Below are 72,089 nucleotides of genomic sequence, written 5' to 3' on the forward strand. Positions count from 1 at the left end.
CCTGCTCCAGAGCAGCAGAACCACCCCGGTGCTGGGTGTGCAAGGCGCTGGAGAGGCTGGCTGGGCCCTGGCCACAGCCCCTCACCAGCCTCTGACAGGTCACAAACTGGCTCTGGGGATGGAAGCAGCTCCCTCAGCACCCCTGCCATAAATCCACAGCACTGACTGCTGCTGTCAGCCCCTGGGAGGAAGAGGCACTTTAGTGAGAGACAAACACTGCTTGGTTTTTATTCTGTCGTGGCTGGAAGGACGCCACGGATGGCAGCTCGGAGAGCAGGCTGTGCTCAGCTGGGAGATATCCAGCTCCCTGCTGGCAGCCAGGCTCTGGAACAGCTCCATCCCACTGCCTGGCAGGTCCTAGCTGCTAAATAAATGTGGTGCCAGGCTGAGGTGGTGCAGGGAATGGCTTATGACCTTCATCCAACAAAAAAGAATTCAGGCAGGTGTGGAGAGAAGGTGAAGAATTGGTGTAAATGGCCATAATCAGTCGTGTTTTGGGGAACACAAGATACCAGTCTGCTGCCTGTGCCTCAAGGCTTTGGTGTGGGCCTACACCTGTGAGAAGTGGGTGTTTTGCCCCAAGCAGCCTGTGTGAGAGCCTCCCTGCTCCCAGCAGCCCTCTGCAGCCCCACTCTGTTACCAGCTTTCCAACATCCTGTTTTCACTGGGATTATTTTAATCTTCCTGTTTCCCATCATATTTTTCCTCCTGCCCATGCCAACAAAGCCTGCAATTCCTGGCAGGCAGGGTGGAAACCTCCTCCCTGGGCTGCACCAGCCTTTTGGAGGATGAGCTGGACTCTGCCCTGGTCACTACTGGCTGCTCTCCACTGCTGGTGCTGGTACCCTCTGTGACCCACCAGGGCCACCCAGCTGCTCACAGCACATCCTTTTGGGCACAGTGAATTGCTCAAGCAGCTCTGTGCTCTCATATTTTGCTCTGTGTTGGCTGAAGAACCAAAGCCCCTGCTCCACTGCTGACATCATTGTGGTTTTATCAGGGCAGCAGCAATGCTGCAAGTGCTGATTAACTGAGCCACACAGGTGTGGGCAGCCACGTTCCAGCTGCAAACCGTGAGCCAGGTCTCCACTCAGGCTTCCAGGGTTTGCTTTTCTCCTGGGTTTGCTCTGGATGATCAATCTCCTTGCCCTGTGCAGGTCCCTAAGCCAGTCACAGGTTTTTCACCTTGCCCTGCTGGAAGTGGATGCTGTACCCTGGGTGATGCAGTTCCAAGGCCAATAGAAATACAGATCCAAGTGCCAGCAATCCCAAAGGACATTCCTGTTCACTCTGCACTCAGAGAGTGGCACAGACTGGCACCTTGCTGCTTCACAGGGCCAGGCATGGTGCAAAACTGAGAGGCTCAAACACCTGAGGGTCTCTCTGTATAAAAGCAAGTAAAAATAGAATAAGGAATCATGGAAAAGCAGTGAAATATCATGTGTAAGGGTCCAAAAGATAATTTAGTATCTAGAATTAATTTAATCTTTCAATATGTGTCAACATAAAATCCACTAAGTCTCTAACAATAGCAGAAAATATCTGAGACAAATATGGTACAAAACAAAACCCAAACCCATCTGCTTTATTAATCACAGGCTTTAAGAATGTTTCTGCTAGTTACCCAGCTATTTCAAGAGCTGTACTGTCTGAATCTATATCCAAACAAACACAGAAGTCACAGTAAATCTGTCATTCAGTTATTGAGGTCTATCCTTTAAATCCTTCTAAATGATAAAATTCAAGACAGGCATCAAAAGGAAACATTGTTTCTCTACAGCCTCTAGCATTGAAGATTTAAACTCTAATCCAGTCTGAATGGCATAACCAAGAACAAGAATTAGAAAATGTCCTTTCACTGCCTGAGCCTGGCTTTGGAGCATCCACTGGTGAAGCCTGAGCTGCAAACTAAAAGATCAACAATCTTGTAAAGCAGAAATTCCCTGGCTACACTTGCCTTTTGGGAAGATGCTGTGGAGATGATGACACAGAAAAATGATGAGGTTTATACTTACCTTGCACCAGCCACAGTGGGATTAGTGTGGCAGTGAAGTTTCCACACTACACAGCACCAGAGCCCTGGGATATGGCTTGAGGAAGATGGCAAAATTCAGATATAAAGGAAAGCTTGTATTTTATTAGGCCTGCCATCTATTCTGAGAGTGGCCAGTGATCTTTAGCCAAGCAGGCAGGGGATCACTTTCCTTGGACTATATTCAACCATGAATGATTACTAGAAGAATATAATAAGCCAAATTTACAAGAAATCTGGAGAAATGAAAAGTGTAAGCTAAGACACAAGTAATGCAGAACATTACCAAATTAGGACAAAATAAATCAGCCTTCTACCAATGTTAAAACTGAAGAAAACCAATCAAACCATCAGGCAGCAATTCAGTAATGACTCTGTGCTCTAGAAACACAGCTTGGACGTAAGCATAGATTAACCCAAGTCCCCAGGGACAGAGAGAAAAGCCCTTCCCTATCCCTGTCCCTACAGCCATGCTCTTTCTCAGTGCGTGAGCTGCAGAAATCATCTCCCAGCACCTTTGTGCTGGGAACAAGGGAGCCAAAGCTGGGACACGAGGGCAATGGAGCTGCTGGCTCTGCTGCTGGACGAGTCACAAGCTCCCTGTCCCACCCCCAGCTGCCAAACTCACACTTTGGGATTTCATACCACGTGTAGCTACCCAGGCTGGGTGACATTCAGGTTAAAAGTAATTTTGGCTGCAGTAGCCCAGCACAGAGATTACAAAAGGTATTTTATTCTCAGAGTTCTCTATAGAAGGGCTGCTCAGCAGTCAGGATGCAGCAGACAGATTCCTGAGGAAGGCAGATGACACGTGTGGCTGCTGCCAGCTATTTGCAGAGCGTGGCCATACCTGGCCATGCCCACGTCCCCAGGGGCTGCTGGGCACAGCTCCCTGTGCACATGGCCTGCTGCACACAAATCACCATTCCAGCCACGCTGCTCCCCGGCCAAAAGCAGCCACTGAACTTTTCAGCAGTCAGTATTTTAAGGAGCTCTCCAACAGCACTCAGAGTAAGCAGATAACCATTTTAAATATAGACAGTGGAATGGAAGCCCGAGTGCTGGGTGCCAGCAGTGATCTGGATTATTTGCTTGTTACTAAATACCCCCTGGCAGGGCTGCCCAGGCCCTGCAGCTCGAGTCTGACGCAAACAGTGGCAGAACAGCAAACAAGAATTTACAGGATTTTGTAAGAACTGAAATAATTCAAGGAGCAAGGAACAGATCGGTTCAGGGCTGCTGTTGCTCAAGGCTGTGTCTATGGAAGAACAAAGACAGGTTACTGTTTAATTACCTGTAAAACCCAGCTGAAGGCTTGATAAGCACTTCCAGATCTCAGCAGCAGGAAAGCAACATGAGTATAAATAAAGACTTGTGGGAGCAGATTTAGCTCAAGGATGGTTTTCCTCTTGATATTCAGCAATAATTGCACCACAATGTGCCACTGAATTCCTTGGGGCCCTGCCTACACTTCTCTGGGGTTTGCAATATGCATGTGCAGAGTAGGGGATGAAAGTCCACATGTGGAAAAACTCCTACATCCCTGACTGCCACAGAGTTTAGAAGGGGACAGAAAAAACCAGCAACATTAGTTCCATATGGAAAAAAACCTCTCTGGTGGACTCCTGGAAAAAAGGCATTAAAAACCTGTTCATAAACCAGTGCCTCCAGGCAATCAGCTGGACCAAAGTGTGAACTTTGGCTTTAAAAGGATGCATCAGCATTGCTCTAAGAGCTTCTGCAGCACAAAAAAGCAGCAGCAAGGTGACAGGAAAACAAGGTACATCAAGGCACAGATTTTGCTGTAGGCACTGAGCCCTTTGCTGCAGGTACAGGTGCAGAGCCCAGCTGGTTCACAGAACCCCAACCTAGAGCCCCAGCAGACAGCTCTGCCCACAGCAGAGACCAGCTAAGCTGTGCTAGACTCACGGTGCCATCACACCACTACCAGCAGCACGGGCAAAGGCTTATAAAAATAGCTAAGATTATATATAGCAACTCTGATTTAATTAAAATTAAATACAACTCTGAGAAAGCTAACTGACCATGGTTAAGAACTCTTGATCAGAACAAACTGTTCAGCAATTATTAGACCTCCTGTGATGACAGGATGTGCAAAAGGCTCTGTCCTGGTCTGTTGTAAACATCACCTCTTCTAGCTGAAGCTCTTGTTAAATGTACTTTAAAATGCTGCCTTTTAACAAAAGGCCACTTGGAGAAGAAAGGGCACTTTTAAAAGCTGGGTAATTTTCTCATTCCTTATTTGCTTTTTTGTTAAATAAGGGTATTCCATTGTACTTGGCAAGCACCTTGACATGAAACAGTGGTCCCTTTATCTGGTTCATAATTTAAGCCTCTTCCATATTTTGTTTTTAAAGACAATGCTGTTGCTAGGTCACAGCCAAAAGGCTACACATGTAGCTGACCTATTTTTTCCTGAAGGGATGGGCACGGCAGATGAGTACAGGGCAGGAACCATCTTCCATCCAATGGGAACAACCTGTGACACCCTGCACTTTCTGCAGGCTGCTCTTCCCACACTCCTGCAGTTTGCCAAGGGAGAACCCAGCACCACAACCACAGTACCTTCACTTTCTAGCAGTGATTTCACTTTGCATGGTCCTTACAAAACACTTTTGTCTCCACAAAGGGAATTCCTGCTACATAATAAACCCGAGTGCCCAACTGCACCCTACAGAGACCCATGGATGGAGGCTGTTGTGAGAGCAGGGTTTGCACCAAGCAGGCAGCACAGCCTGTACAGTGCTGCCTGCACTCAGCACAGGCAGAACACAAAGGTAATCAAGCACCATGCTGGGTTTAGGCTCAACACTCAACTCTCCCCTTCCTTTTAGTGTAGAACATTCCCTTTGTACCCTTACAGGCTTCTTAAGTACTGTTGGGTTTCACATGTGTTCAAAAAAAAAAAAAAAAAGCAAAAAAGATACTTCATTTGTACAAGATGTGCTCCTTCCACACTCCCCACCCACTGCTCTCCTCCAGTCTCAACAAAAGCCCTACAGCCCTTGAGAGGGCAGCTGGTCACCCCTGCCTCCAGCCCACACCCCACTGCTGTGGCTGCATGAACGCCCAGGGACCCTGCCCAAGGACACAGTCCTTGTCCCCTCCCCAGGGGCCCATCCTGTGCCACACTCAAGGGCCACAGATGCTTGTTTTAGGCCAGTTGCAAACGTGCTACCTGCCAGAGGAGCAGGGATGGAAGAATCTGGAGGAACTAAAGCACTGTCACAGGAAAAGCTGTAGGAGTTTGCCAGTAGCTTTATTGTACAGTTAATTAGCTCCCTCTGGAATAGCTGTGATGGCAGCAACGGGAAGAGAAATACATTCTGTTCTAGGGCTGGCTGCAACAGAGACCTGACCTGCACATTTTGTAACATCCCACAGCAGTTACCTGGTCATGCTCCCAAAGCCTCCTCATGGAAGTGGCTCCAGCCAGGCTCTTGGCTGAGGAAGCTGCAGGCTCACCTTCACTCCAGGCTGCTGGCAGTGCAACGGGGCTCTCACACACACACACTGCAGCTTTTCCTTTAGCACTCATCTGGCTAAAACTTTGATAAAACGCTAACTTGGGTCACTTATACTCCCAAAGTCAATTGTTTTTTTGAACAGAAATGGTTATGGACACTGCTGTATATTTGTGCTTTCATAGCCACCCCACTATGTGGGATTTTCCTTGGTGCAGGCTGCAGGCAGCAGGACAGAAGGAAACTCTTGGGAGTCTCCCTGCAGGATGCTGCATCCCTTCCAGGGAGAGCTTCTCATGCTTCCATGAGCACCCTGTGTTAGGCAGTGACCCTCAGAACTGCCCCAGCTGCAGCACAGCAGCTGCTCCTCATCTGGCAGGGTGTGTACAAAGCATCACAAACAGCCATTTTTGCTGGCCATGTTTTTATTTGTTTTTAGTTTTAAACAGGGGAGCCAATGATACATCCAGTATTTCAAAAAATCAGAAGGTAAAACAAATTTTTAAAAGACCGAGATGCTACATGCTATATTTAACCTAATTTTATTCATGCTTGCTTTGGAGGGGGGCTGGGAGTGGGACAGGAATCATTCGTAAAAACATACAGTAAAAACAAAATGTCTCACCATATAGAACTTTAACCTACAGTAATGTTGTACCTTAATTATTTCCATGCACACAACTAACATTACAAAATTTTTAAAAAATGAACACAATTAAGACTTCTAGGAGCATTTGATAATAAAGCAATTCCTAATTTCTTTTGTAGAGATCAAGCACCTCCAATTACAAATTCCTATACACAGTGAGTGCTTTACTTGAAATGAAAACTAAAAAATAAAAATAAAAATGTATTGGATAGCCTCAGAATAAGCCGATGTTAATATATATCCAGCTATGTAGGCAATATAACCATAGTGCTAAACAAAAACTTTTATCTGAAAAGTAACTCAAAAATTGACTTTCTATAATTACAGAAATATACTTATTTGCTAAAATAAATAAAAGTGCTGCATATTAACACTTCACTATAAAGAATGCATACCAGAACATTTATAAATATTGAATGATTTTCAATAGGAATAGCTACTACAATAATGCTGGCTAAATAGAAGTGCATAATGAGAAGCACTATGGGTGGTTAATGTTTTGCCACATACTGCTGTTACCTTGAGGTAGATAACACATGCGTACCAAATTCTGCATTCATTTCAGTTGCTGCTGGTATCATGTGTCTAAGAAATGTGTAGAGTATGAAAAACTCTAAAATACGCATGAATGAAAAAAATGTTTCGGGAAAAATAGATATTCTCATGCAATTATGTACAGTCTCACTGTGTAAATTTCAAGGCAAGGTTCTTTTTCTGCAAAACATGGACACTGTTTTACTGAGAGAATGTTTTTTTTTTTACTTGGTTTAGTGCATTTTTTTGTTACCTCCTGCATTTTGCATTATTTTGCTCTATTCTTTAATTTTGTGTGCAAACGACATGCCAGTTTAAAAACAAAACTAACTCATGTATAGAAAGTAATTCTGGATTGTAAAAACAATGGTAAACAGAAAACTAACGAAATCCATACCAAAATTACACCATCTGATTCAAGTAAAAAAATTACTTACACTAGTAATAAAAAAAGACAAACACATCTCATGAATATAAAAGAAATGTCTGCTGAGTGTTTTAGTTTAGATGTTTCAGAATGCTGCTGTAGGTTTTGTGGGGAATCTGGGGAGATGATTTCATAGCAGAAGGCGTTAGCGTGGCCTGGATGGACTTGAGAGGCGAACCAACAGGGCTGTGAAACTGAGGAATACCTATAGCCTCAAGCTGCTTGTTGAAGAGGAGTTCCCCACTGTTACTGAGAAAGCTCTCTTCTCTTTCCTTCTCCCCAAGCTTCCCCTCTTCTACTGGCTCAGGTTCTAGCATTTCAGCATCTTCTTTCTTACTAAAAAATTTGTCCAAATAACTGGTGTAAGTATTTTCTTTTTCAACTTGTTCATCTTTCCTTACTTCGCAACAGAACTGGTCTATGAGGAAGCATCCCTCCCCACCACTGACAAACTGACTGTCCCAAGAAGTTTGGTACAGAGCTTCTAACTGTGCCAAATTGGCCATTCCTTTCTCCTGCTTCTCTCTGCTCACCGACTTCGATATTATTCCTTTCAACTCTATCTGAGACACTGAACTATTCAAGTCATTTAATTTATCAACATCAGTAGACTCATGTTGTAAACTAAGCTGGATGGTTTCTGCTATAAAAGAATCAAAGTCAAACCCCTGATTCTTCTCCCTTTCTTTTTCAACAAGTTGCTGTGATGCTTCCTCAAGTGCTATCTGAGCTTTCACCAACCCATTCTTTTCACATTTAGACTTGCCTTTCTTGTCAGACTTTTCTTTGCTTTGTTCCTTCCAGTTTGAAAGATCTATAATAAGCTTGGGCTCATAGTAATGGTTAACTTCACTGTCTCGCCAAACTAAATTATCTAGGTATGAAGAGGACCTCATTTTGTAATTACAAGTGTGACTACATTCCAGATCACAATACTTGTTTTCGTGGTGATCTGAATACTGCCAGCAAGGCTCAGTAGAGAAGTGGGTGTCAAAGGCAGGATCCTCCAGGTACTTTTCACGATCTCCATCCAAATATTTGCGAGGATCCACTTGCACTTCTTCTTCATCAGTAACGTCAGAAAGAGCCCTTGGATCACGCTGAACTTCATCAGCTTCGTAGTTATTATGAATAGGCCAGTCATGGTCTGAAAACTGACTTTCATGGTATCTGTAAAACAATTTCCTAAGTGTTAGCAGCTAAAAACAGCCCTCTGGCTCCCAAAACAGACAGTCAAGTTTAGAAATTCCCTTACAAAATAATGACAATTCAACACAAAGCTCTTCCTTAATCCAACTGGGTACCTCTTCCAGGTTTTTAATTTAATCTAGCAAAAAGAAACAGAATTATGTACAACAGCTCACTCCATGTACAGAACTTTTTCTAAAGTGTGTTTAATTGAATTAAGATGACTACTGTGAAATCTCTTTACTACAATGTGCATTAAGCATTAGACAAGACAATCATAGTTAAACTCTCCTTAAACAAAGTTTATTTTTAGAGAAGTATTTTGGGGAAGAAAAAAATAATGGAAATATTAACTTTAGATTCTAGAGTCCTGAGTGCAACTCAGGAATCCATCAGTATATCCAAGTCACCACTAATGGATTATAAATCCAATGAAAATGCTTTAAGAAAATAAGAAAATTTTATTCTCAGGTCAATTCAAGAGGAAGAAACACAGAAAAGGAAATCAAGCCCATGAAGCAATGTCACTTCAAGCACAAACCCATCCAGTTATGTTACCACAGTAAGTGATAAATTTACCTTTCCCAATTATAAATATGGCTGTGACTTTCATCCATTAGCAGAATATCATCAACCTCATCTTCAATGTGAAAAGGATGACTTGAAATAGGCTCATCCGTTGGAAAGGAATAAATGCTCATGTAAGGATGGGACAAAGCTTCTTCTGCTGTCAATCGATCCATGGGACTAAATGTCAAAATTTGCTCCAGAAAGTCCAGTGCTGTAGAATATAAGCTACCATTAAATAGGAAATTTCTGACATTTAGAACCTAACATTAAGGTGCAGTGCTTTGCTCTAGAGCCCTCTTTTGTTTCAAAGCTTCTAGCTGCCTGTGAAGTACCAGCTCCTGACACTAAGTGCCAAATATGCAACCTGCAGCCATCAGAAAAAGAGAGAAGTCAAATCTAAGATTAGCCATAATTTAACTTAAAGCATAAAAAATAGCAAGAGACAGAAAGTTTCAAGCTCAATCAGTATCCACCAATGGCTACCAGGAAACGCTGCTGCTGGATTGGCTGGGAGACTGTTTTTAAAAACATCTGAAAAACAGTCCTTCTACAGTGACTCCATTCCAATGTTCCCTTGTATTTCAAAGGCCAGTGTCTCAAAACAGCAATTCCAGTGCAAACAGGTCCAGCAGAGATTGACGATTCTACTCTAAAGATAACCAAGCAGCCATCATGGAAGTAAATTTCTTTTATTAGTGCAGAAGACAATCCTTCTTCAGACAACATGGATTCCTCTAACTGAAACTTGCTTTTAACAATCACACGTCTGCACCTCAAGGCTGCACACTTCTTGATGATTTTTGAAACATCAAAACACTGAATCAAGGATTTTTTCATTACTTACCTTCAGGACTGATGCCTGGAAGCAACTGAGTTAAAGGTTTGTGTGGCTCAGTCATATCGTTTCTAATGTAAACTGGAATTACATTGAGAAGCTCCTGACGGTCCTCCTCATGTACGACAGGAATTGATTCTAGAATCAACTGCATCTGTTCAAGTTCATGTGCACCTGAGCACCAAAAGAAAACACAAGCTGCCATTTCAACTTTAAACATTTCTAATCCCTGTATATGAAAGGCATGTCAAAATTTTGTACTCTGAGCAGCTATTTCCAGTAAAAGATTATAATCTCCTGCAACAGAGGAAAGGCTGAAGTTCTGAATTTAAATGATAATAAATCTGAAGAGCTCTCAAGAAATGCTGTGCCATATGAAGAATTACAGAGCTGCTACTCACAGATAAAGAGACCTAACATTAAGCTTTTGTAAGGGTGTCTTCACCATGGATGAGGTACTCTACAGCAATACCCTTTTTATTATACACCAAATACTGTTATCCTCCCCTTTCAACTGATCCACCTAATTAATACAGTATCTGACCTCACTTTGAATTGTTTGTCCCTCACTAATAAAAACCGTAGTAGTTTAGCTCAGAATGACATTTTGCAGGCCACAACCATTTGTATTAATATTCTACTCTGAAATCCTGCATTAACTGTCAAGTGCAAGACAAAAATCACCTGTTGGTTACATAGAGTGATGCTCTTTTTGAAAAAAGTACTCTTTTATGATTGAAATTACAGTACTCTTTAGCACTATGTGAAGCTTCCCGGGGTAAGAACAATAAGGGCCTATACAGCAGGTCAATTTTGAATAATGAACAGCATCTATATTCAGTACTGGAGTACCCAGAAATACAACCTGCCAACTTCAGCTCGTTGCTCAGCTCCAAGGAGGATGTAGGATCCTAGAGACTCAACTAGCAGATGAAATAATATAGGATTATTTGCATGCCAATGTTTCCTTCCTTCACCAAGCAGCTCTGGGCAATCACAAACAATACTGATGTATGTGACAACACATATAAAAATAAATGGGGCCAGCAAGAGACTCTACCATCTCCAAACTTCTCTGCACAGCACAGCAGTCTGCACTGCACATCCTATCACACATCTGCCAGGTGACTTGAAAAGCTGAGGCAAAGTCACTGCAGAAAATCTGACAGAGCTCCCCAAATGAATCAGTACTGCTTTGTGTTAATGTCTTTACTGGACTGAAAGGGCTGTTTCATTCTACTTCAGACTACAACAAATTACTTAATATGATCTATCAGATGTTATATTGCTTGTAATTTGCTGGAAAACAGATTCTACTGTGTAATGAGTACCATCCTAAAAATTAATCAGCTTTCTGTCCACTATCAGGGAAATAACCATTGCAAACTATTCATTTAGAACAAAGAAGTAGAGAAGTTGTTTGGAAAAGCTACTGAATTCCACTGTCTCAACTTCCTTTCCCTCACTTGTTCCAGGTATTCTGCAATATTAATCTGTATTCTTCCTTCCCATTCTCATCAGCTTTCTGAACAGCAGGATTCCTAAGGGATGGTTCAGAAGCAGACAGGAAGTTGCAATTAACCAAATCAAACCCTCCAAACAACTCTGCAGAAGAACTTTATTCAGAGTCTCAGGGCAGGATAACTGTCATATCTCCAACCATCTTCCCTTTCCAATGCATGATGTCAAGAAATCCATTTTTCTTTAGATTAGAAAACCATGGCAGTGCTAAATTTTCAGAGAGGCACATCTATATCTAAAATATTTTTCTAAGTATCTACTCAATGCAATTAAGGCATATAAACAAGCCTACAAATTTAGGATTTTGGTGACTAAGACCAAGTTTTTAAACAGAATTCTAACTCTCTGCACAGCAATTGGGCCAATAAAAATTGTGACAAATACCAATGATACTGAAAGAAAAAAAAAACCAAAATGCTGGCAGTTGTGATCAGTCTATGCTGAATGATGAAATCTGCAGACTTTCTCCCAATGGCAACCTAATAAATCTTGTATCAGTCAAGCATTTAATACTCTGGGGACATTACTCCAGTAGTTAGTAACTCAAAGAGTGAAAAACTCACTGCATGTTAAGAAAAGCTTCTGCATGTATTAATCACTGATTTATACTGAATAACGCTTTCAATTGACAGTTCTTAATGGGAAGAAGCTCTCAATTCTATTGCCTTTTCATGCAAAGCTAAGAATGACTGCAGAGGTGTGCTTTCAGTCCACAGTCCTTGTGTCTAAAGGAATGTGAACTCTGAAATGCAAGCTTAGCTCTCAGAGGTTTTATCTGTATTACTCCTGTAATTCAGACCAACAGGAGCAAATCCAAGAGTGAACCTGAATGAGACAGCTGCTGCTGAGGCCCTAGGGTGCACAAAAATAAGCATTTCAGAGGCATTTCTGCAGTTTGCTCCTCTGCTCTCATGGACTGAGTGCTTGTCAGCAGGTGGTGATCTCCTATAATGCAAATAACAGTTTCACTAAAATGCTCTAGTTTGTGCTCTGAGCTAGGTCAGCAACATGGTACAGGATGGCCATCAAGAGATTGGCTCCAAAAATTTCCACCTGATCCTAAACAAAGCTCTAATATAAATACACCCAATGAAACCAAAGCATTGCTTCCTATCATACCTGAAACAGTTGAAAGTTGCCCATTTCCTTGCTGTATTGCACTAAATTTTACACCTTTAAATGTATGCCCCTGAGGCTTAATAATTTAAAATATAGAGAAGCAAGAAGTGATTAGGTTGACTATATTAAAAAAAATAAACTTTATGCATACTCAGGTTATTCATAATCTTCAAATACTCCCTGGATGCACCAATTCACACATGTATCAGAACACTTCTTAAGCAATCAATAAATTTAGCTTAACACAATTACAGACATATTTACCATGTATGACTTCTACAATAAATTGTGATTTTTATCTAAATGCACACCAATACAATTAACAAAATTGAAATGTCTTCTGCTTTACAGATACATCAATTTATAGTTTATATAAGTGCACAATAATATAGCATATCCTGATAGTCAGTGACTACTGATGTTAGCCACAATAATCAATCTTTCCTGGGGAAGATAATTAAGCAGTGCCACTCCTTCTATGAATATAACACAGATTTTATTCTACCCACCTGCAAAAAGGGTTTTCCCAGTCAGCATTTCAGCAAAGATGCAACCTGCAGCCCACATGTCAATGGCTTTAGTGTAGTTGTTAGGAGAAAGCAAAAGCCGGGGCGATCTGTACCATTTAGTAACCAATCCTTCAGAAAGATGGCCCTAATGAAATTAATTAAAAAATTTTATTAGATTTTGAAGACTTATGTTTTTAATTTATTTTTTAATGCACTACTAACAAGATTTTTTTAGTCTCAGAGTCCCAGGGATTATATTGTGTGCATTCTACTAAACCTTCTGCCTTTACAAGTATCTTTATGAGTGAACAGCAACCATATACAAATATGACACTATTTATTAGTGAAATGAGGTGCTGCAGCAAAACTTTCTCATTCCCAGATGCCAAAAAAATGCAGAGATGATACTGGACTCTCTTGTGAAACACCTAGACCAGGAGGACAGTATGTCTAAACCAATCCCCCAAAGTAGCCACAGTTGCACTACGAATGCCCTACTAATAATCTTACCTCGGGCTTCTATGATTAAATATAACTAAATGTTGCTCTTAATCTCAGGTTCTGTCTTCACTGTTAAAACCTTTGCTTTTCTGAACCCATTTAGTAAAAAAAACCAAAAACTTTTATGCTTGCAGTGGTTCTATCTGAACTATAGTAGTTCTATCACCATGCTAAGGAGGCCTTCCACAGCCTATCTACCTGTGCAAAAGGGAGAAAGACGCTATTTTAAGAAGGAACAGTTGTCAAAGCATCTCTTAGATATTCCCACTCTCTGCATACCTTGTGGGAATAATGAGGATCCATGATTCGTGCAAGACCAAAGTCACCAATCTTCAGCACCAAGTCTTCAGTATTAATGAAAAGATTAGCTGGTTTGAGATCTCTATGCAGAACATTTGCAGAGTGAATATACTTGAGCCCACGTAGCAGCTGGTACATGAAAAGTCTGGCATGATCTTCCAGTAAAGGGCCTTGCTCTAGCAAATTAGCCAGATCTGTCTCCATGTATTCCTGGACAATGTAAACACAGTTCAATTCTGTCAGGGAGCCCACATCATCTGTTAACTGGCTTCCACTGGGACCAAGAATTTCAAATACTTTGACAATGTTGTCGTGGTCAAGTCTTCTAATAATTTTGATCTCACGTAGAGCATGTTTAACACTCTGGGGATCTGTAAGGACAATTTTCTTGACAGCCACTCTTTTGTCACAGTCATTATCGACAGCAGAAAAAACTAAGCCATTTCCACCACAGCCCAGTGGTTTTAAGTCCATATACCGAGAGCCCAGATCAAAACCATGAATGTTCATGAGACTTTCAAATTTTTCTGCCATTTTAAAATTCTTTACTTTTTTCCTCAAACTACTAAGCTTCTGTAAACACACGGAGACACTTCCACTGGTATCTGAAGGAAAGGTCTTAGAGAAAGGGAGAAGAAACACTTGGCTTTGACTGCAAGATGGTTTCTTGACACTCTCATTTCATTATGAGCCAGCCAGGCCTGTTGTGTCCCCTTGAATTTAGAGCCTGTAAGCTCTAGAACTCAAACCGAGCATAAGATCGAAAGATTGCAGCATTCATAGTTCAAGAAAGGTGCAGCATTTCTGCAGACATTAAAGAAAATACTCACAAGAAACTCAAACGGAATGAAATGACATACTATGCACTCAGCTCTACTGTGCTAATCTGGTTAACATTTAACAAAAATGTGAATAAATATGCACATAATAGGCTTCTATTAACATCCTCCTCCTCACAGTGCAGATACATTCAGTGTTGGACTGGTCCTGAGCAGCGTCATTCTATGGTGCTGGTAAGCACTATTTTTTTTCCTTCTTCCTCCTTTTTCTCTTCTTTGTTTACAGTCTAGTTAAATGGGAAACTGGCAGCTCTTGATTTACAAAAGATGCCTTCTGTTAATGATCAGGTGGCTCCAGCTCACCACAATCACAATCAAAGCTACCATCCATTTTACTCCGTGGCAACCTGAAAAGCAGAGAAAAATACATCAGTGGCCCAGCACATACAAAAGTCTTCCTCCTCCCCCAACTCACTGAGTTATCCTAAATATATAACTTATTTCTGTCCAATTACAAAAAAAAAAAAAAAAAATCAATCATCAAAAAAGCTAAACCAATTAGAAATTATATGTACCTTTCACACTTGTGGAGGAAAGCAATAATGACCAACCACCATTTCTAGAACATATATCGTGAACATTTTTGATGTCATCTATTGAATTTATGGTACAAAACAAGAAATCCTCCCTAGTCTTAATATAGAGACTAACAAAGCAAACTTGCTTTGTTAAGAGCTGTTAAGAGACAAGCCAGAAGCAACAGTATCCATAGCATCTGTCAGCAAATTTTGAAATAATTCTTTTCACTAAACTTTTATTTGAAGACAAAATCAGGTTTAACTATTTCATAATAGTTTCATAATAAGAGGTAACAAGGTACTGGTCACACAGAAATGGTGGCTTGTACACTCGCAGTATTGACTGAATATACAACACACATCCAATGCCACTTATAAAGCTTTAATCCTTGTGATCTTGGATAAATTTTACCAATATCTCGAATAATAACTTTGCCTCTATAGACTCATTGTTACAGGAATCACAGGGGTAATTCCTACATATCAGACAAATATTATTGCTTTATCAATTATTTCTATACTTATCCAACCTAGATTACAGAGAAAAACTAGCAGCAAGTACATTTTACAGAGTCACTGATATGTTCCACAACCATTTCCCCTAACATATCGGCTCTTTCAGACATCATTTATTTTTTAATAGTGTAATGAATTCACCTACTATTATGAAAAACCAAACTGGCAATTTTCTCAATAAGTTCCCGTCAGCAACAGCAGAATGTAGTCATAAAGACCACATGGTGCATTTTTGTACAACATCTTCACTTCTTCTAAAAGCTCAGAAATGCCACAACGGGAAGAGTCAGAGGTGTATGTTACACAGTGTGGTAAGCTTTGGGCAATTCCACTACAAGTCACTTGAATGTTCTTCCCCAGCACGTAGAGGTCACATCAAACCACTAAGTGTCTCCTGTTCAATCTCAGATTAACACATTTCAGTTCTTCCCTAAATGTAAAGGTCACCACACAATCCCAACACTTCAGAATTAATTATATGAATGTTTTCCTTTAAAACAGTGCTAGCCTTTCAGTGGGACAACTGGGAGGAAGCAAAACAAGTCTCCTTGCTCCTAACACCAGCAAGAGCAGCTGACAGGTTATTAACATATTTTAAATAATGGCCTCAATTCACTAAAGCAATCAGAATTGTATAAAGAAAAAAAAAAACAAAAAGAAAGAAAGGCACACTGGCAATGAGAAACAAGACTTTCAACACATTTAAATATTAACCTTCCTTTGGCTCAAACCTGACTGCCATCAAGACACAGCCCCAGTGCCTGGCCTTGCTCCCTCCTGGCACAGACCACCTGCCCCCAGGTATGTGGGCAGAACATGACAAACACAGGTGAGAAGGAAACACATGCTATCTGCTGCTCAGTTTGTCTTTTTCAATAGAGATCACCAAATGAAGTATTTCTGAACTGAAAAGCATTGAGCTGCCCTCTGCTGATGTGGTATACCCTGCCACAAGGGTGATCTTCAGAGCTTTCTCTACTCAGCACACAGAACTTAAGATTGCCTTAAGACTCCTTTCTTTGTGCTTTGGCAAGAGTCCTAATCTTAAAGAGTGCTTTACAAAAGTTATTAGTCTCAGTACAAACACAATATTATAGTCTCCACACAAACACTACTACTTTTCCCCAAACTATCTTTAATTTTTAGCAATACTAAGACACTAGAGTGAGGACCCCTTTTAAAATACCTATGAATTTATTTAAAGAACAATAGTAAAACTTACCCTAAAGAAGACAGCATCAGTGACTATCCAACTCTTCACAATTGTAAAACCCAGATGTCTAGCCTCTTGATTTTTAACATTTTTGAACTTGAAAGCATTTTCTCACTCACATGTACTACTTTCAGGTTCACTTATCCTGAGCTGCTGCCAGTACAACAGTTCACATCACCCCATTCACCTTTCACTCCAACATCCCACCACTTGTTACAGAAATTAAAATTTGTACCAATACTTCAAATATCACATTAACTTGAGGACCAAGGCCTCTGTTCAATTACCCTGCATTAAGGTGTATTTTACATCCTTGGGACCATCTACAACCAGTTGTATTCTGCTGCATAATTAGGCTTATTGTTTCACACTGCTGATGTCTTCAACATGCAGCAATACCGAAACTGTTTGCACCAGCTGCGTGACACATCTGGAAACTCTCTTTTAGCTAGTTCCATTAAACAGCCCAGGAACAGATTCAAAACTATGCCCATCAGCAGCAAAGAAAAAGATCTACCATCTCTTTACCATAACTCAGATCTTACCCCCTACTGCCATGAGTGAATGCAGCAACGATAGGACTGCTTCAGGGAGAAAGGAAACTATGGCCAACTCCTGAAGTAGGAGCCCTGCAATTTTCCCTCTGTATCTCTGAAATGATGCATTTTTAATCACCAGTTTACACTTATCCTTCCACCAGGTGTCCACTAATTACAATGTTTTCAGAGAGCCTGCACAACCAGACTGATTTAGCTAAGAAAACAAATGCTAACAACATAAGCAAGCAAGCCGGTGCAGCCTTCATTTGACCTGATCCTGCTCCAAGCTTCCTATCTGTGAACAAATTACTTAATCCCATGTTCTAACCACTTTAAACATATAATGGACTACTGTATAAAAAAAAGGGGGGGTTTATAATCCCAATTTGTGCTATTCAACAGGCTATTGACGCAGGCACTGACATTTTCATCTAGGCTGCCACCTTGCCACGACGTCCAGGATTTTTAGAAGTGGTACTTTCACTCCTTCTTCACACAAAGTTTAAAGAGTGAAATACAAAGATATCAGTTTCTTAAGTGGTTTATAACTATGGTTTTAAAATGGGTCAGTTCCTGGGAGAGAGTAACAGAAGTGACCCACAGAAGGGCTTTGAAATCACCCCCAGTGATGATCACCACACTTGACTGGCTTCAGGCATTGCGCAAGCAGCCCCTTCAAACCACGCTCAGCTCCCGCACGTGGATTTATCACAGTTTTCAGGAAACAGGATGTACACTGAAATAGTCAGGTATGAGATGTTTACTTTGTCAGAAATACAAATAAGACTGAAAGATACCAGTTAATTTGATTATGCTGACCATATAATGATCAAATTATTACTCACAGGAGAAAGACCGAGAATGACTAATGATATATTATACAATCTGCTAAGTACTATCCCTTTGACTAAAAAATACGGGGCACAGAACTTTTTTTTTAGATCAGCCACGTTGCAGTCAGTAGGCAGAGTGAGTCATCGTCCAACTCACGAAACTGCTGCTTTCTAAAGCCTCCTACTTGCTCCCCACACTGTTTAGGGAACTCAGTGCTGGCAGTAAGCAAATGTTACTATTAGTTTATAAATCTTCTGAAGGATCTGTAAAAACACACAAGAGCCCAGTGTACTTTTTTGTATCGTGTTTAAAAATGGTTTGGCTCTCCCTTTAGATAATAATAATGAAAAGTCCCCAGAAGAAGCCCACCATCAGCTAACCACAGCCTTCTGCACCTCTGCAGACCTGCTACCATCTGCTGTTCCACTGAACAGGTAACCAGTCAAGAGTGGATTCGAGATAACAACCAGACAAGCAAGCACCGAGACTGAGCAAAGAGCTGAAATGAAAGTTCCCATTTTAGCTTTAGAGCACACAATTTTTTGAACGCAATTGCCAAACCAAAATGCACCTCTATTTTAAGCCACCGCTTTCCGGAATTTGTAACTGGTTTATTAACACATAATGCTGTGACGATGTTGTTTTTATATACACACACACACACATTTATGTAAAAAGCTTGCTGGCAACAGCACCGGCCATACGACAAAACTGCGACCGCCGTTTCTTTTCCCACAACACAATTAACAGCCATTGTCAGGCAGATCCCAAACGGCACTGAATTAGCCAAAAAAAGAGACACATCCTACAGACGCCAAGCGAGAGCATCCTGCCTGCCTAGGCAGGGGTACCTGTTCTCCACATCCCAAAACTCGGGTAGTCTCTCTTCAAGCCATTTCCGTCGGATGTTTCAAGCTACTTATTAAGAGCATTAAGTCACTTTTCCCACAAAAGGATCCCGGCGCCTGCGGGCAGGAGGAGCGAGCGGTACCTGTGCCCTATCTGGTACGGCTCGCAGAACCGCGCCGAACGCAGCAGCAAAACTTCCGCGGCCGGCGGAGGCCGGGCCCCCGGCAAAGGACATCCTTCCTCCCGCCGCCGCCGGGCCGAGCCCGCCCGCGCCGCTGCTCCGGCCGCCCGGGCCGAGGGACCCGCTCCCGCCGTGCCGCGGGGCCAGCCCGGCCCCGGCCCCCGCCGAGCAGCCCTACCTTCAAACGCCCTTCAGGCCGCGCCCGCCGCCCCCGGCACAGGCGGCCCCGGGCCCGGCGCCGCACCGCCGGCAGCGCCCCCCGCCCCCGCCCGCCCGGTCAGCGCCCGCTCGCCCCGCTCGGCCCCGCGGCCGCCGCAGTGCGGAGGGGCCGGCCCGGGCCGGGCGGAGGGAACGGAGCGGGCCGGGGGCGCCGCTGCCGCCGCCGGGCGGGACGGAGGGAACAAAGCGCCTTTGTGCGGCGAGGCCGGGCCCGCGCGTGCGGCGGCCGAGACCCCCCGCGCCCCCCGCCCCTCGCACTCACGGGCCTTCCCAGGCTCATCGGGGGTGCGCTGCTCACACGGCCGAGCCCCGCGGCCCCGCCACCGGCCCTCGCCCGGCGCCCGCCCGCCTCGCCGCAGTTGCCGCTGCCGCAGCCGCCGCCATGTAACCCGGCGCGGAGGGCAGGGAGGGGCGGCGCGGCGGCGGCTCCGCCCGCCAGGGGCGGCCCCGGGCGGCCCTCGGGAACGGGGGCGGGACAGGGACAGAGACAGGGACGGGAGCGGAGCAGCGCCCGGGTGTCGGTGCGGGCTGCGCTCAGCCGTGCAGCCGGCCCTGTGCCCGGCGGGGCGGCCGCGCGACATGCGCTCGCTCACCTCACCGCCTCGCCTGTCGGCCCGAGGCCGCCGTGCCCCGCTGGCCCGAGGGGTTCAGCTGTCTCGAAGCACGGCTGGGTCACACGCAGCCCGCAAAGGCGGCAGGTGGAGCGCTGTGCACCGAAGGGAGCTCTGCCCGCCCCGGTGGCCCCTGCGGCAGCCAGAGTAGCGGGACCGGGGGCCCAGCGGGGCCCCGCCGAAGGAGCGCTGTCCTCGGGGCTGTCGGTGTGCGGAGCTCCAGCAGCGACGGGCGGGGAAGCGCCCGGGTGCGCCCCGTTCAACTGGCCCGGCACTAAACGTCCCTCACGGCAGAGAAACAAAGCAGTTGGAGGCAACAGGCGGGCGCGGCGGAGGCAGTTCCTCTCCCGAAGGTGCCGCTTCGGCTCAGATGTTCTGCACTCTTAATGCCATGGCCGATCTGGGTCTTCTCCCCACGAGCATTTACAAATTTTTGCCATTGCTATCAGCTCTAGATACCAGAAAGGATTTCTGTCTCGCTATAGCATCTCCCTTAACAGCGGCACTACGAGTCTGCTTTTCCCCAAAACCACAAGTAATACAGCAAAATAAAGAAAAATAATGAAAACTTTACATTTTCCCCCGTGAGACTCGTAAACAGCACTCTTAGTAAGAGAGAGAAGAGTGAGGACACCAAGCCTCTCGGTATCAGAAGAGCCTTCTGCTTCTACTAACCCAGTTTCGGTACGAGTGTCCAGGAAGGGTGCAGTTTTCCTTTTGCAGTCCCTCATATGCCTTTCCGGTGCAGGATGGCTCAAAAAGTGATAATCAATATTCATTTTTGCAGGTTAAATGCAGGTTATTTATAGCTAGTACTAGGACAGAAGTTTTATGCAATAGGGCTCTATTGCTCTGCTGCCATTTGGACAGAAGCATCCAATTGACCCTTGCACTTTTAGATCATGTAACTTTATTTTTTTAAATAAACAAGTCATACATCAACATCCAAGGATCTCCCCACTCAGCTTTTCTAAAGTTTTTAAAGTAACTTTTAAACTCTCTCAATTATTCAGCAAACATCCTCTGTTTCAATTAGTCAGATGCACTGCTAGCTCTGATATTGACCCCACTGCCAGGAGAGGTGACCTGGGCATTTGGCAGTGCAGCACTGTGCTCACAGCACACATACAGCAGTCAGTAACCAAACTGACACTTTATATTCCAATGCTTGCTAATTGATACGCAGCTCACCATGCTGCCAACAGCACTGAAAAGTCAGAAACAAAGCTGCAGTTCTTCTGCCCACCCAGCAAAACAGAGCTGGAAGATTGCTGCACTGCTGCTCCAGAAGGCCTGTATTTAAATACACTCCATAAAGAAAAATCTGCAGGAGTGCGCATTTGGAAGAGGTGATGTTAGGACAGCAACAGAGCCAAGCCACAGAGGAGTTTTTACTTGAATTAAAGGAAGAGATTTGGGGCTTAAAAAAAAGGCAGGAGCAGCAGTGGTTGTATGTCTAAATCCAGAGCTATTTAGTTAATTAAAGAACCCCTCCATCCATACAAAGTATTTTCATTATGAGAATCAAAAGAGCAAGCAGATCCTCAGATTCTAGAGTGCTGAAGTAAGAAAAATTTTATATTACATCCTTGAAACAGCACCTGGAGGGCCCATAATCTGTGTCCATTGGGACTGTTTGCCAATATCTTCAGTGTCAATTCAGTCAGGTAGAGAAGTTGCACATCCATGGAGTTTGCTCTGCAGCAGCCCAGACTGTTCAAAAGTAGTTTAACAAGCACAGAGGAGGTTTGCAGTAAGCAGCAAGCTTCCTCACTTGGGTAGCACACACTCACTATTCATCTCCCATAGCCCAGAAGTGCCACCACTTTCTGGGTCCTTAATTCATAAGTCATGAACTGCATTCTTTTTTTTCCCCTCCAATATCTTTTCTCTCATTCCAGGAATGTAGTTTGTGGTAGGATTAAGTGAATGAGATCCTTCAATCTAGAGGAAAATCTTGCAAAAGGAAGAGCATGGTGCAGGAATGTTACTTTTCTTCAGCCCCACTATTTTTAGAATTACAATACACATGAGAGTTGCTCAAAATTGTGTGTCTCATGGCAATTTATAACTGTCTAATCCAGCAAATTGCTAATCTGTTTTCAGATTTTTAATATCCTATTGATTAGGCTATAAATTACTGCAACAAGTTTTTTGCACATTTCCCACAAGAATGCGATTTCATAGCATGTAGATTATATTCTAGATGATATCAATTCATTCTAAAACAATGGCAGATATTAACTGTCAGTGAAATGCAGAACAAGAAGAGAACTGGATTTCAAAGGTCGTAAAGACCAGCAATTAAAAAATAATTAGAACTGCAGCAATGATTCATTTATTATATCCAAGTTCAAAAAGATCAAACAGTAAATTCCAGTGTAATATTTCAGTCCTGTGTGTGAATTGTTACTTGTGGCATAAAAGGGAACGAAATATTTTTAAGTGTCCACACCCATTATGATTGGCAAGGGAAGAAAGATTTGGAGACGGTTTGAAAAGGTTGCCCAAGGTAACTTGGCAGCTCCAGGCTTTTGTCTCAGTTTCACTGCTTGACTTACACGTTCTCCCAGAAGAAGGGAGATGTGTCCTAGGATATATTTTTAAGGACTGGCCATATTTCTTACCAAAGTTTAAGATGAATTTTGAATGTGAATAGGGATGAGTTTAAAGGACAAAATCTACTTATTAAAAGGGGATGAGGAGATGTTCAAGAAACACTCAGTTTCTCTGGCCTCCTTGGCTTATTCCTTCTTACTGTGCTCTGAGCCCTAAAATACAACTTAGTTGTCTTGGCACAGATCCCAAGAGTTTTTAATTATTTGAGTTTCCTTTAACTGCAGTCTCTTCCCATCAGCCAATTTCTCTGCAGGTGTTAAGCAAAACCTTTACAAATCAATTGCTCTTCCAGCTTAGCTTCATAGTGCTGATGTTCAGCACAAACAGCCCAGATAAATCTGAGTTTCACTGGCAACCCAATAGCTCAGGTGGCTTCATTTCCTGGGCACCTTCATTTCCTGCAAGTGTCAGACACTACCTTGCCATAATGGACACAGGATTTTTTTTATTTGTTCTTTTTTAACATGAATGGATTTTTCTAACAAGCACTCACTCTCTAGATTAATAAATCTTAAAATATAATTCCAATCAGCATTATTGTCAGATAACCACACAGAAGTTGCCATCTTAGAAACTTTTAACAATGTTTGTGTCAAGATTCCTTTTTAGTTAAAGTTTACTTGGTGGTAGGCAGAGCTCCCTGGGCACAGACAACACACTATCACCTCATTTGGGCTCACCTGGATAGACCTGACTTTGCCAGAACAAGATTTGTACCATCTACATTCTGATCAGCAAAGAAAACTATGACAAAGACTTGGAATAAAGGAAAAAACATACCCCAAGATCTGCATTCCTGTATGAAACAACAGACAGACTGGAAAAGAACAGACCCTTAACAGAGGCCAATTCCAACCAGAGGCAGCAAAGTACAAAGGGCAAATGGAGGTGGAAGAAGGAAGTCACAGAAGATGTTCAACTTTGAGGCTAGAAATAAATGGGTTATTTGACATACTTTGGAAATTCTGTAGGACAAAAAGTCATTAAACACTTAAAACAGAACAAGTAATTCTTCCCCCTTGGTAGATCATCAGTGATCTAGGACACTTTGGTAGAGCAGGCCCCCTGCTTAAAATCACACACTTTTATTAAGTCAGGCAATTCCATTGCCTCCTTTTTCTATGTTTTAAACAACACTCAGCACAGGGCAGAGCAGCTGCCTAAAGCAGGAGTTGGCAAAGCCATGTCAATAAAGAGAGAAGAGGAAAGCTTAGAAAAGTTGCTTTGTAGCTGGGTCATCACTTGAAGCATTAGCCCTCTGTGTGTAAGGCTGGAGCTCTCCCAGCCTTTCATCATTTCCTCATTAGTTTATCTTGCTCAGAGAGAGCTTGCACAGAATAGCAAACATGCAGAAAAATTTACTGAGGTAAGCAGTTAGGGCTGTATGTCTGTTAGTTTAATTTTTTTAAAGGATGACAGGTACCAACATTTTCATACTTGGGTGCTCCAAGTGACCCAAGCTCCTTCTAACTTCCCAGCATGGGATATTGGGGTGTGCTGGAGTCAGGCTGTAGATCCAGTCAGTGGGTGAATCTACAGATGAAAAATATTCTACAGGAGGACAAAGCAAAGCGTAAGATGAAAACAAGAAGCGCTGAATGCTTTTGTCCCAGCACTTCAGGTGCAAGAAAATTCAGTGTGCGATGGTTCTTCCCCATTCAGACCTTCAGCAAGGCACCATTCTCATCCTCACCTCCAAAACCTCAAGTGAAGTTGTTAGGAGAGCACATCTGCCAACTGAAGTGGCACAGAACATGATTGTTTGAGGCCTCTGTGCTGGTTATTGCATTAGCTGAAGTGCTGCTAAAGTTGAAAGGCAGCAGATATTATTTAACTATCTGTAATACCTTGAGTATGCCAAGGTAGAGAGACTCCCTGGAAACAGCACTGGGTGCTCTCAGCAAAAAATACATTGGATTTTGGATCTCTACTGGAAAATTTCAGCTCTTGGGCAAGATATGAATGCCTGATGATGGATTTATATAGAACAATTCTGTGTTTTTGTAGAACTATTGCATTTAATTGCAGAAATATATATATTGCTATGCAGAACTGCTCTTGTTCATTCTTATAGCACTGTAAGCTTTCCTACACGTAGCATTTTGATTCCTATTGCATTACAGAGATAAAGCCTCTGGTGTGATTGTAAATACAGCTGGTGCTGCAGAGTTTGTCATTTAGAGAGAAGAAAAAATTGGACTAACATTCACTAACATTTTCATCCACACCAGAATCCACTTGAAATACATTTACAGGGGGCAAAGCTCAACACAAATACATGGGTATTGTGAAAAGAGGATGAAACAAACTGCCTTGGGAGGCACTTTAAGAAGCTGTGCCTTTGTGGCTGCTCAGGCAGAGGCCATGCTGGGGTTGCATTGGCTCCTGGCACAGCGTGCCCCAGCGATCCCCAGCTCAGGGATGCAGCTGTTTCACGGCAAGCAGCACATTGGATGGCAAAGATAAAGGGCCAGGCGGTGCCTGCAGGGCCAGGGCAGGCCTGCGGGAGGCCGATAGCAGCTCTGCTGCTCGAGGTGTGTTTTGGCTGGGGCCAACACCCTTTTTCAGGAGTCCCAAAATAGCACTTATCAAAAGCAGCAGGTTGACTGGAAGCACACTGCTTCAAGTAATGATTGCAACTGTCCCTGCCAGACTCCTACCCCAGTAAGTCTCCTGAAGCTAAAGAGATTGAAAATCTAAGAAATATCAAGAAGTAGGGACTTTTTATAGAACATCTACCATCAAATTATAGGGCGAATACTCAGCATTGCAAAGGCTACCTTGAATCACTTTTGTTGTATTGTCAGACTGCAAAACCCAAAGTTTTCGTTTCACTAACAAATATATTTTGGAAACACTTCCTCTCCCTTAAAATTCTGTAACTTTTTCTCAGCACATCTTGCCCTATCTATTTCTAAAGATTTCCACTAAAGACTATTCAATTGCCCATATTCCCCAGCACCATTTATGTCTTAGACTTCATTAAGATTTTCAAGGTTGTTTCAGGTTTTCTCAGCAGTTTTGAGACACTTGCTGGGAGGGATTACACTTCCAAAGTATTTGTTTTCTCATGAAAACTGGGTTTTGCTTATGTGCCAGAATCAGCAGACGTGTTATAAATAGCTTTGGATTGATGACAGGAAATGATGCAAGATCTCAGACCACTCTACAGAAGACAACTGTTTGAAGTGCTGAGGAAAGGACTTGCACCACTGACTACTGCACAGGAGGAAAGAATTAATGCACAGAAGCATCATTTACTACAAAGGGTATTAGGCTTATGAAACACAAGACCTCTCATTACAACTCAAGCAAAAAGTATTTGCTTGCAATTGCACTACAATGAGAAACAAGAAAATTAATTTTTCCTTTGAAGAGGAAAAACTGACCAGAATTGTCTAAACTTGCTTTGTCTTTTACTCTTGGGGAGAAAAGACACTCTCCTTACATGTTACAAATGCCAACACACACATTGGAAATACTCCAGGCTCTGATTGGTGCCAAACACTGGGATCATCTTCCTACCCTGGCATTTCCCATTAGCTTCAGCAAAGTCTCTTCCAACTCAAAGTGCTTTAAATGGACTCCAATAACAGATGCCTAGAGGTTAAGCTGTGTCTATTCATCTCATCTGCAGAACTCCTTGTTACTCTTTGCAGTAGTAATACAGAATGGAACATTAACTCCTGGTGTCATTCTGTTTCTATCAGCTCCCATGAAGATAAAGCACAATAATTTAACCCCCAATAAATGCTTTATTTGGAATAGGGGCAAACTCTCAGCATTCTTAAGTTTATGACAAAACTTTGAGCAGATGTAACCTGAACACAGTGACTCCAACCTTCCCCTCCAGTACCAAGCTGGCTCCTTTTCCCAGCTGCAGGAAGCACCTCTCAGCCACACTTGGGCACTGTGGATGACTGGACAACCTGCTGCACATGGAGAACTACTAAATTAGTGAGAAACACACAGTGTACCTCCCCAGCAGGTTGTTTCCAGTCAGTCACTCAGAGAGGGATGCCTTTAGGCCTTCTACATTCCCGCAGTACAGTTCAGCACCGTGTGGGCCTCCAAGCAGGTGTGGAGCAGCCTCCTCCCTTCTGCCCTGGGCACAGGAGGAGCATCAGCACCAGGCACACAGCTCAGCTCTTACCACCACAGCACTCCCAGTGCTTTCTCTCCCAGAGACAGCATCAGCAGGCACTTCTGCTGAGCTTTTACTTCAAGAGACAATGGCATGTTTGATCCCTCTCACAGCTGTAGCTCAGAGGCATCCTACTTTCAGGAGTGGATGGTTTCTACCCAGGATTTTTGAGTTATCTGTTCTTCTGACAGACAGAAGAGCCTAGAAGCACTCCTACCTAGGAAAGGGATAAATAATACATTACACATTTTTTTGTACTAACTCATTTTACCCATGATCTACTCTTTGTAAGTTTGAAGAACAAAATTTTTTTTCCCCAGTAAAGACCTAAAATCTGACTGAATCTTTGTTATTTTGGAAATGTAAGATTTATTACCTCTCTTAGAGGTACAACACTGCTGAAACTGGGTCATCCCAAACTTTTTCAGTTAAGGGCTAGACAAATGAAATACATCTGTCTATGTACACACTGCAGGACAGAAAAGCAAATCCACTTGTTAGTGGATACTGACACATACACATGCAGTGTGTCCAGGAGAGGAGAGAAGGTGGGCAAGGCTGTTCAGCCTTTGCAGAACTTAATGAGAGCTCCAGTGCCAGCTGGTGCAACTGACCTTCATGACCTTGATTCTTGTTGGAAATTCTCCTTGTCAGGAGAATTTTCTTTCAAATTTTCTTGTCGGAAATACTTCTATTGGACACCCCAGTGCTGAGGAAGCACTAAGAAGCAGTCCTCCACCCAGAAAGTTATCTCATAAAGGTAAATATTTCATTGAAGGGTTATACCAATGGGTTGTTTCATTATATAAATAGCAAGATTTACCCTGCAAGTGAGCTGGAATTAAGAAAGATAAAGAGATAGCGAAATCTTCAGCTTATAAGTGCATCAGCATTCTCTTATCTCCAGCATATCTTTAAACAGTTTTGAGCTGCAAATTTCAACAGTCAAAAACTGTTAAATAAAAACTTAAGAGATACCCCATGCCCCTAAAATTTGTATTTTTTGAAAAGAAAAATATATTCCTCCCTCATTCTTTGTGCTTTATGAAACACCAGAAACCTATTTAAGCCTCAATTAAAATAAAACCAATTCCTGATAAACCTATTTTAGTAAACACCAAAAGCTGCTAACCATTACCTCATATTTCTTCTTATTGTTTAATCAGGACACTCCCAAAAAAAGCAATAAGGATGACTCAAAGAAGATGAGTTCCAACCTTTGGACCAGCTCTGATTGCAATACTGGGTTCTCATGATTGCTGCAACTCAGCAGCAATCAGCTCCAGCACGATAATGGTGCTCACATGTGCTCCATGCACGGCCCTGGGTGACAGCAAGAGCTGCTGCAGGGTTCCTGTGTGTCACACCTGGTGTCCCCAGCCGACAGACCTTCCTGTGGCCCCTGGCCCCCATGGCCACAGAGGTCAGGTGCACACAGCCTCTCACTCGTGGGAGTGACAAGGCCAGGCTGCACTGGGGCAGTTCTTACCTGGCCACCCAAAGCAATCAAGAACCAGCTCAGCCACCAGACAAGATTGAGCAAACTCTTCCTGTGTCTTGAACTGATGGCCCAGAGGGGTAAGACTGCAGCTTAGAAACCCCTCCCCTTTTTCTTGCTGTTAACTTTTCCAGGACAGCCTGTCTATCCTTGATTTCTGTGTTGGAAAAGGTATATCCCAGAAATCAAGACAGACAGAGACTCACCCTTGCCTTCAGAGTTAAACCATACTGCCAGGGCTGGAGTAGGAATCTTATTACCATTGCCCAAGCCATCCTGCTCGAAGGGCAGCTCCAAGGAGGACTTAACACTCCCAAGCCTGTCTGTCAGAGATGCTTTACAAAGACTTCACAAAACAGCACAGTATTCATCAAAACCGAGGTGGTGATTTCCCCTCAGCCCAACAAAGGTTTTGAGATATCAGCTGTTTAATTTCTCCTTACCAACTATCCAAGCTGGTATTTCCACAATTTCATGGACTGTCTAGATACTTCCTCGAAGTACAGAGTAAAGTGAGACTGTTATGGTTTGTGATAATATCCCTGTTTGTGATAATATCCCTATTAAGGCAACTCATTTGCTTGTAGTAAAATTGCTTCAAGGACAGCGTGTACAATTTGTGATCAAAGTACTGCCCTGTACCCCGTGTTTATCATGCCAGGTCCAAAGAGGTTTGTTAGTAAACAATAGCAGTGTAATCATTGCTAGGCAGCAGGGAGTCAGAGGCAGGGCTTGAACAGGATGCTGTCAACTAAGAAACATCAACAAAGAGCCTGCGGGGACTGCTGAAATCAAGGGAAGCAGCAGGGCAGTAATAGAAACTTTTGAACCTTTTCACACAGAGGAACAAGAAGATTGGTCTTTTTGATTGCTGAAATGTTTCAGATTGCAGGAGAACATGGGAATATGGGCCTTCATGACAGCTAGTAAACTTCTCTGACCTTGGAAGGCAGCTCCATGTGGCATGACAGTCACAGTAATCAGAACAAGCTCTATCTGCTCTGATACAGCTTTACTGCAGGAGCAGATATTCCCTCTTCTCCTCACAAGTGCTTAGTGCTCTCCTTCATTCATTGCATAAGACAGCGTTCACCTGATTACCAGCAACTGGATACTGACAAAAACCAAAATCAGTGTACTGCCCTATTTTCTGTCCATCACATATTGCCCCAGTCTGAGCACAGAACCACCAGGGTTTAAGGGCTCTGCAAATCACCATTAAATTAATTTCTACAATTTGAAGGAATGTCAGAATATTATCATTCCCTCTGTTCTGAACTGAGTCACAAAAGAACAAGGTCAATGTAGCCCTTAATAGCAGATTTAAGATTACTAGAACTAAAATTTGCAAGAGTTTTGTACTTTATTTCACCGTTCGACTTTTCAGGTCACTTTTGGTCCTGGCACCAAGTAGAGATCCCCAAAGTTCTGAATTCTGAGTTTACAAGTTATTCTAGGCTTTGTCCAGGCAGTTCTGATTTTGCCCAGCACCAGAAGCCCTCAAGTAGCTGAGCTTGTACACCCTGAGTTTGCACACTCTCTGTGCCAGTCTCTCCACTCCCTCTCTGAGCCCATCTCATTTCTCCAAGACCCTTCCTATTTCCTGGTTTCTATTTTCTTTTCTCCTGTCCAATTAAAATCTCATTTTTACGAGCTTTCTCTCCCAACCTATTTCTGAAAAGTTCCCTACCTATTTGGTCCTTGTTTCTTCCACATGAGTCAGGTAGCTGCTGGAGCCAACAGGAACCACTACAAGCAACACATGGGAGGAACAGTCCACTTAAATTCAATTCAGGTGCCCAATCCCAACATAGCCTGTAGAAGCCTGTGGATGCAGTCGCAGGGAGATTTTTGTTCAGGAGTTGTGTGGGCTGGAGCACACCCAGGACTCACAGCACGGGAATGAATCTGCTCGCAGATCTCTCAGGCTGCAAAACCCACGGTCTCCAGTTCATGAACACCAAGAAAGATAAAACATGCATTTTTGATTCTGGATTTCAAGAGTGCCCTCCTCTTCTGAAAAAGGCAAGAGTCCTTTAAAAACTTTTTTTTTCTTTGCTTGTTTTGAAGTAGGGAAAATTCAATGGTCTCCTCTGCCCTGGTTGTTGTAAAATAAGTGAGACATTACAGCAAAGTTCAGATTTGGAAATCTACCTGGCACAGAAATGTTTCTATCTGAGGAATCAGCCGTCAGCAAAGTCCTGGTGTGTCAAAGGAACCTTGCCTGAGGCACTGAGAGGAGGCTGCCCGTGCCCTGTGCAGTGACACTGTGACATTGTGACACTGCTCTGCCAGCGCTCACACAGTGTCCCCCAGCAAAGGAGCACAGAGAGCCCAGCTCCCGTGGCTCCCTCACCTCTCCTGGTGCCTTCTCCTCACACTGCTGCCCAGGAAAGCCTCTAGCTGTCGAGGAAGGTGCTTCTGAGGAAGAAATGTCCCTGTCAGTGCCCTCCCCATGGGTGGGTGCCAGGCTGCTGGGGGAGCACCACAGGTGTACAGGGACTGAGGATCACCTGCTGCTGGGATGCAGAGGTTCAAGCTTCTCTTCCCCTTCACAAACCTATTTTGGGAAAAGACCCTCACCAGTGCAAAGCAGGAGGCTGTAAGAAAACACCCCACTCTCCAGGACAAAGATTTTTCCTATTCTTTTGCTCCAAAACGTGGCCACACAGCCTCTCTTCCCAGCCAGAGCCTGCTGCTTGCCTGGTGTGCTGGTGCAGCCCCCAGAGTGCTCAGTGCAGCTGCTGCAGGCTGTGGGACAGCCAGTACCAGGGCAGGCAGGGCACACAGTAACAGGGAGACCTTTAGGGGAATGCAGGAGAGGAGAGACTGAGCGTTTAAAGAATTTCCATCATCAGCTTCTCTGTAATCTCAGGTTTTGGCTGTGGAGAGATGGACAGAAACTACATGTGACTCTGTGCAGGGGATAGGAGAATGTCAACATTAGCCCAGCTTTCTGATGGTTACAGAGGCTGTAATTTCATTTTCTTCCCATTGTATCCTATGTGAAAAGCATTCCAAGTCGTTCCTCACCCCCTAAATCCTGTTAAGAAAAAACAGACCTCATAAAGCTGTTTTCCAGTGTGTTGAATTCAGGTTTCGTGGCTCTGTTTGACAGTTTTCCATTAAGTCCCAGAGGCAGTGAACAGCAGGAGAGCAGGACTCCTTGCCCAGCTGCCTTGCCTGGGTTGGATGTGCCTCTCAGAGCCCCCATGTCCAGCCCCAGCAGAGGCTGTTCCCCGCCTCTGTCACTCAGCAGCAGGCAGGTGTGAGCAGGACGCCTCGAGGGGAGCCAGCCCATGCCACCCTCCTGCTGCAGGGGTCAATGCTGCAGCACATCGGTGAGGCCACCCAGTGCCACCCCCTGTCACCTGCGGGACAGCCACTGCTGCGGGAGGGACTGGCTCACCTGCAGCAGCACAGACTGCCTGGAGCCCTCCAGCATCCCTACAGGCAGAGTCCTGGAAATACTTCCCCAAACCCACCCTTGTGCTCTTTAAACCAAGCTTTTATCTATGCTGCTGCTGGTGAAATATAGCTGAGAATCTATCTGAAATTTACAGAAAATAACCTGAGTCTCCAGTCTGCCTTCAGCTGTGTCTTTCTCAAAGCTCTGAGGCTCCTCTCCCTCTGCAGAGCAAACACAGCGTTTGCAGGAATAAAGCTGCACTTATGTAAGTTTCTGAGAATGCCAAGTTGAAAGTCTGACAGAAGAAAAACTTCTGGTAAAAACCTATTTTTTTGTGTTTTCAAGAGATCTAATCTATCTTCTGTGCATTCCTGACCTTCAGAAAGCATTTTCATCTCACACGTTAAGTATAACAATCCTCTTAACAGGGAACATTTTGTTAGAGCTTTAAATTGGGTTACGTAAATTATTTGTAGTTCTGACAGCAGGTTTCTCTTCCGTCCACGAGGACACTTGTTATGAGCCTGCCACAAGGTTCATTTGCAATCACTGCAGATAATCATCTCAGGGGACTGTTTGAAAGGAGATTTTATCTGGGGCACATGCTACAAGTTTGTCAAGGCTTTTTATAAAAGCAGCATTTTTGCCAAATAATTTGCAGTACAGTAACATGCGTGAGAATTAAGGCATCCCTGATGGGGATGGTAAACTTAGTGAACAAAAGTTTTTCTAACTATAACAAACTTTTGGAGGTACAGGACACAAAGGGAAAAAAATCCCTGCAATATATATGTATATAGGTGGTACTGAGCATGTCTCAATTCATGATTTTACTTTTGTTGACTGCAGTAGGAATTTTAAACAGTCAGGATGAGGCTCTTTGTTCACACTAGGTACTTGTTCAGAAAAAAAACAGTAGAAAAAGTATTCAGAAGTTACAGCACTACTTTTAGGATTGTATCAGAGCAGTCACTGCCTTAGAAACACAGTTTGCAGTACTCTCTTTTCATTTTTTCTTCTCCCCAGCCCCTAAACAGGCATAGGCTTAGACACTGGTTTTGAATGGGAAGAGTTCTCTGGCAGCAGAGCCCTCCTGCCTCCCTTTCTCTTGTCACTGGTAAGGCTGATTGGGGAAAAAAGTTTCTACTGATTTCATCATGGGTGGGAAAAGAAAGGCATAATTTATAAATTTGGATTGATATTTAGGTTTCCCATTATATTTATGAGCTCTTAGCACCCCCCTTCCCCAGTAAAGGAATAAAACAATATTTTATTAAAATTTAAAGTATTTTGTTTGCCTTTAAGAACAATGATTTACTAAAACAAAATTTTAAAATGAAAACCTTCAAAGGAAAATATGGACATTTAATTTTTAAGTCTTTTAAAGTGAAGTTCAGATTTTTTTTCCTAAGCAACAAGAGCAAAGAGTTCCATCCCATGCTAAATACAAGCCAATTCAATAAACCTGATTTCTACACTCCTGCTGGCATTACATTCTCCACAACAGTGGTGCAGAAACCAACAAACCCTTCTGCAACATCAGAGTACCCCAAGGAGCCACATTTTCAAGGAGGAGAAAACCTGTGGGTCTGTGAACCACACACACACATGCACAAACACAAAACCCATGCAAAAGGGGCTCAGCAGAGAGGACCTTTATCCACAAAACTTGACATTTACTGACATTTCCAAATCTGCCCAGGAATGCTTTACCTTGCTATTTCCAATTGTATTGAGCTAACTGGTGGTGTTTTATCTTTCCCTCTCCTTCTTTATTCAGTGCCAAACATTTATTTTCAGCACTCTATACAGAGTTGTCTCATGGTTTTATTAGCAGTCTTTCTTAAAATACTTTATCTACAGAGAATGCAATGCATTAGGGCTTCTAGGGACAATGTTAGTACTTCTAGGGACAATGTTGGCTATTCCTGTGAATTATCTAGAGACACTAGCTGATTAATGTGAAATTATTTTATTTCTATAAAAGACAATATATTATTATTTTGGCAATTCTTAAAAAGAAAGAGATGTTTCTAAGTGTTAGTTAGAAAGATTCACCTTTACACTTCTTTCTCTCTAAACAAACAGATCTCATGGGAGAATACACACAGACATTTAACTTACCATTACTGCAGCTATCTTTTGAATTCCTCAGTATCATTAATATTTAAGCAGAAAGAACAGAACAAGCAATTATTGTAATGATAGCACACCAGAACTAACAAAGTAATTTTAAAAAAGTCTTCCAGAAGAAGCGAGAAGGTCAAGCCGAAACCACGAGTCAGGAATAGCTGTGCTCCAACGAGGAGGGGAAGGTTATGTTGCTGTGATATGAGTAGTGCACAGCTGTTACTCTAGTAATAATTCATCATATTAATATTTAAATGAGAGGAGGAGGAGGAAGAGGGCACGAGATTGTGTGTGACTCAATGGTCCCTCCCTGTCCTCAAGCAGAAAAATAGGCCACCAATACAGAAAGAGCATTAGGAACTGCAGAGTGGGAAGGTTTGTTTTCACTACCTCATGAATAAAAGTGGACAAACTGGTCCCTGAAGAAGTCTAGAAATTATCCTGCTTTTACTACAGCAAGTGAAATTCTGTTTCTAGTCTCAGAAGCAGCCATTGCTTAATGAACAAACTGATCCAGCAACCAGTGCTCTAGGTCTGCACGTGGTGTTTCTTGGATTTCAGTCTGTTTCCAGCAAACCTCTACACTTCCTCCAAAGAGCTGCCTGCAGGAGTCTGGCCTGGCAGTTCCTCACAAAGAATTGCTGAATTGCTGCTGCACTTTGCCTGTTATGCAAAGACACATTTATAAAAACATTTCTTTATGGGGGCTAACTTACCTCCAATGCTCACTGCGTTGCCTGGGCCCATCTGGGTGGGCAGGTCAGGGAGCTGAGGAGGAGCAGGAGGGGCTGGGGGTGTTGTGAGCAGCAGAACCTCAGCCCTGGGGAGCCTTGGGGAGCTGCTGGAGGCAGAGCAGCAGCACCCAGCAACAGCAGGATCAGCTCGAGGTGCAGGGCCGCAGCAAACAGCTGATGTAGGCACAACCCAGACAGATGTGGGTGGCATCCCTGGCAGGAGAGGCAGCCTGACTACCCTTGGTTGCATATAGGGTTGCACAACTTACCCAGCAATTCAATATAAACACACCTCTCACATGCTGGGTTTTGGGAGGCTGGGATTTTCTTTTGAATTCTGTACAGCTCCCTCCTCTTTGTTAGCAGAGCTTTTACTGTGATAGCCCTGGCTGAGCATTGCCTTGTTGGCTGTGTAACTCTAAAAAGGTAATAAGCAACCATTTAACCAGACATGGACTCCAGACATGGCCATGAGGCTAAATAAAAAATAGTTTGTAACAGAACAAATCCACAGAAAAGCATTTGGTTTAGTGCTTGGCATGAAAATACAAGGTACACAAAGTACAACATTAGGAGATGCCAAATTCATGCTGTAACATCAGTTCTCAGCACACCAAGGTAAATTCGTCCCCAGAAATTTTCTATTTTTTCCTGTTCGAGCAAAGATTTTCCTCCCTCCTTTCATTTTGTTTGTCTAATCCTTTATGAACAAATTTGCAAACAACCTGAGTTAACACTGATATTTTTAGCTGACTGTTAGGAAGGTTTTATTTACTGTATCCTGTACAAAATGATTTGTTATTAATACACTGCAGAAAACACCACTCGTCAGATCTTCTCCATATCCATGGTCAGTATCCCAGCAAAGTAACCTTTAAAAACTGGTCCTCATGACTTGCTCCAAAGATTTTTACATAAAGCTAAATCAGGCTGCTGGATATGTTGGAGGAATGGAGAATACTGATCTAGGCTGCTTTCAAAGAGTAGGTGACAAGCGTCTGCAGGAAGATGCCTCTTCTCTCCTTTAGCCATTACACTAACACATTAGTTTGCAGGGATTACGTTCTTCCTTCCTGGATTTTGGGAGTGCTGGAGGAAGAGACCACCCACACTGGCTTTAATCCCAGGCAGAGCCCTCCCTTCAGCTCCACCACTGCTCCTGCCTCATGGGTAGGACAGATCCATGAGGCTGGAATTAACCACCTAATGCACCTACGCTGCTGGATCAGTTTAATTCAGAAGAAAAAACTGTGGAGAAAGGCTAAAAAATTCTTTGCAACCACTGAATAGCTAATTGAAGGCAAATGTGTCTTGGAAGATCAACATTTTCAGGTACAGACTGGGCCAGCTGACAGATTTAATAGCTTCCATAAAACACCAGATTGCAACAGCTTTTACAACTGTTGTCTTTATAGGCAACTATCAATTTCCATCTGGACTTGGGGGCTACCAGATCAGTGTGCTGTGTTTGAGGAGGTGCAGAAGCCCAGGCTCAGATTTGCTCTTCTTGCAGTGACAGAAGTTGCCAGTTTAATCCAAATCCACGGCCTTGATTTGGAAGAGGCTACAGCCTCTGTTGAGGAGTACATTTGAGGTTAAGGTTTTTTCAGGCTTTGTCTAATGGCTGCTCAAATGCCACACCATTCCAGCCTATGCTCTTAGTTAAAAAGAAAAAAAAAACAAAGGCAAATTCATGCTTGCCCTGGGAACAGAGGGGTCAGTGTGAAGAGCCATTCTGGCACCACAAGCCCCAAACCCTTATCATATGCAAATTCTAACTGAATTAGCATGTGTTAAAGGTGCAAGCACAGGATGCAAATGGCTGGGTGCAGCCCTGGCGAGGCCAAACACAGCCTACACTTGTGCCCCATTTTTCCTTAACCAAGCCTCCATGGCTTGGTTTTCCTAGTTGAAACCGGGCTCTTGAGCCTTTCCAAGGCCACACAAGGGGACAAACTCCCCTCTGGCTCTGCCAAGGCCACGTGGTCCACTTGAGATATTAACAAACGCTCCCAGAAGTGCTGTGACTAATTTAGATTCCAAGTAACAGCAGCAAAGCTTACATAGTTATTTAACAGTCAAAAGAGAGGGGTAGGCTTTTTATAGTCTAAACTTTATGAAGTGATAAAGATCTATTAATCATCTAACATGCAGTTTATCTACAGACAAATAGGATTAAAAATAGAGCAGGTAGTTTCGGCTCCTTGGGTTTTTTTTTCCCTCTTAATTCGCATGAGAACAGCAGGCTGGAAGATGAGGAAAGAGAAGGTTGCTGAGGATGCTGAGCACAAGGCTATGGCTGAGCTGCAACCAGAGCTCTCTCAATTATTTTCTCTCCCTGATGAGAGGCCAGATCTTAGGTACCCTTGAGTGGCCCTTTTCTGTAATGAGGATCTCAGTATCTGGCCTATTCATATTTTTAATTTCATTTCTCTGCACTTGGTCCAGGAAATCACGAGGCTTGTCTTGGCATTTTACCACAGGAATCAATGCAAAGAATTCTTCCTTTTAAGTGCTTGGCTCTGCCTCAGAGTTTTTAAATCTTTCCTTTCCTAAATGTAACTGATTGACAGGGAGTGTGCATCCCTGGGTCAGTTTTCAACTCATGTTCCTAATATCTTAACTTGAAAAAAAATACAGTTTCACAAAGAACTTTCCATGGGACGGTCTGGAAACCCTTCTTGTCAATAAATAATTCCTACCAAGTGAAACACTGACAGAGCTGTGCTGCTCAGCTAAGTATACTGTGAAACATTAACCTCCTTCCCTGTCCCGTGGTGGCACAGACTGTGTTTTGCTGCTTTGTGAACCATGACTGACCTCACCATGAACTCCCATATTTTCAGCACACCTCCTTGAGCTTTGGGATTGAGTTAGCACCTATATTTAAAGAAGCAGATGGGAAACAGCAACTTTCATTTCTTCCTTGTCTCTAGTGAGCATTATATACAGTGGGAATGGGACAGATAATGCCAGGATCACTGATCCTCATCCAGGACACAAATTTGTTCCTGCTGCTGCTGGACAGGAACCACAACACTGGAGACACCAGAGCTGTCAACCCATGGAGCTCCAAGACCTTGTGACAAATTCCTGGGGGTGTCAGAGGGTGAGAAGCTCTGGGAGACCCCTCTGCACTCCAACAGCCCCACCAAGAGAGGGTGTGCCCAGAAGATCGTGGGCGACACCAGAGCAGCACGTGGACAGGAGCTGCTGACTGACACCTGTGCCTCTGGCTCTTCCCTGTCCAGCCTCACCCTGCACTGAGTAAGCTTCTGTACACCCACACTCCTCCACACCCACAGCTCTCTCCTTCACCTGCCAGAATGTGCACCCTGGCTCTGCTGGCAGGCCCACGACAGCCACACACTGCTGTTAGCAGGCCAGAAAGGGAAGCCTTGCTCAGGGACCTGCTCTTGGGGTGCACAGAACACCAGACCTCCCTCCCAGCCACCTCTCCAGAGGACCTTTTCTCACTGTGGCATTGCCCTGCACAGGGATCTAGCTCAGAAGGGCTGCATGACTTTGCCAAGCCTGTGCCAGCAGCCCAGAGCTATTTCATAATTAGGAAGCTTCACTCAAACAAGACAAGTTGTTAAGAGACATGTACAGAAGAGTGTTCTGTGGAAAGGCTGGGTTGAGAAGCATAAGGCAGTTTAATGTCCTCACAAGGAAAGCTCATCCAGGAAAGGATTTTTCTTTTCATTAAAAGCCAAACCAAACCAAGCCCCACTTTTCCCTCAGTGTCAGCAGAGCACCCAGCTCTGTAGAAAGGCTGCTACAGCCCTGCTCACCAGCCCAGGCCTGACAGTGCTGCCCTGAGAGAACAAAGAAAGCCAAACCAAACAACCAAAAAATCCACTCTTACTCAGAAGTCAGTCCTGCAAGCTGTACCCAGCAGCCAGGGCAGAGGCAGGAGAGCTGAGGAGAGGTCAGGGCAGTGTGGAACAAGCTCACACAGCACAGAGGCCACAGCTCCCAGCAGGGCCGGCCGCCTCCGGCTCGGGCAGCAAGCTCCCTCTGCCTTGTGCCCGAGCTTCTCTTTGGAGCTTGTGCTCCCAGGGGCCCTGAGCAGATCCGAGGGACACAGGGGACAAAGTGCATGCCACGTTGTGGCCAGGCTTTGCCAGGCTAAAGGTAACAAAGAGCACTGAGATGCCCCACAGTGCTGGATGTGAGGCTCAGGCTTTGGGCTGCCCGTGTGCGGCTCAGTGAGAGGTGTGCAGCACCAACCTGCACGGCTCAGCAGGAGGAAACCTAAGGAAAAAGCCATGTGGCACTCAGCTCCTGCATGTACTGAGAGCTGCTCCTGCCAGGCCAGGTGCCTGTGCCTGTCACAGAGGCTGGTGACACCGGAGATTTGTCACCAGGGCCTTGGCGCTGCCGCCTGCCGTGGCTGCTGTGCCTGCTGGCCACCCAGCGCATCCTGGCCTTCTGCTGGCTCAGCACAAAGGGGTTGGCAGTGGAGCTGTCTCTGGGCTACTCTCTTGTCTGGCATCTCCCTCCAGAGCTTGTGGTCAAACTCTTGTTATTTTGCTTTCAGCACCAGCAACTCTCGTACTTCAACAGAGATGCTCAAGCAGGATTGAGAAAGCCAGAACTCTGCTCTACCTGCTTTACCTGCTCAGCCTCCCTTACAACCCTCCCTTGGCCAAGCTAGAGTAATTTCAGCAACTTGGATGGTAAAACATTTTAGCCTTTAGGTCACAGCTGGGAGGAAGTTGTAACAGCAGCATGGACACAGCCATCCTTATGCAGTCCTACAAATTCACAGAACTGTAGAATCACAGAATGGTTTGGGTTGGAAGGGACCTTGATGATCTTTTAGTTCCAACTCCCTGCCATGGGCAGGGACACCTTCCACTAGATCAGGTTACACAAAGCCCCAGCCAACCTGACCTTGAACACTTCCAGAAGTGTGGAATCCACACCTTCTCTGAGCAGCCTGTTCCAGTGCCTCACCACCTTCATAGTAAAGAATTTATTCCTCATATCTAATCTAAATTTACCTTCTTTTTGTTTAAAGCCATTCTCCCTTGTACCATCACTACATGACATTGTCAAAAGTACTTTTCCAGCTTTGTTGCAGCCCCCTTAGGTAGTGAGGGGCAAATCCATGAGGAGTGTTCACCCTGCTGCCTACTGACCTGACCCAAGAGGTTTGGACGTGCATATTCAGAGACTGGAAGCGTGACATTCACAACAAATACACCACACCAAACATGGAAATATTTCTGCCACATCCTCACTGTAGCTGGCTCAGTCTTGACCCTGTAAATGAACAAAGCCTAATGCTGGCAAAGGTAGAAAAGCCTCTGTTAGGGGCTCAAACTGTGGAACAAACAAAAGTGTTATAGGGAAGGAGAATGGAGAAAGAGGAAAGGGAAAGAAGGAAGGAAGAAAATTCAACAGAGGTTATATTGTGCATGAGGATCAGGCAGCTTAAAGTGCCATGAAATCCTTTATACAAATATTCTTCAGTAAAATGAAAGAACAGCTCTTCTTGGGAACTGCAGCTCCCCTCAGTGATTATAGCAACAGCCTGAATGATGCCATATTTTTTCCTTTTTGAACCAATTCCTCTCACTAGTGGTATGTACCTGTATCCCTACAAAGTACTTCAGAGCAGCATATCAAGTTCAAATGGAAACTGTTTAATACATTTATACACTCAGGCTGGATAGGGCTTTGTTCCATAACTATTTCTCATGGTGAGATAACAGACAGAACTGCATGAGTCACTGACTGTCCATCAAAGCACACATAGGTTTATTCATGACTGTCCTTACCCCTGGGAACAGATAAACAGTTTAGATATCCTTCAATTAAATCTCTCCAGGACCACCTAGTCACAGATTTGGTTTTGATTTCCTACTTTTAAAAGCTGTTGTCCCTATCTACTGAGTTCACTACAGCCAAAGTTGATGCAGTATTATTCTTTTTTATTTCAATCCCTGCTTTTGCCAGAAGGTTAGTCAACATCTTGAGTCCTACCCCCCATGCCCAGACAAAATCTCACAGATTGCAAATATGAATGGGGCTCATTTCCTCATTTTGTCCTATGGGACAAGAAACAAACTTTATAATGCTCCAGGTTACATATGGCTCAGATATACTGCCAGGGCCTTCCAGCCTGTTCCAGGGCAGATTTCCTGTATCCCAGACAGCTTCCCATTTAAACAGGCACAGACTTCCTTCCCACCATGCAGGTGGGACCTTAAGTACCCATGACCCTGCATTATCAAGCCCATATCTTCTGAGCAGGTCACAAGGGCATAGTGGGAGCAAAGAGGTAGTGTTCAAGCACCAAACAGTTATTCTTTCATCAGAGCAGCAATGAGACCAGCACTGCACAGATCCAGAGAGGAAGCTCTGCCATAATAAGCTTAGATCAGAGTGCAGAGTAGTGGAAACAGGCCAGTTAATGACTTCCAGCTCCTGCATGGAGAGCACAGTGGAGGAGGACAAATGGAGCAGTGTCTGTCCTTAGCTTGAGAAGTCACAGAGCTCCTTTCTTCTGGATGCTCCATTTGTGTGTTTGGAGTGGGGGTGGTTTTAGGGATGAATACACACAATGACACATAGAAATATGCCACACATTTGGATCTCAAATCAGACAGGCTTCCACAACATTCTGCAGTATTAATAGTTGGATTTTCTTGTAACTCATTATAGGACAGAGCTATTTCATGAATTCAGATATCACACTGAGTCCTAAGAGTAGTACTTCTCCCTTAGGGCTGGGAAGGCAGGAAAGAGAGGAAAGTCTGGAAGCCTACCACTTGCACTTGGGTCCCTTCATCTTTACTCACAAATTTCAAACCAGGCACTTTCAAAATATACATGACAGGGAGAAATCCTCCAGCATGCAGCCAAGGCATCCAACTAGGGCTACAGGACAAGGGAAAGGAAAGAAAACTCCATTTGTGACCTGCCAGTGGAGTAGCACTGAAATAAAGATTGAGCTCCATGATACACAGCCCTCTCAAAATCTGGACTCTACCCACGCAGCAGAACCAGTAACTGCCTGGGAACCAGCAACAGGCCCTGGCCAAAGAGAAGCAGGTCAAGAGTCTCTAAGGTTCAACCACCTTATTCAATACACACAACCAAAAGGGCCACAACCTCTTCAGGACTGTACAGACAAGCAGCAGCACTGCCTCAGGCCCTGCTACCCCTCTGTGTCATCATCCCACTAGAGATGGTTGGTTGCTCCTGTGTTTCTCACATGTCTGCTTTACTAGCCACAGCTCTCCCAGTCAGAGGGAAGTTTGGCACTGAAATTCCAGACTCCCACCCTTTTGCCACTAAAGCACCCAACCATGCCATTCCCCTGGTCTTCAGCAAGTCCTCAGATATGATTTCCCATGGAGAGATCGCCTCCACCCTGTCCTGCCCCTCTCCCACGCCTCCAGAGGCTGACAAGCAGGTCCCACCTCTTTTATCCCCTCATCCTGAGAAAGTTGATGGCGAAGGCATTCCCAGACAGCCAAGCAGCCTGTCCTGCAGTCTCACTGCCATGTTCAGCAGACAGAGTTGGGATGCCTTGCTGGGAGAATGACCCAGTCAGTGCTCCCTCAGACAAAACCTCCTGATGGGGAGAAGGGTGAGAAGCAGAAAGACTCACACTGACTCCACTGTTGCTGAGAGACACCTTTACATTTCAGCACCCTGAGAACTGAAAAAAAGGCTGTTCTGGGGCTGAACAAATCTGAAACATTAACTTTCAGAAGTATGGGCAAACACTTCTGCCTGGTTCTGTTGCAGCACGTGAACCTCACATTGAGTGCAAGTTTCCACCCAAAACTCAAAGCAAAACTGCTGGAACCACAGAACCAACTGCTGGAACCACTTTTACAGAAACTCTGCTCAAAATAACTACCTCAGCTCAGGTTTACTAAAATTCAAATCTCTCCTGGAGGCAGGGGACAGGGTTTTGGGCTGGTGAGGAGAGAGCAGCTGGGGGTTCCAGGGGAAGGAGTAAGGCAGAGAGAGGACAGGAAAGCCAGGAGCCCAGCCCTGCTGGCCAGAGCAGCAGCCCAGCAGCTCTGCACACCTACCCCTTGAACCACCAGACCTGTTCCTGCTGTCAGCATTTCTGAGCTCAGTCCCTGGACATGACAATGAGGTTCTTTGCCTTAATGACCACATCTGTTTGCTGCCCATTTCGAATAAGGGCTGTAAACTTCTCCAACATTTGCACGGGTGCTTTTTGAGCTTTCTGCTCCCTCTGCTTTGTGGCCACTCTGCCCATGCTCCAGCCATGACCTTGTGCCTTCCCTCTCTGTTCTATTCCAAGCTGGAAGCCTACTGCACTTACTCATTTTAGCAGCCTATTCTCCTTATCAGCAAGTGAAGAACATAGGACACAACAGCACTTGGATGGGACACCTGATGCCAGGAATAGCTTCCCTGGCTCCTTGGGCAGGACTGCAGCTTGACAAACCTTGCTTGACAAACACCACTGCAAGCCTTGGAGAATGTGGGAACAGCTCTTCCCTCCTGTGAGTTGGATCTGTTGCTCTGCACCCTGGATAAAAGGCTGCTCAGCACTCAGGGCTGCCAGGACTGCCAGAAGCTGCTCTTTCCTTGTTTTTATTTTCCCCTAATAAGCCACAGACAGAAGAAAACCACAGAAGGAAGAAAAGCCTTTAATCAGCATTGGAGATTTGGCTACTACACTTCAATTCTCTCTTTTACTTTTCAAACAGGCAGATCTATAGCAGAGATAAGCATATGCCTAAGCAGTTAGCTGAATCAGAATCAAAAGAGTAGTCAGATTCTGCACTCAAAAGTTGCTTTGATACCTCAGTTATGCATTTCACTTAAACAGTACATGTAAATGAAATACATTTTTTTTTCCTCTCGTGCTTTTGATGTTGATATTTCTGTAGGAAAAACTGAATATCCCATCTCTAACAGAATTCACTCTTCTTTGGCAAGGCTGGCACTGCTGGGTAGTACAAACAGGCACTCACCTTGTCCAAAGTGACACTGACAGGCAATGAGCTTTGGTCCCCAGGAGCCAGTCTGCTAAAGGCAGTAATAACTGCTATTCAAAATACTCTTAAATCTCTGCTCTGAAGACACAATGTAGACTAAAAGAGAGTCGTAATATAACAGCCCTGTCTCTAACACAAGATTTTCTCAATGCAATAAAAATGACAAACTTTCCTACCAAAGGTATTTTTGCTGGCAGAGCAATTCCCAGTTCAGTAAGTTAAATAACCTAAACAGGAAAAAGATCACATTGATTTAATTATCCACCTACAATGGTATTTTAATGATACAAAAATGGCATAATCTCTTTTTCTTCAACAAGCATTTCATTATCATAAGCTTCTAATGTGGCCCTGGCCCTAAAGACCTGGGGGACAAATTTAAGCAATAAGACACATTATTCTGGAAAAATCTGTAACCGTTATCCTTTGCAGACATAGAAGCCAGTGCACTCTGCTACACAAAGCAAAGGCACTTGCTTTGGTGTTTTTTAGAGAGGAGACTTTTAATTTAATTTTAGTCTTCCCCCTTACAATAGAGAACAACCCTAAAGGGTTTTGCAGACAGCTTTTCAAAATAAACACACAACATCACGCTGCTGTGGGGAGGAGGGAGAGGACAGGCCCTGCTCTTGGGGCAGGAAATGAGTGCAGGGGGAGCAGGAAGCCTCACAGCAGGGATGGCAGCTCCTTGGAGCACCCGAGGCAGCTCTGGCTGCTCCCAGCCCCACGGTGCCCCATCGAGTCCCACCAGACCCACAGCCTCAGAGCCAGCCCTCGTGGGCACTTCTGAACAGGTTTTATTGAGGAATAAATCCCAGACCAAACCAACCCCAAACAAACCAAAGCAAGGCTGGGGTTTGAAGTTGCTTCCACATGGCTTTATGTTTTAAAAATCATCACAGGATTGATAGTGCTGTAGGACCTGACCCCCTCAGTTACACACATGCTGCAGTGGTCTGTAATCCAACAGGGTGCTGTATGTCTGGGTTTTATAGATGTATGAGCTGAAAGTCCACAGTAGTTTCTATAGTTAATGACCAAGAGGTCAGTGAAGGGCAGCAAAAGCAGCTTCCATTCAGATAAATGCTGGTCTGAGTTTCAGCAGGGATCAAATGAGAAGTTTGCAGACCAGGCCTGGAAGAGCAATCAGAAGAGGTTGACCTCAGTGTTAAAACATCTTTCCTTGCATTTTCTCCTTGAAGGGCAGATGGTTGTATGCAACCAAGTTAGGGCAGTTAAAAATATTATCATTCCACTAGCTGAGAAGTCCCACCTGATGAGTTTAAGCCCCCTGCAGCAGGTCCAGGAGGGTCCTGTCTGACTGCACTGGGAACACCAAGAGCTCCAGCTCTGGTGTCCCTGCCGAGGAGCCAGCACTGCCCCAGCTCCCTCCTGTCTGCCTGTGCCTCGGGCCCTTCCAGGGACATTGGGATCCTAAGATAAGGAAAAGCCAGACAGGGCACAGGATGGCTTACTGCTCTGGCAGCAGAGCCAAAGCTGTGCTCACAGAGGTGGATTTTGGGCCAGCTAAAGAGCTGTCACCATTCCCAGTCAAGCCAGGGGAGCAGCTTGGGCCTGTTTTTTGGGAAGGCACCCCCTGCACAGGGCAGAGCCCTTCCCAGGGCAGTGGCAGCAGCCTGAGGGTCCTGCTGGGAAGTGGGGACATTTCTCTGTCACACAGACTGCCACAGCTGTGGCAGAACAGTGAGCACCTCACTGCTGCTCGCTCAGCCCCAAAGTAAACAAATACCATCCTGCCCTGCTCGTTTGTTTTGCTTCAGCCTCCTGCAATTCCCCCTTGTTCTGACAAGGAACAGCCAGGGCAAAGAGATGGAAAACATGTTCTCAACCTTCTGAACAACAGAGGATTCTGCAATACACTGATCTGTGAGGCAGCAAAGAGCAGGAAAGGCCACAGCAGCGTGAAACCCCTTTGGCCTCCTGAAGCTGACAAGAACTTTACCATTGACTCTATTAGTGCTCTATGGGGAAAGCTCAGGCACTGTTTATGCAATGTGGATATTTTATGTCCAAACAAGAGGTTTAATAAATGTTGATCATACCAGCCATAGCAAAGATATCATTTTTTTTCTGTTTAATCAACACAAACCTCCACCCATTCTCAAATTATTAATTCTATCAGAATAAACACCTGCTTGGAGTCTACACTTAGTTTAGAAACAGGGAGGAAGCCATTTCCCTTGACATTTCCTCTACATAACCCTAACACAACAAAATAAACAATTCAGTTATGCTGCCATTGTTACTAAATCTGGCATCAAGGTGCTGCTTCTCTAAGAGGGAGACATACATTTTCAAGACATGTTATTGCTCCACAGCTTTCCTACAACACCACCAAGCCCTTTCCTAGACAGAAAAGCTGAGTTCCTTCAGAGAAAGGCACTTGTTTCAGCTCATTTCCACAGAAATAGAAATAGATGTAGAAATAGAAATGTTGGTGGCAAGGCCAAGTGGGTAAGAATGGCTCCAGGCTGCAGAATGCTGAGTAATCCTGTGTGATGCTGAGCTGCTCTGGGTAGGGGCTAAGGACACACAGTCCTGGACAGAAGGGCTTTAGCATCCTGCAGAATCAAGCTGTTACTACTGAATTCCTCTCTTTTGCAATCTGTCAGAGAACAGCTGTGCCAAAGTGGAAAAAATCCCGGAAAGTTATTGAAACATCCTTACTATTAAAGACATCATGTTTCCACTGCAAATGGATGAAACTCCCAGTGGGATTTCTGGTGTCTGTTAAGGTCAGTGTTTGTGGCATTACAAAATATCAGACGTTCTGTGATGCTGTACTCACAGATTCTGGGAACATTTTTAAGTAAGACTGGAAAAAAATTGCCACTTGCTTGTTGTGCTTTACACCAGTGCTTGCCTGTGAGCACACATAACACTGATGTACTGCCAGTGCTCAGTGTGACTCAAGCTCCTTCCCTTGTGCACATCCCTTCTGACTTTGCCCCACTTGGCTCCAGTGATTGGGACTACTTAAAAAATCTTCAGTTGGCTGCATTTGAGATCTCCAATGAAGGAGTGCAGTGACTTTCAGACTGTGCAGCACCCTGCTACCTTTGGCTGCAAGGCCAGATAACCCATTCCTGTTCTTCACACTGGCAATCCCAAAAGTAAAGGTATAAATAGGGTGATCACAACAACCACTGTCATTTTCCTTCATCTCCACCAGTATCTCTGCCAAGACTGCAGACAGCAGAACCAGCTGTGCTGTCTCTCTCTCAACTGCATTGCTTAATTTTTTCCATAATCACTAGTATATAATATTCCTCCTGGGAAACCAAACCTTTCCCATACAGAACTGAGGGTCACTTAAACTGAAAGGATTTTTCCCCTTTTTCATCCCTCCAGAAATGCACTCTGCATAGACAGATTTTAATATCTCACTGTGGTGAGGAGAGATCAGACACTAAATGGCATTCCATGCAAGTGAGGACTCATTACTGTGAAGCTGTTGTTTCTTGCCCAGCCAGTTATAACTGAAGCCTATAAAATTTCCATTGTTCAAACCTGGAATGTCTCACAGACTATGCCTGGACAAGGTAAATCCCAAACTTTCATTCACTGGGCTGATACATGGGTTGACATGCACAGGATGGAAAAGTAACCCAAGACTGTGCCATTTGAGCAGGTTCTGTCCAGGGATCTCCAGTGGAAGTTTTAATTCCATCTGTGGAAGTACAGACACTGAGGGGTGAAGTTACTTGCCTTGAGGCATGCAACAGTTTAATTGCAGAGCTGGAAATAAAAACTGAGGAATAAGAACATGCTGGACCATGCTATAATCAGCAGATGCTATTGCTTCCAAGTTCTAATTAAAGAGCTGTCATTACACAAAAAGAATTTGCAGTTTGCAGTAAAATTGATAAAGCTCAATAGTCTGAAATATTGGAGAGAAGGCATATGTTTGGGTTTTTTAAATCTCCCAAAGATGACAATATACTCTTTTTTTTCTTGTCTTCCACAGCTTCTGTAGCTAACTGATCCCAGCTATGAGGTCTCTTTCTGCTCTAACAAACCTGTCCGTGACCTTTCCAGTCCAAATTAAGTAATGCTTAAAAATACACTGGCTAACTGCAATTTCCTACCTGAGACTGTGTGAGAGAAATAGCACTTTAGCACTCTCACAGAACAGATAGAACAACCAGTGGGAAAATAACAAGTCTGGGAGAGAACAGAAGTGGTTGATGTGCTGCAGCCATCATTAGCACAGCTGGCAATCTTTAAATGCATGAAAATATAAATGAACCAATTTGGTGTCTTGGGCATGCAAATGCAAGCACAGACACACATGAATACACACATTTCTGTGCAAAGGGAGCTCCTGCTCCTGGTGCCCCTGTCCCCAGCACCACTTCAGCAGGCCCTTGGCACTGGGTCCAGCCCAGGAGCACCTGTGGGCAGGTCTGAGAGGCAGGTGGGGCTCAGCACTGCAGCTTCTCCTGACAGCAGAGCTGGGGACACCGCAGGGCTGGGGACACCATGGGGCTGGGGACACCGCAGGGCTGGGGACACCACAGGGGCTGGGGACACTGCAGGGGCTGGTGGCACACGGGCAGTAGCTGGGCTCTGCCATGGCCAGGTGCTGACACGTGCCCTGGCAGTGTGCTGGAGTTGGGGTGCAGGTGTGCCCAGGGTTACTCAATGCCAGTGCCTCCAGCTAAGTGAGGAGCAGCAGGAACTGCGTCTCTTGTCCAGCCCTGCTCCTTCAGGCTGAACTCAGGCCTTTGGGAAAGGTGAAAGGACAGGGAAGTGCACGTCTCCATGTTTCCCATGACAGCACCCAGGCCCATTCCCAAGAGGAGGCACAAAAAGCCCCAGGTTTCTGTGGTGAGCTCCTGGGGATCCTTGGGAAGCCTCTGGCAGCAGCTGGATAAGGGTGAACAGACCAGGCCTCCACAGCTGGAGAGGAGAATTGGGAATCCTCCTGCCACCTTTGCAATCTGAGCCACCTCCACAGGGGCATTTCTTATCTTAACAGTATAAAAGTGAACACAGCAAACAGGGAGCAGCAATGCCCCATTCTGTGGCCCTGGTGAGCAGGGCTGCCAAAGTCCCCCTCTGCAGTCCCAGTCTGAATCTGGCAATGTCTGCGGGGCACACAAGCCAGTCTTTGTCCCCTGCATCTATTTATCACAGAATATGCTGAGATGGAAGAGACCCACAAGGGTCATCAAGCACAACTCCTGGTCCTGCACAAGACCATCCCCAAGAGTCACACCATGAGAGCATTGTCCAAACACTTCTGGAACTCTCTCAGGCTTGGTGCTGTGGCCACTGTCCTGGGGAGCTGTTCCAGTGCCCAGCCACTCTCTGGGGGAAGAGCCTTTTTCTAGTACTCTGCCTAAACCCCTGTGACACAGCTTCAGGCCATTTCCCCAAGTCCTGTCCCTGTCACCAGGGATCAGAGATCAGTGCCTGCCCATTCTCTTCCCCTCACAAGGAAGCTGTACCTGCAGTGGGGTCTGCCCTCAGTCTCCTCCAGGCTGAACAGACCCAGTGCCCTCAGCTGCTCCTCACAGGGCTTCACCCCAGACCCCTCACCACCTTCACTGCCCTAATTTGATCAAGTTTGACCTAGGCTATGCCAGCAGCAGCTTTTAGTGGTGACTCAGGTCCACATCAGCCCTACAGAGGTGCAGCACAGGCATGTAGGCACTGGGAGAGCAGTCAGGTCAGAACCAGCCAGCTCTGCATCACTGAAAGCACAGTTACTCACAGCACATTCCTTCTGCCTCCATTTTAATTGAGCTTTTTTATGGGCACTCTGGAGACAAAAAAAAAGGACCTCTTTAGAAGTGTTTCTCTAAAAGCAAAGTCTAATGCTGGGCTAGAAGTTCAGGCAACGTTTCAGCAGAGCTCTACCAGCATTTACCACAAAAAGAGAGAAAGAGGAAATGCCTTAAAACAACACAACCAGAATTATCTGTAAGGTGTTCTGTGATCAAGGTGGTGCTCTAAGAAAAAGGGGCCAGGAGCATCAAAGTCTTTAGGAGATAAAAGGGAGAAAAAATACCAACAACCCCCACTCCTGAGGTGCAGCTGAGATCTTTGGCAAAATATAGGCAATGAGAGAAAGACTTGTGTAATTGCTCTTCAGACAGCAAACCAGGGCAGGTTTCAGGAGCTCCAAAAGAAAAGGCAATTGTGCTGCAGTGCGTGAGAGACGAGGGCCAGGGTCATTGGCCTCTGGGGCAGCTGGCTCCCGTGACTTTGCTGGGTTCACTGCAGCTGCAGGCAGCCAGCTGGCAGGGCAGAGGATTCCCTGAGAGCAGCAGGACTCCTGCCACGGCCTCTCACACTGCCCATCCCATTAGTGCGTCAACATGAGCAGCAGAGCTTGGAGTTATGCAAGGTCCTGCTCCTGTCAGGTCCAGCACAGGGCCTATTCCAGCTGGGCTGGGTCAGAAATCACCTTTGAACTGCCACTTGGAGGGGTTTTTTTAATCCAAACCTGTGGATGGTTGGGCAGCAATCGCTGGATTTCTCCCAGGCTCCTGTAGAGCTCTCGGCTGTGTTGGTGCTGCAGCCACCAGCAAGGGGGCACAAGGTGGAACTTTCATTGCACACAAGGGCAGCATTTTGCTTACCTACCTATGGGCAAGTAGAGGCTGCCCACAGGGAAGTTCATGCTTGGCAAAGAGAATTATGAATTTGGTTCTAGCAGAACTACAGAGCCTGTTTGCATAATCAGATCAAGGGGTCACCCAAGTTACCAGAGGATCCACAAAGAGAAATTCCTGGCCTATACCAGGGAATCTTCAGGGTGTGTTGTTGAGATGTGTTTCAGTCCTGGCAGGATGAACACCAGGCACAGAGTTCAGGCTGGAATCCATGTGCCCTGGCTGGGAGTACAGACAGATCTGTCCTCCTGCTCCTGCCCTCCCAGCTCAGGACACTCGGGGCAGGGCAGCACTGCAGGACCTCCAGCACCTCGCACACCTTCTGCACAGACAAGAGCAGAACATTACACAGGCTGCCCTCCAAGAAGGCACTCAAAAAATAAAGGATTTTTTCCTCTGCCCACTCAGAAATGAAGAGATTAAGTGAGAAAGCCTGACTCAAGAAAAATGAGCAGGACTTTGTCACTTTGATTTCAACAGGCCCAGCTTTTCACCCCGAGAGCCTGCTCTGCTGTGGAGTAAGGAGATAAGCTGCCAGCAGCAAGAGTCTGGCCTCAGAAATCTGGAGGGGTTTGTTGGCTGATTGCAGAAGCAGCAAATGCACAGCTCACCCACGGTGCAGATGTAATTTGCCTGCCTTCCACTTTCAGGAAAGCTGAGGGTTCTGTGTTGTTTATTGTGCAATAGGAAGACATTAATAATCATGCCTGATGATGTTTAAGAATGGAGATAAAATTCTCTATTATCATGGATTATCAGTTTGTCAAAGGGTATGCTGGCAGACAGAAGCTTTACTGAGATGAGGTTTGCATTTCAATGAGCAATCTGCATGGAGAGCTTTCAGCTCCTCTGCCATCAGATCCAGGCAGAAGCAGATCTGAGCTAAGCATCTTTCTAAGATGCCCTGCAGTGCTTAGAGAGGTCTGATTCCAACCAGGTCATGGGCAAGGCTGCCAAGGCTAAAAATTAGAGACAACCTTAGCTGTAGAAGATGCTGTGCTGCAGGCTCAGTAATCAGGGGTTCGGTACAGCAAAGACCATATTTCCTGCTATTTATAAAATGCTGCAGAAATACAAACTGGAAGCACTAGTGCAATGATTAAACATCAGTGCTCCCTCAGACCCGAGGTGCTCAGATCCTTTCCTGAAGGGAACAGTAGAAACACACAATCCATCTGCCTTGAAAAGACTTCAGGGGCTTTGCTGGGAGTCAGAGGCAATTGTGGCAGTATGAAACTTTGCACAGATCTGAACTTAAAACCAAGGCTCAGCACGACAAAGAGTTCATCACCCCTTTCCATTTTGAGGTCTTCTTCTGCAGGCACAGGAGCTGGAGACATCCCTCATTTCCTCATCTCCCTCTACAAAAAAAATATTTCATTTTCCCTGAAATATTGTGCATCAAAGAGCCGTGTCTTTGCCAAGCTCCCAAGTATCTTGAGAGTCACAATAGAGCCTCAAGAGCTGATAAAGCTGTGCATGTGGCTGAGGAAGCTCTGGGAGATGAAAGGCAAGCCACATCCCTGCTTTGGTCCTTATTTCTACAATCCACAAGACTCGCACAATGTTGGCTCCATAAATTCTCATGGCCCCTGGGAGCTCCGTGCAGGAGCAAAATCAAATTCTTCTTGTGTACAGCACCAACCCTCTGCCACATTTTGAGACAGACCTGAGACAGCAGCAGCCACACTGACAGAGTCACAAGACACAACACCGGCTGCTCTCGGTTTGCTGAAGGAAGCAGGCAGCAGCTTGTGTGGCTGTGTGTGCAGGGAGCATCTGCTGTGTGCTGGGGGTGCCATCAGCTCAGGCACACACACACAGGCACCAGCTACAGCCTCACACCATAAACACAGCCTGCTGCTCAAGTGAAACGCTTGGCTGGGCTCCCTGCCCACCTCCAAGGCACTGGAATGGCTCAGGAACAAGTAGATGGTTGGGATACAGTAACCAGCCATGATTTCTTATCCCCATTTCTTGGGTAAAGGAAGTCAGTGTGTTGCACATTCTATGAAAACCAGGTTTCCTGAAACAGAGAGGCAGCAGTACAGCCCTGGCTCCTCCTGCTTCGTGCCAACCCTTCTTGCTGCAGTTTTGGTCCCTTTCTTGATGTGATCCCCCACAGACCCTGACTTCAAACTTGAAGCCTGTTCTCTGCTTCTTTAGCCCTTTGAAGCTCAGGCTGGACAACCCTTATTTCAGTTGTTCCATGCAGAATATGGTGTGGGAGGAGGAGTGCTGCTATTACTTTTGCATGGGTTTGCCATTATTATTTCTGCTGCTCTTCTGTAGTGTGATCCACCACTTTCCTCAACTACTGTACACAAAGCTCAGATCCAGAATTTCAGCTGCAGCTGCACCTCTGCTGCACACGGTCAGAGAACTGTTTGTCTGGGTGTTGCTGCTGCCTGAGCCTGTGTGACAGTGGCCTTGCACAGTCCCCTGCTGTGTCAGGTGAGTGTACTGTATCCAGGCAGGGTCAGGAGCTCAGGAAGGCAGGGCAAGGAGCCCTCCCTGACTGCAACCCCACTGATCTGTGTTTCTACATGGCAGGGGAAGAGGAGGATTGAAAGCATTTCCCTTTGTAAGTCACAGTGACCTGAAAGTGCCTCAGCAGAGCTGCCTGCCCCAGACAAAGAGCAGCAATGGCTGTGGCTGCACACAATGACTGGAGGCAGCAGAGCCCACATGGCTCTGACAGACAAAGCCCTGATGGACCAAGCACTCAGCGTGGGCTGGCACAGCTGCCACCCTCTCACTGTCCCCCTGCCCTCCACACAAGTGCACATTTGTGCTCTGCTGTGAGGGCAGAGATGTGCTGGTGGCTGGGCTGTACCTTCCCTCCTTCCCTCGCAGGGTGAGGTTCAACCTGCCCCTCTCCACCTCCCCTCGCTGCCCTGGGGCTGGGCTTGCTCTCCCATCACCACTCCTGCTTCAGCCCCACTGGTGCCCTGCCAGCCCCACAGATGGCCAGGGAGCAGGGTTTGCAATACAAGGAACAGTTGAAACAACAAAAACCCTGCCGAGGCTGATTCAGCTCGTGAGCCTGCATCCCATTAAGCGAGTAATTTTTTCCAGTTGTTCAGCACAGGAACCACATGGTCGGGCAAGGCTTCCCAGGCAGTGGCTGGCCACGCTGAATCAGCTCTCTCAGCCAGGCTGCTGGCAGCCAGCTTACTCCAAACTGGACCAAAGTTGCTCCTTCTACTCTAGGATTCAAGTCCTTGTGAAAACAAGCCCTTATGACAAGGACTTCTGGCCAAGTGAATGCTGAAGTCACCCTGGCAATCCCCCCCCCAGCAGCCCTCTCCAGAGCACACTGCTGCCTTTCCATGCTGATGGAGACCTGCCAGTGCCAAAAGGAGGGAGTTTCTTAATGTGCCCAGCTGGCAGGCTCCAAACATGGCCTGGAAAACAACAGGGGAGGCTGTGAGGCTCCCTGGGGTCCAAGGGGCAGCACAGCTCCTGAGGAGGGTGAAGGAGGCAGCCAGCTCCTGCACACCATCACCCTCCACAGCCAGGGCAGACGCATTAACTCGACTTTTCCCCCTCTGTATCATGTCTTGGACTTTCATTGCCTCACAGACAAGTTCACACAAATCTTTTCCTTCTGAGACACACTAAGTCATAGTACTAAAAAAATTTCACATGCTTGTAAAACCTACAGCTGCTGGAACAGCTCTGAAACTTTTTCTCCTTGATGACTGCTGAGCTTTTTGCTGTCCATGAAGTGATGCAGTCTCCAGTCAGGATGTGGTTTGTGCCATTCTGCATCTGTATCACCCAGAGGAGATGCTAGACAGAAACAGTCATCAGCTGGGAGATTTCAAGCAGGACTTTTTAAGAAAAGAATGTATTTTTTTAAAGGAGGGTACATGTCCCTAGGAATTCAAAGACCACAAAGTAAATTAGGAATTAAATTCCCATCCAAAAGGATAGGTGATAGGAACTATATGGAACTGCACCTTTGATGGACTGGCTGCCTTTAAAAATGTGTCCTTTAGTTGTGTAGCTCAAGGCACAGTTGCTTTTAATTTACTTTGGGAGGCTTAGACCGGCAATTACTACTGAGGGCATACAATGCTCTCTGAACTGAGGCTCACTGGATTGGGAGTTTTAGTAACAATAGGATAAACATTAACTGCATAACAATTTTGCAATTGTTAAGCAAAGTCTAGAGATATGGGAGTTTGCTCAATGAAACTGCTCAGAGGAGTTTGCCATAGCCCTGGACATACTTTTACTTAAAAGTCATTATCAGATTGCACTGGAGTCACATGAAGATGATGACGGTAGAATTACCAAACTGTTTGAGGATTTGACCTCTGAAGCAGACTGATGAATGGTTCTGGATTGAAAAGGAAGGCTTTTCTGCCCTGTGCAAACACCTACTTGCTGGAAACATGACGAGTCATGTAGCTGATAGTGCCAAATCTGATAGGGAGTGCAGAGCTGATCCAGACACAGACACATGCAGGGTCCTTCTGTGCTCTGACACAGCTTCAGATGATAACCATGAAGCTCTGGATGACCCTTGGGTGTTGGGCCTACTACAAACCTTTAGAGCAGCCCAAAAGGTCCCTCTCACTTTCATGGGGCTCAGCCTCCATACCTACAGAGTTCTGCTGCTTTTTTTTTTTTTCTGTTTTCTTTCACATTTGAGAGTTACCAAAAGCACCCATGTGACAAATGCTGCAGGCATTTCTGTACTGCTAACACAGTCCCCTGAAAGCACCAGCCCTGGCCCGATGTTGCACTTCTGCTCGTGGGCTCAGGTGTTGTTGCTTTCCCTGGCACCTGTGCAGTACCCATGCCAGAGCAAAAAATTAAACACCGTGTTTGGGTGCATTTTGTTTTTGCCAGATGATGGTGTTTTGAATGTGGATAGTATCACATTACAGAATAGTGTCTGATCTAGATAATCTGAAGCCAGAGCAGTGCTAATCTTGCACTGATCCATGTCAACATGCTTATTCATGTCTGCTGGGTTAAGGAATGAGGCACTTTCCCTTCAGCCTGAGGCTGCACCAAAAATACCAAAGGGGTGCAGGCAGAAACTGCAATTATAAATGAAGACATCACAAAAGCAGCCCTGCATAAAACCAAGATCATGCTCCAGGCTTGAGCTGGCTGCTGCATTTAGAATTACTGAATGAAACAAGTACAAAATTTACCAATTTATCACCGGGAGATATTAGCCCTACCACAGCCATTATAACAAAGCAATAAAGTGTTACAGTATGTGGAGGACCATGACACAGTTAAAAAAAAAATACCAAAAAACAAAACAAAGAAAACCTCAATAAGTCATACACACCCAGGATTTTTTACTGAAAGAAATTTAAAACTTGGTTTTACCACTTGTCTGGAACAGGATAGGAAGTTTTTAGCCCACATGAAAATGCACATTTTAAATTTTAGCTATGAACTACATACCATTTAAAAACTGACATAAAAAGTGAATCATTTCAGATATTTTTCTTCCTTCAGACTAAGTATATATTTTGGAGATGGGCCACTGGCTATCCAGTAAACAGTGCATTTCACTAAATGACCCATTTCCTCAGCCAGACCATTTAGAGGAGATATTCATTTGCTTCCTGTAAGTAACACTTGTGGAAGAATTTTCCACTGTGAAGCAGGTCAAGAGCCAGCAAACAGCCCTGAAGCTCTGTGCAAAAGCCACAGGGCAGAGAATGCTTGCACTGAAGCAGCAGAAAGGGAAAGCTGGAGTGGCAGAGCCTGCCCTGGCTGGATCTGTCCCGACAGGAGGCAGAAGGAGAAGTGTGACAGAAAGGTGCTGAGAGAGCTGCATTGTCCCCCAGAGCTCAGAGGCAGTCTCTGTGTGACTGCAGAGAGCCTGGGGCAGCAGCAGGCTCTGAGTGACCCAGGCAGGCTGTGCTGCAGGGCGCTCTCACACCAGGACAGCTCCTGCTCCTGCTCCTCCCAGAGCCCTCACACTCTGCTCGCTCCATGGGGCCATTGGCACCCTTCAGTTCCTGCAGGGTCAGGCTCACCTTAAAGACAAAAACAGCAAAAAGCCACCTCAAATCCTTCCAGTGTTACAGGACTAACTGTAGTTAGTTGTGCTGCAAGGACTCCCAGCACAGGAGCAAAAGCTGCACAACACTGCAAGGAGAACCACTGCGGGTCAGAGCAGCAGCCAATGTACCCCAGCCCTGTTCCTGACACAGGCCAATGCAGGAGAGCGAGGAAAGAGCAGGAGAAGAGGGTGAAATCAGGAGGAATTCAGTTTCATGTTTCTGCATTCCCTTGGAGATGTAGAGAAGGGCAGGAGTGGGCCACAGATGAAGGTACCCAACAGGAGTCTCTCTGCTGACATGTCAAATCTCCAGTTCCACTTTCCTATACCCTGTGTTCTTTCTGCCACAGACAGCAAGGCTCCTGCAGCTCACTGTCCTTGTCCTCTGAAACACTGAAATCCTGGGGAGCCCTTGCAAGTCCTGGATTTCCAGACATTCCAGATTTCCAAAATGTCCAGCTTCCCCTCGGCTAAGTAAGACCTGCAGGTGGAAGAAAGGATACACCTAGAGGAAGATCTACTTAGAGCAGGGTGGAATCTTCCTGTTAGACCTGACTGAAAAATGCACAGCAGACATTAAACAATATCACCTCAGAGCCCATTTATGGAAAAGTTTTGACAAAATGATATGGCACAAGACTTTAGCCAGTCTGAGGTATAGGGAAAAGTGACAAGTGGGTGCTATTGTGAGAAAGCTTAGGAACACTGTGGAATTCAATGGTACTCCTAAATTGCAGATGAAATTGGACAATTACAGCTTTCTACTTTCAGCCAAGGACTCTGTAGACTTTTCAGAGGTTTTCTTCTGTCCCCAAAAAGCTGGTTTTCCTCCATAATCTGGTCTCATGCAAGCTGTAACCTCACAGGGGTGGTGATGTGGTTAAACATAATGAAAAACAGCCACAGAAGTCTCTCACTGTGATCCCACTGGCATTTGGGTGAAGATGTCCATGCCAGCCCAGCTAGTGCCTGATGGGGAAGCTAAAAAGCAATAGCTTCTAGAGTCATGGGTGTGAGAAGGAGCTGGAAGGTACCTTTACAACATTTTGAAGGGATATATGCTGACTATAAAAGTCAAACTTCCTTTTTAAAAGAAACATAACAAAAAAAAAAAAAAAAGATAAGCATTCATTAATGACAACCCCCACAGCAAGGAGTTGGAAGTAGATGACCACTGAGGTGCCTTACAACCCAAACCATTCTATGATTCTATGAAAAGAGAAGAAAGCATTCCAAAAACTATTTGTTTTCCACTGTAGTTACTGTTGAACACCAGAGCTCTTTCACAGCTTTGTTGTCTCAAACCCAGTGAGGTAAAGGTTATGCTGTGCTATGTTTGTTCTTTGGGACATTTTATTTTCTTTTAAAGATATAATCTTGAATGCTTATGAGGTGCTACTTACTTAAGAGGAGAAAGCACATATAGTAGAGGCAGTCATGTGTTACAAATAATAAATAAAGGAGATAGAGCTGAAGTGTTAGAAAAGATTTTCAGTACTGCAGGAAAAAGGGCTTAAATATTGAAGTAATTTCTGAAATGCTCCTAGAAGCATGCATATGGACAAATCATTCAGAATCTTATTCTCTGACTGTTTCCTTAGATTTGGCTCCTAGCCTCCTCTTTACTGCCTTTTCCAAGTATGTTTTCTATGCAAAGTGTCTTTCTGAGCAGTCTCCTTTTGTATTTCTTTAAAATTAAACTTCAAGTAACCATTCAAAGCCTCTCAAAGATCTATGATTTGGAGACAATCCATCTTTCTTGATCATCACAGTCAAAAGAAAGTAAAACCAGAGCCTACCAATGTCTGATTGAAATAAGATCCAGACTCACATTCACTGCACAGATGAGTTTTATCACTTTTCTATGTAGACCATTGTCACATAGTTTATTCACTCATATTGCCTTCTGGAAGAAGACTAATCTGGAATATTTTTACAAAAATGCAGTGTTTACATAGGGCTTCTTGACAGAGTCTTTGAAGCCAGAGGATGCAGCTGGAAGTGTGCTGTGTGTGACATTTGCCATCCCTGGTCTGAGAGCCCCACATCAGGGACAGGAACCTGCAGCTCCCACCTCGTGTGGCCCTGGCTGAGCTGAAGGCTCTGGCAGGGCTTCAAAGCACTGCTGGAGCAGCTTTATAGCAAAACTGGCTAATTACCACAGCCTGCAGCCAAGATGGGCTCTCATATATTATTATATTGTCAACTAAGAAGCTGTGGCATCCCTAAAGATCTGAAGAAATTCCCAAACTAATCAGTGTTGTATATACCCAGTTACATAGCAGAACATTAAAATACTGTGATGTTTCAAAGCTGGAAAAAAAAAGAATTTTACAAAAAGAAAAACACCAAATACCTGACATCACAAAAATTCACTATAAGGGATCAAAAGCAGCTTTCAGTTTGACACCACTTCACTGTCCTCCCACACACCCACCAAGCAGGAGCAGCCCCTCCACTGCCACCCATTGCTCCAGATCCCATCCACATTTCCAGCTCCCTTTGTCCTGTGGCCAAGGCTTTGCAGAGGGAACACAATGCCAGCTGTGGGCTGCAGCATTTGCCCAAGGTAATTCCCTTTAGGGGAGTTATTCACTGCAGTTGTGAGAGCAGCACTGTGGGGAGACATCCTCACCTCAGCCCTGACCATGCACAGCCCAGAATCAAACTTGGGCTGGCACTTTGGGTGGTGACACAGCTCCTGAAAGCACAGAGTCTCTCTGCTGCTCTGGCACCACTGAGCACAGACAACACACATCAACAGGGCCACCCAACAAATCCTTCCCACCAACGTGCCCCAATTTTTGTGGGGTGATGTCTGGTAGGGCACTACTTCCTAAATTCTATACCTGACAACCTTCTCACTGGGCAGTGCCATCCAGCCCAGGGATTCTCAGGAACCACAGCAGTAACAGTGCCCCAGCATTAACAGAAGGAAGCAGAGGTAGCAGAAACTCAATTTAGATAAAGTGATGCAACAAATTGACATCAAACAGGGCCAGCACCTTTGTGACTTGGTTCCTTGTAAATACTTTTACGCCAACATGTTCCTTGCCCTAATTTCCATCCCACTGAAAGTATTAATTTATTGTTGCTTTCAAGTCAACTTTCATGTGAGATTTTGAAGCACTTGGCAATAATTCCTGATTAAATTAATTTAATATGGTGCAAATCCTGAAGCATACATCAGGATAGAGAATGAGTTATCTGCCAGTATCTGAAAGCACCTAGCTCAGCACAACTTAAAATGGGACACATGCAGCTGGGCAGAGAGCACACAGCTGAGTGAGGACTTCTGCACACTCAGCCTTGGAGGAGTGCAGAGCTGAAGCCATGGAGCCAGCTCATCTGATAGAGGATGGCCAGGAAAATGCTGCCCAGAACTGCCTGGGAGAAGGCTGGTGGTGCTACAGACACACAGGTTTCTTCTTGCTCTTTCAATTTCATTCACAAGGTTAGGGATGCTTGGGGCTCATTTTTACTGAGAATTTTCCCCAATCACTCCCTACCAAAGTGGTGAAATGTTATTCTGTATATCCAAATCAATCCTTCTTAGGAAGAAGCTGGAATAAGTGTGTTATGTAAGGGATTTGCATTGCTACTTACATTTCATGTAAAATGGGGCAAATTTATTTGTGCTTTTAAAAAGAAACAGAAAATTCCCCATAGCCCCAGTCTAAAAGCAAGCAATACCAAATTGAAAAATGTGCTGTGCAGATCAGGGAATCCCCATAACTTATTCTATTGGAGAGCAGAGTCAGGGATTTGCACAGAGACCCAGGACAGTCAGGGAGCTGGGAAGAAATACTCCCTCTTTCACTGGAGCAAACAGCAGCTACTGGTGCATATCTGTGAGCTGTGAGATGCAAATGAGCCCTGGAGGACTGTGGGCCCTGGGGGTCAATTCAAGGTACCCTGTGGAGGAAGGGACTTGCAGCAGCGTTTGCTGTTCTGGGGTGAACAGCTCACAGTACAACCATGTAGTAACAGTTATTTCTTCAATATTCCTTCAAAACAAACCCCACCAGGCTCAGACCTGCAGTGCAAAGGCTCTAATCTCACCTGTGCATGCCAGAGCAGGCTGGGACACAGACAGGGCACCAGCTGGTTCCAGCACAGTACATGGTGGGGTAAAGCTTCTTTTGGAAGGAGCTCTGAGCACTCCAGCAGCTTTCACATGGCAAATACAGCACCGAGCCCAAGGACAAGGGCACAATGGGACATTAATTTACATCCTGACATGTTGCAGCCAAGCAAGAAGGGCAGTGAAAGCAGGCAGAGGGAAGAGTTGCTCAAGGAAAACCTGGAGATGTTCAGACTTGAAAGTCCAGAGAGAGCCTCAGCACTGAGTGGCCATTCCCAACCAGAGGAGAAACAAACCCTGGGAGTTAACCCAGGGTACAGGGGCAATGCAGAGAGCTGAAACAAGCTGCCTACAGCAGAAACCAGTCTGCCCAATTAAAGCCCAGATGAGGCTAAGTCTTGGCTTTAAACTAAGATTTACACTGCTTTTTCTCCTGTGTTTCTGAGCCTACAGAAATCTTACCCCATTGCATTGTGTTATTTTTTATAAAGTGATTAATACAGCTTAGCTTGCCTGAAAGTAGGGAGGAAGACCAGTCTAGTTAGTTCAGAGAACAGTGAAGGCTCATGCAAGACCACATCACATCAGCATTTCTCTCCTCAATTCTCTCATAAAACACTGGAAAGCTGTGTTGACTTTAACAGCCATGGGCATTATTTTGGTCACAGCTGTATCAGGTTGCTAAGGCCACAGGAGAGTGAGGAGGAAAGCAACGTGATGCCTGGTGTCACATTGTGCTGCAGTTCAAAGAAAACCTGCTTCTGTTCAGGAGAAAGCAATTAGCTGGGAACAATGTGGATGCCTGTAATTGTGGTGTGGGAGCCTTGGGCTGCACCCAGTTGTGGCTGGGAGGGCTGCCTGAGCAGGCTATTGCTTGGCTGGCTAGGACAAGAAAAACAAACTGCCTCATTTTGTACTGCTACCTCTCACAGTGTCTAAATAACATGGCTGCTCATCTAAGTTTTCTGCTTAAACACAGTTAAAATAGGAAGGAAAAAAAGAAAAGGAAAACAGCTCCCAGAAAAAAAACCCATAGTGAATGAATCAGGGTTGTTAGAGAATATTTTCAGGCACCAATTTAACTGGATGGAAAGACAAGTGCTAGAGCAGCAATCTCAAAATAGCAATGTTTTACAGGTCATGATGCAGTAGAGCTCACTTACACGGCTGTCACCTCTCAGTGCAGCACAGCTGCTGGCGTTACAGCACAAATTCACCTGCAGCAATGTCAGGTGTTACCATGGGCCAAGTGTGTGTGTGTGCATTTATCCTGCTGCCCTGCTGGCCTGGGTGCTCTCTTACCTACACTAACCAGCACAGAGCTGGCTGAGGTGTGCCTGACATACCCACCTGCCAGCCTTTATATCTGCTGCCTTCCCTGAATACCAGACCTTGTCTTTCTTTTGCCTGCTCAGACATGTTTTAAGCAACTTGCTGCATTTCATACCACTTCAGATGGGTCTATAATAGCAGAAGGAAGACCTTGAGTAATGCCTGGGAGCAAAGACTACCCTGTAATCTCAGTGCAAAACTCCTTGCCTCATGTATTATCTAACAAGGTTGTTCACAATGGAGGAGTCAGAGATGAAGTGATTTTCCCTTTCTTTCCATCTTTCTGAGGAGCTCATGTGACTCCATCCCACAAGGGCAGTCTGTGCTCGCTGCGCGTCACTCGCTCCCAGGCGGATCCGCTGCCACGGCCAGGGAGGCATCACCAACCGTGGCTCAGAGAAAGGCACACCAGAACGTGCAGTCACAAGGTCTCTTCCCCAGGGCCATCTCCTGAAAGCAGTGACTGCTCTCCTGGCAGGAGTGAGCTCCCAGCATCCACTGAGTCCCAAAGACAGCACAGGAAAAGCCCTGCTGACAGCCCTGCTCTCAGACAGGACACCGCCCTCAACAAAGGGTTTGTGTTTGTCAGAAAGCCTCACCCTCTGCTCTGTCCCTGAGGATGCTGCCCCTGCAGAGCCAGCAGGGAGCTGGGTGCCAGGGCTGGGCTCCTGAGCAGCACCAGCAGGGCTTGGGGCACAAGGCTGGCTTTGGACAGCAGGTCAGACACAAACTCTGATTGTTCCTGCAGCCCTGAGCAGGAAACCTCACTCCAGCAGGAGAAACCAGGCATTAAAGCACAGATTACTAAACCTGGTGCCACAGGGGAGGCCTCAAACATGTGGCCCTCCAAGCTGTGATATGATTAGAGGGCTGTGAAACACTTGTCAAGGGCTGGTCTTTGTTAGAAAAGCTTGCAAGTAACATTTATAGCAAAACAGCTGCCTCAAGCTTTGCAAGTCCAGCTGCACACAAAAGTTTTAGGTATAAAGATATAAACAGTAGCTCCAAAACCAATTCATTTTGACTGGAGGAGGTTGGGCAGCTGCAGTGGCAGACCTGAGGGAGCCTCTGGAAAAGCAGATGGTTCTGCTGTGAAGGCAGAAGGAGCTGGGAAAAGGCATTAGTCCAAGCCACCCAGGACAAGCCAAACACAAGTATAACAGTTCTCAGTAGATGAACAACCAGAGAGGATTGGTGCTCTATTGGTTAAAAACCAGTTCTTTGGCTACACTGGTGCAAAGCTGTTTGCAGGTCAAGCCTCAGAAAAAATATTCCTGAAGTGCAGTTTCACTGGGAGAGCCAGAAAACTGGCATCAACTCTCTGCTCTCACTTGGAAGGGGGTACTCCTATCCCTGAATCTCTGCTGCCTTATTTCTGCTATCAAGAGGTGCCAAGCAGCCCTTGGGGCACAGCCTGGCACTCCCCCAAAGGCAGCCAGGGCTGTGTGACCCCAGAGGCTGGCACAGGACGTGGCTCCTGCCCTGCACACAGAGGGTGAGGAGGTCCCTGCAGGTGAGGTGAGCAGGGTGAGGAGGTCCCTGCAGTGTGCTCTGCTCCCCAAGGCAGCTCCCTGGGGAGGCTGAGCTCATCCAGACTCTGTCTGCCTCCACTGCCAGGATTTCCTCTAATCTCAAGCATCTGAATACCTGTGTCAAGCACATATGTGCAAGACAATCAACAAGACAAGCAGTTGTTGCTGGTGTCAAGGTCATCCCTAGGCACACGATTTATGTCTGTTAGCTAGAAAGACTGCAGGTCATGTTTGCCTGGGGAGAAAAAGAGGCAAGAATGAGGATGCATTGTGGGAAGGTTTGCTGACCTGGCAGAGAAGAAAGTGCAATTCAGAGCTAGAAATAAAGGTAACACAAGGAGATCTTTGGAAAGGTTCTCCTGTTATGCCAGTGGGCACCGGAGAGGTGTCAAGAGACAGATTCCTACAGGAGCAGAGCATGTCAGCACATTATAGAAATTGGTCCTATGGGCAAAACACAGCTACTAAATGCAAAATGTTTGCAAAAACACAAGCTATGGCCCACAGGCTGAGCACAACCTGTGCCAGACCTACCCAGGGTGTCACAGAGCCCTGCCAGGCTGGTTCACAGACTGGCTTTGTGCTGACAGCCCCAGCAGAGAGGTGACAGGTTCAGGACCTGCCCACCTGATGTGCCTGGGGACATCTCCTCAAACACTGGGAATCTACAGCTGCAGCACACACCTCTTGGGCTGCTGCTGAGGGTGGAGGAGAGGAACTTCAGGGGAAAGCCATAACTTTCTGTGATTAGTAGCACTCAATTCAAAGGCAAGAATAAACCTGGACTGGAATGTCCTCTTGGACCACCATCTATCACCAGCAGCTCTCTGCACTGTTCTGTTCTCCAGGTCCCAATTTATGAGCTGAATTTGCCCCTTCACTGAGCCATTTTTCACCCTTTACATAACACAGCCCCAGCTGCAGTGGCTCCCTGCTCAGAGGGAGAAGGCCTTTCCTTTTGTAGGGCTCTGCACAACCCTTTCAAGGGCTCAAATAGGTCAGTGTTTTTCCTAAGCTCTAAACAGAAATGAAAACATAGACAACCTGCTATTTGACCAGCTATACAAAACAAAACCTCCTTCAGCAGGGTATGATTTGTGGATTAAAGTTTTTTCCCTGGAGCTCAGTGCAGCCCAAAAATCTCTTCCGGCAGCTTATCACAATTTAGCTAACTCCAGTCCTTAAAAGACTTCTCTATCTCAGCACACCAAGGAAGGTCTTTGTCAGGGACTTTCCAAGAGCCCTTGGCAAACCTGCTGCACACAGGGCACAGTACAGGCTACTGAGCTTCACAAAATGTCCGAGATGCCAGAGAGAGAACTCGGGGGGTTGATGTCAGGAACAGAACAAGCCTGGGCATTATTTCACTTTGAAACCCTTTGCCTGTCATCTGGAAACTCAGTGTGTTGTTCCAGAGGCATGGAAAGCAGGGGGCTCCAGTTGGAGCATGATGCTCCTCACATCCAGGCCCTGTGAGGTCCTGGAGAGGTGGCAGCAGCTCCCTTGGGTAGGCTGGAAGCAGTCAGTGAAAACAAAAATGGCAGAAAACAGCTCCTAACATCTGTCCTGATTTCCAGCTGCTCCTGCACAGGCTGGACTTCTTTTACTCTCCAAGACATGCATGAACATGAGACTGAAATGTGTGCTGTGAATTTACTGGGAGAAAGCACACTACAAGCCTGCAGTAATAAAAGACACAGACATTGCTATTAAACACTGTCACAGGCTTTTTTGGTAATTTTTGTCCATTCATAATAGTTCCCCGTCATAACCCTCTTAAAACCCAGAACATGATTATTATGATGTAATTTTACCAATTTCACAAACAGGAATGAAAATACCCACAAGTCTGGATAGGCAAACAGAATATTTTCATTATAATTAATCTAAAGAACAATATAAACTCCACAACCAGCAGAAAATGCATTCACATTAACTTATGTGCAATGGATCTACGTATTGTTAAACAACTCAGAAGCTCCAGTTCAATTAAAACATACCTATGGCTCCTTGAAAAAGCATAATATCACAAAGTACTCATAGCACACACAGAGTTAACCTTTGTGTGCTGCCCTCTTAAAGAGAACTGGTTTTGAGATGTATTTGTTTAAACAAGTTAAGAGAGATGTCAGAGGCCATTTCACCAAGGGCACATGACGACAGCCTCCTTCCTCCTCTGTCAGCAGAACAATCACACACTGGGCACCCAGGGCTCACTGATGTTGAGTCAGAGCAGGAAAACCCATCCAGAAAATACATGCCAATGAAGGAAAGCAAAGACAGACATTGTATTCTGGTTTCCCCCTCTTCCTCCTCTCTCCCAACATGAGCTAAGCAGAGGCTGCCTGCCCTGCTCCTGCTGGAAGAGGCCCATGGAAGCATTTGGCACACATCAGGCTCCTGAGTTCCCACAGCTCCCAGGGGGCACTGCTGGGAAATCGGGTGTGAGGACAAATCCTAGAGAAAGTGAACAGCTCCTGGTTATCTCAGGGCAGAAGATTGTTCTCCAGGAGTGGCAGGAAGCTGCTTTCCAGGAGCATCAGGAAACAGCACAGCAGTCCAAGGACAGGCTTGTGCACACAGCAGGAACAGAGCAGAGCAGAACAAGGGCTCTTACATCCACGCCAAGAGGAGATTTCCTATGAGCACATGGACAAAGCATTCTGGTGTTTCCCCCCAGCCACAGGGGACATGGGAGGCCACCTTCCTTCAGCTCCTGAAGGATCCACAAAGCTTGCCCAGTGTACAGCATGATAAGGGCCTGCAGAGAATTCAGCTTGTTTTTCCACTGCTGCACCTTACTCTCCCGTGGCTTTGCTCTGCCATCCTTCAGAGATGGATCCATTGCCTGTCACAGGGGCTCTGCAGCACCTCTCCAGGCTGCAGATGGACAAACCACTCTCAGAACACCACCAGCCTCCTGACTCTCCAGTTTCTAAGAGCAGTGCTTACTCAAAACAAGCTAACAAAAGAAACACTGCTTTTGAAATTTCTGATTACGTGTTTAACTTTTTATTTTCGTGACAGGATAAATACCAGGTGAGTTATTCTGATGCAGTACCATTTAATTTCTTTGAAAAGACTTAGCCATAAATAACTGAATCCTCCCACCCCTTCCAGGAACACCAGCCTGGCTTGAGCTTCAAGAAAAGATGTCATGGGTAGGTCACTGCTAAAGTCAGGAGAGTTCACCTGTTCTCATTAGGGAGAGTAGAGGGCTCTATTGAGTCAGTAGTGGTAATCAGAGAAACCCATTAAAACATCTAAACATCTTTTTTTCTCCCTGCCACTGCAAGGCTGTGTCCTGTCGGTGTTTTTTATAGTCAACTCCACTTTCCCATGTATATTTTTTTAAACTTGCTCTCCTAAAATTATCCCAGTTGTTATTCTTTATGTACAGCTTATACTCCAGAAGGAGCCCAGAGGCTGGGCAAGCTGTGTGTGACCCATCTGTACCATGACATGAGCCAGGATGCTTTTCTCAGAACTCTGACCCCACCAACATCCCTGGAACCCTGAGCTGCTTTTCCCTGGTGTCAGCACCAGGCACCTTGCAGCTGAAGCCCACTGAATTAGTGTCAGGGTAAGCAAGGGGAAATTTATTAACACATGAATTCCTGCTGTTACAGACCACTTCCACTGCACTACCAGGGCTTCTAAGGGTTTGTGATAGGATCAGCCATCTCCATTCCCAAGAGTGCAGCTGAAAGCTGGATTTTCCTGATTGCTGAGCTTTTTCTGCAGCTCCCATTAGCTACAGCAGCAGAAGCTGTGAGTGTTTAGCTCCTCCAAAACAGCAGTTTGATGAGGGGAGGCAGGGCAGGCACACACCCTGGCTCTGGCAGGAGGCTCCAGATGCAGTCAGTGAGCGGCAGGTGTGAGTAAATGCTCAGGGAAATCCCTTCCAAAGTGTGGCCATGGGCCCTGAGCAGGGACAGGAACAGGCTGAGAAAAGCAAGGTTTGAGTCCAGTCCTTGCCCTGGTACCTGCAGGTAAGGAGTGGCCAGAACAGGCCAGGTCTGGACTGCTGGACATGTCTGATCACTGCCTCAGCACAACTGGAGCTGATGTGAGGGCTGGACCACCTGAAACTCCACAGAAGCAGCAATTTGAGAGCTAAATTTAATTGGCAAGAGGAAGATTTGATAGACATCTCCTTTCAGTGAGAAAGTGCTTCAGAGAGAGAACAAATACTTCAAAGTAACTCTCCTGCATCACCTACAGTTCCTCCTTCTGATCTAAATGCAATATCAGCACCCCAGCTATTGATGCTCCACAGGGGTTTAATTATTTGCAAGAAATGAATGTTTGCTGCAGCCAGCAGTGCTGGGTAAGGCCCTCTGGGATCAGGCTCCAGGCTGCTTTATGGCTTGACATCAGAGGGAAATCACCTGAAAATAAGTCTTCTTGTACATGATCAGATAAATGCACTTGTCAAGCACAAAGCTCTTCAGTGAAGAAGAGGCAGCATCATTTATTTTTTTTTCAAATGCTGATACAAATTATGAAGTCAAAATGAACTCATGGAGCACTTTTCAAGCTCTAGTGTCTGCCAGACTCATACAGACTTCTGTGGGAGGTCTGTTTTGAACAAGGCTATTTTCAGCTATCCACCTGGGGGAAAAAACATCAACCAACAAAAAAAAGAAAAACAAAAAGGGAAAAAAAAAAGGTATAAGTTTTGTCTCAGTATAATCTAGTCCTACCATGTGATGCTGACTGATGTGTGATAAAATTTCCAGAGCTCAGCAGGTGTTTGGGGAGTGACTGCAGCCACCCATTCCATGTAACAATACAAGAGAAATATATATGGTATAACAACCTCAAGAGAAAGATCTCAAACAGCAGTCAAAGGAACAAGAGAGTAGGAAGGTAGGTGTGAAGATGAATGATGACAAGAGATGAAACTTGTGGCAAACATGATGTACAGTAGAGAAATTGAATTCTGTTTCTGGGTGAGATTGGTCCCCATTAGAGGTTCACAGGCAGTCAGAGGTGCACACACACTCAGAGACCCTGGGACAGCTGGCTGGCCCCAGGAGCCCAGGCCACAAACCCCTCACAGCACACCTTGTCCACTTATTTTCTGCACATCATTGCTACTACATTTGGCAAAGGAAAGGGATTTTACTCCTTCTCTTTCAGAGTTCCTATTGTCACAGAGAAGCTGAAAATCAGCATCAAAGCGTAAAATTCAAGTAGAAAAAATTCAGCATAAATTCAAGCAGAGCCAATTCTTTGCTGGGTGCGTAGCCCAAGCACTGATGGCACAGGAGAAAGTTCCAGCTCACTGTTGGTACTCAAACAGCAAAGCACCCACAGCCCAGACCTTCTGGCTGTCAGATGTTTCAGAACCACGTAGTAAATACAGCCTGACCCTAAGCACACCCCGTGCACTGTCTGCAGAGCGTGGAGTGTGCCCCAGCTGGCAGATCCTGGCTGGTACTGGTGCCATGTGCAGGAAAACCAATACCTGCTCACCCCAAACTGCTGCACTCCTGCACAGGCTGCACAAACTCAATTTCAGAGTTAACTACAGAGCAAAAGGAGTTAGAGCAGCAAGACTGCTGAGGGCCAACAAGTACAAACAAAAGGACATTAAGGAGATAACCTGGGATGGAGTTACCGGCAGAAAAAAGGAGGGAGGAAGGGTCCCTGCAGGTACCCTGGCTGCCCCCTCAGGAAACCAGGCAAGCACCATTTCCCACAGCTGCCTCCTGGAGCTGCTGCCCAGCAGCAAGGCTGGTGCAGCCCCGGGCAGCAGGCACAGCCCCACACCCCAGCCAGCCTCCTCCCTCTGGGGCATCTCACACCGAATCAAACACTCAACGTTTCCCAGCAAGGCTTGCATGTACCAGGAACTTCACTAACCTCCAAGTCTTTCCCACAGGAGCTGGGGATGGTGGGCTTAGGAAAGCTTGGTCCTTTCACGTCCTGTGGAAGCTGGTTTTAGTTCTTGCAACCTCTACCCACTGTATTACTGAAATTGGAGCAGCCTGGTCTAGGAGGAACACATGCTCAGCAGCACCAAGTCTTACTCCTGTAAAGAGAAAGAGCAAAACCAAATCAAACTGCTCTACTACACAAAGATGGACTTTTTCTGTGTATAGATATTAAATATTTTGGAGGATGTCTCTGTAAATTGGTGTGGGGAACTGGTAGTTGAAAAACACTTTTATTAAAAAAATTAATTACTTCTAAAAAATTAAAAATAAATAAAATAAAAAAATATTACTTAAAAAATTAAAATAAATAAAACTAAAAAAAATTATTACTTTTTTCTGAATCCCCAAATCTTGTGCACTGCTCTATTTTCTAATACAAGGCAATAAGAAACTAGAAAAACCCCACCACAAACAACCCAAAAGATCTGATGGGCGAGGCTTCTCCAAAGAAATCTGCAACAGAATGGTCTGACCAGCCTGTACAAGGGCTGCCCTCCTTGCTGCCATGACTTGCACATACAAGGACTTTAAACCTGATTGCTGCTGTAATGATGAATCATTGCATAACTGAGGAGCCCACAAACCAGGGATCATTGGCAAAGGGATCACCCTCTACTGGTTTCTCAGTTCCCTGCTAATTTTTACAATGCTGCAACTCCAGTCCCCAGAGAAGGACCAGAAACACCCCAAGGTAATGACCCAGCTAAACAGGACTTTATTTATAGCACTATTATTTCCCCTTTAGTACATTTTGGAGTACAGAGAGAGCAATCAGACCCCTCGAGGATTATATTCCAACATTTGTACTATAAATATTTATCTGACTGACGTAGCTTTAGCATTACCTAGGTCTTTCAGGGACATGGAGTGGGCCAGAGCTTGGGAAAGCAGAGAAGCAGCTCAACATGACCTTCTCGAGTTGCAGCTTCCCCTTTCCCCCGCTGGGCTCAGTTACCTGTGTGGAGCCAGCCCGGCCCCGCAGCGTCCCCGCCTTTCCCAGAACCAATCCCAGGCTCTGGGGGATGCTCCTTTAGTGCTGAGCTCGGGGACAGAGAAGGCAGCGTGTTCCACCCTACCTGAAACCCTTTGCCATGGCGCTGCAAACCTGGCACTGCCCAGACTGGTGTCTCTCTGGAGAGGTAACTCCTCTCTGCCTAGTGCAGTACATTTAGTGAGAGAAAAACGTCTGTTCAGCCGCTGAAATAAAGGAAAAATGAAGTCCTGGTCACGGTGGCATCTTGGTAGTAAATTGCAAGTCAGAATGAGAACATACCTTCTGGAGCATGGCTGGAGTGTCTGCCTGTGCCTCACACCTTGTCCTGCAACCCACAGACTCACAGCAGCTCCCTTTCCAGCCTGCTTGCTCACAGGTGCCAGATCCCACTCAGGAGCCTCCACCCCAGCTCACCTGGCACACCTGTGCAGCAGGAGGGCTCGTGGGAAGGTGGCCCAGCTTTCCAGAACCATCCTTCCCCAAACTGGGGAGGGCACAGCTGCCCCACCTGACTGTGGCACACTGAGCGTTGGCAGGGCTGTGCTTCTCCACTCCATGCCTCCCAAACCTGGCTCTCAGGCAGCCTTTGGGGCAGGGACACCCTAATCCAGGGCTGTGTGAGCAGGGACACCCTAATCCAGGGCTGTGTGAGCAGCCAGGGGAGAATCCCTGCAGTGCCCTGGCTCCACACTCACGGCCAGAGAGGGAGCCCAGCACTGCGGGCTGGGACAGGGATTCCTGCGAAGGAGAAGTGCAGCAGCAGCAGCTCCAGAACACCCCCCTGACAGGCAGGGCATCACTGCAGCCCTGGTGAGGCACCGTGGGGCTCAGCTAAGCCTACCCACCTCAGCCATCCCTCCCAGTATCACAGCCCCTTCTGGGTGGGATTCCCAGCTGCAGGTTCCCAGCTCCACCAGCACCAGTGCCCTGAGGATGCTGAGGCACTCCAGCACGGTCTGGAGTCAGCCAATAACAGTAAATTTACCCTAACAATGAACCCAAAGGCTCAGCACACAATGTGACACACATTTACACACTGCTTCACTGCCAGGAGGAGTGTGACACTGAAAATAAACAGTATTTAAACAGCCTCAGATCTGCATCCTCCTGCAGCACTGCAAAGCTACCAGGAGGCTAGAAGAGGAAAAGAACCCCAAATTAACTGAATCACTCACATTTGGCCATTCCAGGCAATTCATCCCAGCAGAAAATGTAAATACACAAAGTAACCTGTGCCAAAAATACAGTTTCTCCTCTCCTCCCCCTGGTTTCAGGGTGGAGGCAGATTCCTCAGACACACTTGCAGGGCCAGTGCTCTCTCTGCTGCTTTGCAATGTTATCAGATGCTGAGGGACCATGCAGCTCCCCAGTGAAGGAGCTCAGTTCAGGAACAAATTTTCCTCTGTTTAAAAGATTTTTTTTTTTTAATTTAACTCTGACTGTTTCAGCACTCCCACTCACACTGTGGCCCCACAGGTAGGTCAGTGACAAGAGGAAAAACCCAGGCTCTTGGAGCAGGAACAGCTTTGTCAAGTGGCTTTGGCTTGTTTTGCCAGAAGGTTTTGTTGCTAAAGAAAACATGGCACTCACTGAGCTGCACCCTGAGTCACGTTTTGGTACATGAAATACTCCCACAGGCTGCAGCTCCCACTTGCTCTCCCTACACAGGCCATGATGAGGAGCTGGTGACTCCCACTCCACCAGGAGGCACGTGACAGCGAGGTAACCTCAGGAGACATCTGGCTCTTGCCTTGTGACTTTTAAATCCTTCCTTCTCCAGACAATTTGCTGAATTTCCAGTGCTCAGGGTGAAGCTCTCACTGGGAGTTCCACCTCCCCTAGGGATGGTCATTCTCCAAGGTGGTGAAGTTCTGCCTGGCCCTGCAGCAAGGTGTGGTTAAGCTCACCTGGGCAGCAGACGTGGCTGGCACGTCCTCACCCCACAGCTGGCTGCTCCTGGAGCTCTCAGTGACTTTTTGTGGGGCTTCAC

General features: G+C 45.5%; 1 protein-coding gene across 2 annotated transcripts; it reads right to left on the minus strand.

Moving 5' to 3' along the window:
• Positions 1-5,924: 5,924 nt before the first annotated feature.
• On the minus strand, positions 5,925-33,917 carry MAPK6 (mitogen-activated protein kinase 6). Of its 2 annotated transcripts, none has more exons than XM_054516220.1 (6): positions 33,784-33,917; positions 13,650-14,856; positions 12,870-13,014; positions 9,730-9,894; positions 8,895-9,096; positions 5,925-8,297 (listed from the first exon to the last, which is right to left on the minus strand). In XM_054516220.1, the coding sequence occupies exons 2-6, from the start codon at positions 14,202-14,204 to the stop codon at positions 7,199-7,201; spliced, it is 2,166 nt and encodes a 721-aa protein (XP_054372195.1). In that variant the 5' UTR covers positions 14,205-14,856; positions 33,784-33,917; the 3' UTR covers positions 5,925-7,198. The 2 variants fall into 2 exon arrangements, with proteins under 2 accessions (XP_054372195.1, XP_036245223.1); XM_036389330.2 differs by lacking the exon at positions 33,784-33,917 and adding an exon at positions 19,641-19,770.
• Between the last annotated feature and the right edge of the window lie 38,172 nt (positions 33,918-72,089).

This window comes from Molothrus ater, chromosome 13, assembly GCF_012460135.2.
Source record: "Molothrus ater isolate BHLD 08-10-18 breed brown headed cowbird chromosome 13, BPBGC_Mater_1.1, whole genome shotgun sequence".
NCBI classification, from domain to species: domain Eukaryota; kingdom Metazoa; phylum Chordata; class Aves; order Passeriformes; family Icteridae; genus Molothrus; species Molothrus ater.

Coding starts and splice junctions, on each gene's coding strand:
- MAPK6 (XM_054516220.1), bottom strand. CDS start 14,204: ATGGCAGAAAAATTTGAAAGTCTCATGAACATTCATGGTTTTGATCTG. Junction 13,015..13,649: donor ATCCTCATTATTCCCACAAG/GTATGCAGAGAG, acceptor TAATTTCATTAG/GGCCATCTTTCTGAAGGATT. Junction 9,097..9,729: donor TCCAGGCATCAGTCCTGAAG/GTAAGTAATGAA, acceptor TATATTCTACAG/CACTGGACTTTCTGGAGCAA.